Source organism: Mauremys reevesii, linkage group 25 (assembly GCF_016161935.1).
Source record: "Mauremys reevesii isolate NIE-2019 linkage group 25, ASM1616193v1, whole genome shotgun sequence".
Lineage (NCBI taxonomy): Eukaryota > Metazoa > Chordata > Testudines > Geoemydidae > Mauremys > Mauremys reevesii.
The window spans coordinates 2,608,799-2,670,384 of NC_052647.1; the positions used below are offsets into that span (position 1 = coordinate 2,608,799).

The following is a 61,586-nucleotide window of genomic DNA, read 5'->3' on the forward strand; positions in this document are numbered from 1 at the left end:
TCTGCATCTTCCTGAACAGGCCACTGTGCCGAAAGATGCGTGCATCATGCACCTTTCCAGGCCAGCCTGTGTAAATGTCAATGAAATGCCCACGGTGATCCACAAGCGCCTGGAGAACCATAGAGAAATACCCCTTCCGATTAACGTACTCGGATGCTAGGTGGGGTGGTGCCACAATAGGAATATGCATCCCATCTATCACCCCCTCCACAGTTAGGGAAACCCATTTGTGCAAAGCCATCCACAATGTCCTGGACGTTCCCCAGAGTCACGGTTCTTCTTAGCAGGATGCGATTAATGGCCCTGCAAACTTGCATCAACATGATTCCAACGGTCGACTTTCCCACTCCAAACTGGTTCCCGACCGATCGGTAGCTATCTGGAGTTGCCAGCTTCCAGACTGCAATAGCCACCCGCTTCTCCACTGGCAGGGCAGCTCTCAATCTCATGTTCTTGCGCCGCAGGGTGGGGGCGAGCTCAGCACATAGTCCCATGGAAGTGGCTTTTCTCATCTGAAAGTTCTGCAGCCACTGCTCGTCATCCCAGACTTCCATGACGATGTGATCCCACCACTCAGTGCTTGTTTCCCGAGCCCAAAAGCGGCGTTCCACGGTGCTGAGCATTTCCGTGAATGCCACAAGCAATTTAGTGTCATACACGTCAGGCGACTTGATATCATCATCGTCGGACTCCTCACTGTCACTTTGGAGCTGAAGGAATAGCTCAACTGCCAAACGTGATGTGCTGGCGAGACTCATCAGCATATTCCTCAGTAGCTCGGGCTCCATTTCCCACAGAAATTGTGCTGCACAGAAACCGTTGGGAGAGTCACAATGGCGCCAAATGTGGACGGAAAAACAGTGACTGCTGGGATGTGAAGCGATGCATCACGGGGCATTGGGACAGGAAGCGGAATGACCCGCACCCTTCCGTCCCCTTCCCACAACCCACAGCGCCAAAATGGGATGAGGTGCTCTGTGGGATAGCTGCCCATAATGCACCACTCAAAGTTTGCGGATGACACCAAATTGGGAGGTATTGCCAATTTGGAAAAGGATCGGGATATCCTCCAGGGAGATTTGGATGACCTTGTAAACTGGAGTATTAGTAACAGGATGAAATTCAATAATGAGAAGTGTAAGGTTATGCATTTAGGGATGACTAACAAGAATTTTAGTTATAAGCTGGGGACGCACCAGTTGGAAGTAACGGAGGAGGAGAAGGACCTAGGAGTCCTGGTTGATCGTAGGATGACTATGAGTAGGCAATGTGATGTGGCCATTAAAAAAGCTAATGCGGTCTTGGGATGCATTAGGCGAGGTATTTCTAGTAGAGATAAGGAGGTGCTAGTCCCGTTATATAAGGCGTTGGTGAGAACTCATTTGGAGTACTGTGTGCAGTTTTGGTCTCCCATGTTTAAGAAGGATGAATTCAAACTGGAACGGGTACAAAGAAGAGCCACTAGAATGATCCGAGGAATGGAAAGCCTGTCGTATGAAAGGAGACTTGAGGAGCTCGGTTTGTTTTCCTTAACCAAAAGAAGGATAAGAGGAGATATGATTGCACTCTTTAAATATATCAGAGGGATAAATACCAGGGAAGGAGAGGAATTATTTCAGCTCAGTGCTAATGTGGACATGAGGACAAACGGATATAAATTGTCAGTCAGGAAATTTAGGCTTGAAATTAGACAAAGGTTTCTAACCATCAGAGTGCAATTCTGGAACAGCCTACCGAGGGAAACAGTGGGGGCGAAGGACCTCCATGACTTTAAGATTAAGCTGGATAAGTTTATGGAGGGGATGGTATGATAGGATAACAGGTTTAGTCAATAGGTCAATAACGTGCCACACTGGTAATTAGTACAAAGGGTCAATGATGGGATATTGTTAGCCTTTTCCAGAGGGTCTAGCTGGAGAGTCTTGCCCACATGCTTGGGGTTCAGCTGATCGCCATATTTGGGGTTGGGAAGGAATTTTCCTCCAGGGTAGATTGGCAGTGGCCCTGGAGGTTTTTCACCTTCCTCCGAAGCATGGGGCAGGGGTTGCTTGCTGGTGGATTATCTGCTACTTGAAGTCTTTAAATCATGATTTGGAGCATTCAACAGCAGAGTCAAGGGAGATAATTAGTTCAGGAGTGGGTGGATCGGCTTATGTGGCCTGCATCTTGCAGGAGGTCAGACTAGATGATCATAATGGTCCCTTCTGATCTTGAATTCTATGATTCTATGATTCACTCCCAACAGCGCTGCAAATGCTGCAAATGTGGTCACACTGCAGCGCTGGTAGCTGTCAGTGTGGCCACACTCCAGTGCTTTCCCTACACAGCTGTACGAAGACAGCTGTAACTCCCAGCGCTGCACATCTGCATGTGTAGCCAAGCCCTGAGATACATCTTTATACCCTGATACAAACAAGTTAGTACTGCCTCTGACATAGTTAGTTACTACCCCCTGACATGGCTAGTTATTACCCATCATGTTGGTTCAATCAAAACATCTCTATTACATATTGTCATCCTGACTTAATCTTTTAGGAGGGGTCAGTTTGTTCCTGTTACCCTTGGGGAATGTTTTTGTACCATCCTTGGTATTGGGATGTTGTGGTAACACTTGATACCGGGATGTGTTTGCGTGAGTGCTCTGTGCTTATCACTTCTTAGGAATGTGTATTTTTGCATTATTATCCCTGTTCTTGCCGGATTCTGTGAGCAGGTTCTGCCTCATACCTGACCTCTGATACAAGGGCTTATGTCTCAGGCTCTCTTCCTACTACATTCCCCTGCTTTTTGTCTTTTTATGGGGATAATCTTTACCCATTGTCCCGGAAAAGCATAATGCATGGACTGAAGATGGCTTAGTGGGCTAAACACTGACCACCTTACTTTCCCATTCACACATTTATGCCCCATTTGTCCCTTAGTTTGCAAAATTTTTTGTATGACTGATGGACAGATTTTATTTTTTAATTGTTTTTAGTTTTTTATGGTGGGCCTGGAAATGTTAGGCCTGGGACCATGACTGAGGCATGTGGTGTAGAGTTGTGGTTTGATAATTTGTGGATGACAGGAGGAGGCCTTTATACTTAGTTGGTGGTTGAGGAGATGGGCTTTGGTTAGAATGATAATAATATGCATATGTGTATAAGGGTATATATGTATCGTATGTATGTGTACATATGACACCACTTTATATTTAAGCCTAACAATATTTTTAATTGTTGTAATTTGGTTTTTTCACTTTGGTGCTGTAGATAGCAACACACTTTTATTAGGACAATTACAGTTATCAGTTGCTTTATTATTGGTAGTAGACTGAGTATTTTGAAATACTGGGATAAGCATTTTTATAGTGTTCCACAGTGCTATGTATATGAGAAGTAAAACAGAAATTTGGAATAGTGACAGTACAAATGAAGCTTTTATATATAATTTGTGTGTGTTTAGTTAGTACACAGTACTGTTTATTTATGTTATAGATTAGCTTTACCGCTGGTTGTTATCCTTGGGTAAGCTTTGCTGGGCAGGAAACAGGAACTGCTAGCTTTTTTGTTTTATGGGGTGCATTGCTTTGTGATACATTAGTAGCTGATGTAGATTCAGTTGTTTTTTTATGGATGCTGTTTTTTAGATAATTTACTGAATGGACAGTAATTAATTTATTCGGTATTGCTGTCCCAGACACTGAACAAGGTTGTTTTGAATAACATGAGCTTCACTAAGGATGCAGTGTTACTGACTTCTAAGTGTGACTGGTACTACCAGGTAATTTGTTTACCCAATTTGTAGTTACTCTGTAACTTAATTTTTTTTACCATTTATTTTTTGTTTGCTTTTATGTTGTTTGCTGCCATTTTTGGATTTTTATTTGTGTGTTGGTTAAACTGTTTAGCAATGTTATGAACATTATAAATGGTGTACAGCAATAATACAATATAGCAGTAATACAGCAATAATACAGTGGCTTTTACACTGTAACCAAATTTAAATTAAATGACAGTTTAACATGATTCCGCTTGTGGTCTGTAGCTGATTGCCAACTTCATTGTTTATATATGGTAGACTGAGATGTAGTTGACCAGTTTTTTATTCATAAAGAACTTTACTTTTTTTTTTTAATGCTTGGGGGTTTCTTCACTGTATACTTATATTTTCTGGTGTTTTTGTGGTGTGATATTTTTTGGTGTCTTTGGTTTGTGAGATGCAACCTTAAACAGCTAGTTATTTAACATAATAAAGTTTTTTGTTTGTTTTACATTTTGTTTTGTTTCCAGAAACTTAAATTTAATAACTTAGAATCATAGATTATTAGGGTTGGAAGGGACCTCAGGAGATCATCTAGTCCAACCCCCTGCTCAAAGCAGGACCAATCCCCAAATGGCCCCCTCAAAGATTGATCTTATAACCCTGGGTTTCAGCAGGCCAATGCTCAAACCACTGAACTATCCCTTCCTCCCTATAAACAAACTAAGTTTGTTTATAATGTAATGGGGATTAAGTGTTTTATAACAAGCTATACTATTGCAATTGTTGTACAGACTTTAATTTTTACTTGCGGTGCATTACTAATATTTTATACTAAATGTAATGCTTAATTGCTAGAATAGATGCTTAGATTTTTATGAGGTGTATTACTTTCCCGTTCTGAGCACTGTGTTTTAGCAAAAGAGTTAGTAACATAATTTTTATCAAGCTTTTTAATTTGCTTGTGATACCAATTCCACTTTTATCTATTTAGAAGCACAAACGTTAACAACCACTACTTCCCTTTAACGTAACATAAAAGAAAAGTGTATAACAATTAAACCCAAATAAATTTTAAATGCAAGTTCATGCAAACACTTTGAGGGTATTACATTTTTATGACACTTTGTTGTGTTTGGGAGCTCAAGGTGGAAACCTACCGAAAAGGTGGAAACCTGTTGAAATTGTTTGGTTAGCTTTATGCATAAATTGTTATTTTTAAACATTTTTGCTATGGCATTTTTATAACTATATTTAAAAGTGCAAACTAGTTTATGAAAACCCAAACAATAAATTGATATTTTTGTTAATATTACCTTTACCTTAATGTTGAGGGTTCCCCTTACATTTTTTCTTTGAATAAAAATATGTGATTAATAAGACACTTATTTTTGTTTTTAATTGCATTATTGGTTGAGGCAGAAATATATGTATGTATAACTAATACCTTTTTGAACTTTAAAAAAATGGTATTAATATTACGATGGTTATACCTCAATCATATTATTAAAATAGTGTGGTACCACTTGTATTTTAAAAATTGTATAAAATTGACTTTTGTTGGAACAAAATAAAAATAATAAAAATGTAGTCAGGAGTCACCAATATGGTTAGATGTTTGGCTGCATGTGTGTGTTCTCTGTGTGTGCTGCCCCAGTTGGGCGCAAACAGCCAGCACAGTAGCGCTCGAGTGAACCGCCCAATGACTACAAAATCCTTTAAGGTATGAAGGCACCAGGCCAGGTTTATTTGCGACAAAGCACGGTAATAGCACCTGGCAGACTCTACGAGGATACTAAGATGTGTATGCCCGTGACAATGGACGCAGTTCAGTGAATGGTGGGATTTTCTGTTGCCCCCTCGGCTGGACAAAGATACTCCCTCTGAGATACATCTGTATACCCTAATACAAACAAGATAGTACTGCCTCTAACATAGTTACTGCCCCCTGACATGGCTAGTTATTACCCATCACCTGGTACATGTTGGTTCAATCAAAACATCTCTATTACGTACTGTCATCCTGACTTTATCTTTTAGGAGGGGTCAGTGTGTTCCTGTTACCCTTGGGGAATGTTTTTCTACCATCCTTAATATTGGGATGTTGTGGTACCACTTGATATCAGAATGTGTTTGCGTGAGTACTCCTTGCTTAGCACTTCTTAGGAATGTGTATTTTTTGCATTATTAGCCCTGTTCTTGCCAGTTTCTGTGAGCAGGTCCTGCCTTATACCAGGCCTCTAATACAAGGGCTTATGTCTCAAGCTCTCTTCCTACTACAATCCCAACACAACCCTAGACCTGAATTTCCCAAAAACTGTGTCCCCAGAAATGTCCAGCCCTCCCTTGGAACATTCATAGGAGTAATAAGGTCCATTGCTTCTTCAAAGAGTCAAAAGCACAGTAACTAGTTGCTTTAACTGGCGTTCAAGTTTATTTAATCAAACAGAGAGAGGTTTTAAGTGAGCTCAAGTTACTCCTGGAGGGATTCTGCGTGATTGCAGAAAACAGCACCCCTTGCACAATTCCTGTGCTTCCCGACTGAAAACGGCAGGGAAGCAAAGGGAAGCCATGCGGGGGGGAGGGTGGGCACGTGTGGACAACCATTGGTGCAGTTTTTTGGGGGGGGATTGCCCCCCCTCCAAATAGAGATGAGGTGTGGGGGGGAGCACAGGGTTATCTGCCACTGCCCCCTCCCCATTTCTGCAAGCGCAGAGCTGCCCAGCTGAAGGAGGATGTGTGTCTCGGCTCCACTGACTCTGTCTGAACACCACTTCCTGGGTCCTACTGACAGTCGTGCTCTCCTTCTGTGTGCTGGGAGCCTTCCTGTTTTCTGTGCAATAGTGAGTGCTTGTGGTGGGGTGGGGGAAATGAGGGAAACGGGGGTGAGGGGAAGAGGCAGTGGAGAAGGAAGGTGGAATAGGGCAGGGGGAGGGGAATGTGGGAGTGAGGGAACGGGGATGGAGAAGAAAAGGGGATAGGGAAATCGCGGGGGGGGGGGAGCGGAAGCATCGGCATGTGTCTCCCGTTAAGCAGGCCCATCAGACCCTCACCCTGACAAACCTACCCCACTACACCTGGACCCCTCCAATGAGCCCCCCATACCCAGACCCCCCCTCCTCCCGCTGAGCCCCAACCACCTTCACCTGGAACTCCTGCAGAGTCCCAGTGCTCCTGCACCCTCCAACAAGCCACTGTGCCCCCCGATCTACCACTGAACCACCAGCCTCTAGATTGCCCCACCCAGAAACCTCTCACCCCACACCTGGATCCCCCCACACTAAGCCCTTCCACACTTGGCTCCTGCTGGTCTGAGCCTGCCCACCCATACCTAGTACACCTGGCACAGAAGGGCAGGGCTCTGGGGTGTTTCTGGGGCAGACCCAGTCCTTGCATTGTGTCAGGGTCAGGTGCAGCCTCACTGCCAAATCCCTGTACCAGGTGAGGTGGAGGCTTCAGGGTGATTTACCACCTCAATGCAGCCAGTGGCTTGTGCTCCCTACTGCCATGGTGGAGCCACATTTATTTATTGACAAATGAAATTTGCAAAATTTTAAAATATTGTGCACATAATTTTTAAACGCATAATTTTAAATTTTTTGGCGCAGAATTACCTCAGGAGTGCGAAGTTTAAGGGATAAAGTCAGAAATGGTTAAAATCAGAAGTGAAAAATGCTATCTAGTGACCAAGACTTAACAAAACTAGTCTTGGTTCAAGGCAAGATTCTTCCCATCCCTCCTTCCTGCAAGATGTGGCTGGCCACTCGGCGTCAGGATCTCCCACAAAGTTCAATATGCTCAGCTCCTTTGTCTTAGGTGAACGATCACTTAGGGTCCTTTGCTCCTCTCTTTTATAATCCAGAGACTTTTTGAAATGTATTCTTCTCAAAGTTCAGTACCCTGCTATGAGGAAAGGTGCCATGGAGTCTGATGGAAAAGGTTCATGCTGGTTCCTTCTCCCCTAGTGTTTTCTACAATAAAAATTGATCTGTCTCTGCAGCCTCTGATATGCTAGTGAATGGCCACTTGATTGTGATGGCCAATTACCTGTGATTACACATGGATGGAGGCATCAGCCTTTCCTTTGTCTGGAAAAAAACCTGTTTACCCACTCCCCAGACTTGACTGGTTGAGATACATTTTAATCCTTTATTTCCTTCACATTTGTACAGTCCTCTGAGCATTCACTGTACATACACCACACAAAAATACTAATGATCAGTGTATTATTGGTTTTCCAATGATACCCTACATCACAGGTAACAACTTTCATTTTTCTGGGTGGGTTCTCCACCCAGAGGCACTGCCCCCACTCCATTCCTTCCCTCAAGGCCCCATCCTCACTCCACACCCTCCCCCAGCTCTTCCTTCCTGCCATCAAACAGCTGATTGGCTGGTGGCTGCTGAGCACCCATCATTTTTTTTCATGGTTGCTCCAGCCCTGGAGCACCCACGGATTCTGCACCTTTGCTCACATGACTGTTATTAGATTCATATTGGGAGGGGGGGGAGGGATAGCTCAGTGGTTTGAGCATTGGCCTGCTAAACCCAGAGTTGTGAGCTCAATCCTTGAGGGGTCCATTTGGGGCTTGGTCCTGCTTTGAGCAGGTGGTTGGACTAGATGATCTCCTGAGGTCCCTTCCAACCCTAATAATCTATGATATTATGCTATAAGTGAACTGGGATATACTAGTCAGGCCAATTGAAACTCACTACCAGATACCTTCAAGCCCCTTTCCCTCTGGCATTGGGATTTGCTTAGGGTCACCATAGGTTGCTCACCCTCCAGAACCAGTGAACTGCTTTTTGTCTGGCCCCTATTCTTTGACCTGTCTTTGGTGGCCCTACCAGGAATTAAAACTCCTACCAGTAGAGCTCTCATGGTCTTGGGAATGTGTAAACCTTCTCACCCTGTCCAAGTGAGGTCCCCAGGGCATATAATTATTAACTTGTGATGAAATCACCACAAGGCAACAGGCTCCAAGCTGCCACCTAGGACCAAGCAAGCAGTGGGGCTGCACAGCTGTCTCTGGGATGTGGGTGTAAGCCCTCAGCCACAGGTCCCACTGCACTCCACAGGCACTATGACCACCGCCACAGCCTGTGAGAGCTACACGTGCCCATCCTCTCCTCCCCCATCCATGTGCCCTTGGGGCAGTACCATGGAATCACCCTGAGGGGATACCCAGTGTAGGATGGGTCCGTCTCCTTGCCCCACCACATCTCACCCACCCTCCAGGCAGGAGCTACCACCACTTTGAAGAGGGGGGGGGGGGCTGTGGGGCACACCAGGCCCACAACCCAACGCTCCCTGAACCTCCGCTATGATTTCCAATATGGCGGCCTTTCATCTTCCAGCCAATAGTTTTGATTGACGGTCACAGAAACGAGCCAAGGAGACCGCTCGAGGTCACCAAAGAAAAAATCGTCTAGTCCAATGGGATCTCTCGAACATACGGGGCGGTGAAGAAACACTAACCAATGAAAATTGGGAGAGGGCGGTGCTTTGTGGGAAACCCGACCAATGGGTGAGAGGCGGGGCGGAACTCGGGAGTACGTCCAATAGGGTGTTTTCGGGGCGGTACCCGATCGCAGCTATGGCCAATGGGCGACGGGCGTGTGGCGCTTGCGTACTGAGCGGAAGGGCGTGCAATTAGTGCGGAGGAGCCGTTGGACTTGGCAGAAGGCGGAGGGAGACATGGATCAGGGATACGGCAGTAAGTAAAGAGAACAAGCGGCGCGGAATGAGGCTTGAGCCATACGGAGGGCGCTGGGACAGCGTGGTGGGCGCCTACCGGTCGCCGCGAATCCCGTTTACCTGGGGGGGGGGAACCAACCCCCTGGCAGAGTTAACCCCGCCTACCGTGTGGAGATGGCGGTGCTGATTGGATGTCAGACCCGCCTCTCAGCGAGGTACCCCTGCGGATTGATGGAGCGGGGGATGGCGTTGTGTGGGAGTTTGTCCATCCCCCTCTCACCGTGAGGAGTGGCGCGGTGGGGAGCAGGACCCCTCCGGGGCGGGGGGAAGAGGAAGGAACCCCCCCTTCCTCTCCCGGGATTGGAAATGGAGTGGGTCCCATTTCTGAAGACGACACAAAATGGCGGCCGCCCGCCGCGTGTGCGCGTCCCCGCGGCCTCTGCGGTCCCGTGCGCGGCCCCCTGCGCCGTGAGAAGTTGCTGCCGCCTCTTTGCTCCACTGGAGCCCTACGTGCTGTGCTGCCGCCCCGCCCGCATAGGTGGGGGCCTGGGCTCAACGCTCACAGGGCTGCGTAGGGGCGCCTCCTCCGCCCAGCCCTGTAGCTCAGGCTTGGCCAAAGAGCGCCATCCCCTACCGCCGTACCCTAGGTAGTTCTCTGGCTCTCTCCCTATCTGTCCCCACTGCTACGGCTCCCCCCTTCCAGTGCAGCTCTCTGCCTCATCCCAGCAGCAGCCCACAGTGTAGCGCTTTCGCCCGTCTGCCTCCTCTCAGCCACCCCCCTGCGCAGCCCTGTAATGCAACCCCAAATATCTTCCTGTTATATGGAAAAGAATATCTGGAACTGTAATAGTAAACATTACAAAAATACATAGAAAAATCCTCAAACTTTAAGTTACAAGCTGACTGGTGGGAGGGAGCTTTCCCTGTCTTGGGGGTAGCAGCTGGAACTTGCCATTCATTGTGAGACATTAGATCACGCTAGTGGTCTATCTAGTCCAGTAAGCAGTCTGGCGATTCCTGTTTTCCAGAGCAGACCAGTGCTGGTGCAGACCTCTTAAACCCTCGGTATACACACATTTTCTACTCAGACCAAAACAGCTCTAGCTCTAACCCATGGTTACACCACTACAAAGCAGAGCACTTCAGTGCAATCCTGTTATCCCCTATATGCCATACTAACATAGTTTCAGTGCTCTCCTCTAACACTGCTGCCACATTAAAGCAGCTCAGTAACATTATAGTCCATTAACCTGCTAGTATTTGAAGTTGGCAGTGTATATGTTTCAAACTTGGTGTTTCTCGTGACAGCTACCCACCACCAACTGTGAAAACAAGGATGTGCTTGAAAGGAACAAAATCAATGCCAGATATGGCCCAGAAAAGGGATGGTTTTGGTTCTCAGCTGTGTCAACATTTGTATGTTCTGAGATCTTGTATGAAAGCTACACATATGCCTAATGGAACTCTAGCACGTTTTCTTAAATGATAATTTCAGTGCTGGTCTCTTTAGATAACACATTTTAATGTATATTTATTTGAGTATGTTTATAAGCTAAAACACTTTCCTCCTTATGAGTACAATAACAAATCTGTGTATGTATGCAGTAGAGAGTAATGGGTGGAATTCATGAAGACAGCTGATTTGACTGCCAAAAGATTGTATGAAGATTGTTAAAACTATGAGAAAATACCTTTTAATTTTATTCCAAAGAATACCAATTTATTGACATTAGGCTGTCTTGTTGTGTGTCCACATTGATGTTAGGACAGTGATATGTAGATGCTAAGCATTGTCACTTGTCATCATGATGGTAGATGCTAGTAGGTGGCGTGTATGTTCTTAGATAAGGTTTTAAGAAAACCAAAAAACCCAAAAACCACCCATGCCCATCTCTGGTTGGCCACTTAAGTTTTTTTGCCCACTAACCTAGGCACTTTTTATTTTAATTCTAAATTGTTTCTTTTTAAGCTATTGCATATAATTATCGTCTACATATTTTTGTGCAGTTATATTCTGCCACAGACTTGGAACAAAGGATTAAAAGTGTACATATTAATTTCCTTGAACTTCACATAACTTGTCATCCTTATCCTTGTCATAATTATCAGTGCGCCTTTTTGGTGAGGAAAATAATTTGTACATAGGAGGATTAATCAAAAGGTCATTTTCAGTACTATTGTCTATTATACCTGGATTGAAACTCTGCTGACTATGGGACTGTTCAGAATGCTGCTCTGACCAAAACATGTATTGCTTTCTTTTCATGTCTCCAAAGTCCTTGGTGAAAACCATTTCCCCGTGTAGATGGCAAAGAATGCAACAAAAGCTGATTGCAGTTCACTTAGAGACTGTTTGTTTCAATCATAAAACCAAAGCCAGTGATGAATGTGATTTACAGTTGCAGCATATCTGTTTTATATGGAACCAGGAGGCTGAATGTTAGAAGATGCCTTGTCTCAGATTCGTAGATTCCAAGGCTGGAAGGTACCATTGCCTCCTGCACAACCCAGGCCACAGACTTCCCCAAAATTATTCCTAGAGCAGATCTTTTAGAGAAACATTGTCTGGATTTAAAAAACACCAGTAATGGAGAATCCACCACAACCCTTTGTAAATTGTTCCAATGATTAATCACCTTCACTGTCAGATTACTCCTTATTTCCAAATTTTTGAATTTGTCTAATTTCAACTTCTAGCCATTAGATCGTGTTATACCTTTGTCTGTTAGAGTCTATTATTCAATATTTGTAAGCATCCACATGGGGAACACGGTGTAATCAAGTCACCCCCTAATCTTCTCTTTAAGATAAATAACAAGCTAAATAAATGGTCCAATGGGAGCCTCAACACCTGGAGACTTATTTCTGGCTCCTGACCCATGGAAAGTTGTTTGTCCTTCTGTAAAACAGGCATATTTATCTTTTAGTAAGATCGGTAAATATAGGTTTTTATTCATTGTTTTTACTATGGAGAGAGAGTTTCTCCACATCTGAAGCTATAACTAGTGTTCCATTAGACCTGTTTTTCATCCCCACTTAGAAAAACAGATTTTCATTACAATTTGTGATTTAATATTGGAATGGAGTGGGGAGACACTTCTGTGACAGGCACTCAGCATCTGCTTCAGGGAAAAGAGTACCAAAAGTGTGAATCCATAAGGCAAGGCTCCAGTCACTGCACCAATTTGTCTCACCACCGACATGGGCATTTTTGAGACTTGACTGCGCCCCAGGCTCTTTTTGAAGCACCATTCTTGAGTGGGTGTTTTCACATTCTGTATTTGTGGCTCATGGTCTTCACTTCTCAAATTAAGTTTGCATTTGTTTTGTTAAACTTTGGCCTGGTCTACACTACGAGTTTATCTCGAATTTAGCAGCATTAAACCGAATTAACCCTGCACCCGTCCACACAACGAAGCCCCTTACTTTGATATAATGGTATCTGTACTCCTCCCTGACGAGGGGAGTAGTGCTGAAATCGGTATTGCCATTTCGAATTAGGGTTAGTGTGGCCGCAATTCGACGGTATTGGCCTCCGGGAGCTATCCCACAGTGCACCATTGTGACCTCTCTGGACAGCAATCTGAACTCGGATGCACTGGCCAGGTAGACAGGAAAAGCCCCGTGAACTTTTGAATTTCATTTCCTGTTTGCCCAGCATGGAGAGCTGATCAGCACAGGTAACCATGCAGTCCCAGAATCAAAAAAGAGCTCCAGCATGGACCATACGGGAGATACATAATCTGATCTCTGTATAGGGAGATGAATCTGTTCTATCAGAACTCCGTTCCAGTAGATGAAATGCCAAAACATTTGAAAAAATCTCCAAGGCTATGATGGACAAAGGCCACAACAGGGACTCAACACAGTGCTGCGTGAAACTTAAGGAGCTGAGACAAGCGTACCAGAAAGCTAAAGAATCAAATGGACGCTCACGGAGGAAGGGGCGACTGACGACTGTAGCCATCCCACAGTTCCCGCACTCTCCAAATTCATTCATTCATTCATGCCCGTCACCCCAACCGGGGTATGGGCCGCCAACAACAGATCTCCATAGTCTTCTATCCTGGGCCATTCTCTCTAGCTGGTTCCAGGTATAGCCCATTTTTTTGCTATCAACCTGAAGGTCGCGTCGCCAAGTATTTCTTGGGCGGCCTCTTTTCCGCTTGCCTTGGGGGTTCCACTGCAGTGCCTGTCTGGTGATGTTGGTTGGCTGCTTGCGTAGTGTATGTCCTATCCAGCCCCACCTTCTCCTTCTAATTTCTTCCTCTGCTGGGAGTTGATGGGTCCTCTCCGAGAGGTGGATGTTACTGATGGTGTCTGGCCAGCGGATCTGGAGAATCCTTCTGAGGCAGCTATTAATGAAGGTCTGGATCTTCCTGGTGGTTGTTTTGGTTGTCCTCCAGGTTTCAGCTCCATACAGTAAGACTGATTTCACGTTGGAGTTGAACAGTCGAATCTTTATTGCCAAAGACAGCTCTCTGGAGCTCCAGATGTTCTTGAGCTGTAAGAAGGCTGCTCTTGCCTTACCAATCCTTACTTTGATGTCTGCGTGTGCCACCCTGCTGGTCGATGATGCTACCTAGGTAGGTGAAGGACTGCACTTCTTCCAGGGGGCTTCCATTCAGTGTGACTGGGTCGTTGCTGATGGAATTGATCCTAAGGATCTTGGTCTTGTCCTTGTGGATGTTGAGGCCAACCTGTGATGACGTGGCTGCCACTACGTTGGTCTTCTCTTGCATCTGCTGTTTACTGTGCGAAAGGAGTGCAAGGTCGCCGGCAAAGTCCAGGTCATCAAGCTGGGTCCACAATGACCATTGGATTCCATTCCTACGCTTGTAAGTGGATGTCTTCATAATCCAATCGATGACGAGAAGAAAGAGAAGTGGTGACAACAAGCATCCTTGTCTGACTCGGTTTGCACCTGGAAGCTGTTTGTGAGCTGCCCTCCATGGATCACTCTACAGTGTATGCCGTCGTATGAATTCTTGATCAGGTTGACCACCTTTGCTGGGATGCCATAGTGCCGAAGGAGCTTCCAGAGGGTCTCGATCCACGCTATCGAATGCTTTCTCATAGTCAACAAAGTTGATGTACAACGAGGAGTTCCACTCCATAGACTGCTCGACTATGATGCGGAGCGTTGCTATCTAGTCCGTGCATGATCTGTTCTGCCGAAACCTGCCTGTTCATCTCGTAGCTGTGGATCGATGGCATCCTTCATTCTCTCTAAGAGGACTCGGTTGAAGACCTTTCCTGGCACTGACAGGAGTGTGATTCCTCTATAGTTGGCACAGTTGCTGAGGTCTCCTTTCTTGGGGATTTTGATGAGATATCCCTCTTTCCAGTCAGCCGGAATCACTTCTTCTTCCCATATTTTCTCAAAGAGGGGTACAGCATTTCCACTGAGGCATCCAGGTCTGCTTTCAGGGCCTCTGCTGGGATATCGTCAGGTCCAGCCGCCTTCCTGTTCTTCATCATGGTGATGGCTTTTCTGATCTCGTCTCTGGTTGGTTTATCGCAATTGATTGGGAGGTCCTCGTTGGCTGGGTCGATGTCTGGTGGATTTGGTGGTGCTGGTCTGTTCAGGAGTTCCTCAAAGTGCTCCGCCCATCTGTTCATCTGTAGTTCTATTCCTGTTATAGACTTTCCCTGCTTGTCTTTAACGGACGTTCTGGCTTGCTGAACTTTCCAGACAGTCGCTTGGTAGTATCGTACAGCTGTTTCATGTTACCGCTGTATGCTGCCTGCTCTGCTTCTGCTGCCAGTCCATCCACATAATCTCTCTTGTCCTTCCTAATATTCCTCTTCACTGCTCTGTGGGCTTCAGCATACTCTTTTGAGCTTTGGCCTTTGCTGCTCTAGTCCTGCTGTTGTTGACTGCTGCCTTCTTCTTCTTTCTGTCTTCTATCTTTGTCAAGGACTCTGCTGTGATCCACTCTTTCTGCTGGTGTTTCTTAATTCCAAGCACTTCCTGGCATGCTGACCTAAGTGTGTCTCTCACTTTCTGCCATCTGTTGAGTACACTGTCTTCCTCTTCCTCAGACCGATCCTGTAGTACTGAAAACTTATTCTTCAGCGTCAATCCAAAATCTTCCTTGGTCTTATGGTCCTTCAGAAGGTTGACATTGTACTTCGCTCTTCTGTCTGACGCGTCTATCCAGTTCTTCTTCAGCTTCAGCTTCAATCTGGCCACCACTAAGTGATGGTCGGACGCCACGTCTGCTCCTCTTCTAACTCTAACGTCCTGCAAGGATCTTCTGAACTTCTTGCTAATGCAGACATGGTCGATCTGGTTTTCTGTCATGCCTGCTGGCGATACCCAGGTACTCTTGTGGATCCGCTTGTGAGGAAAGATGCTGCCTCCTATGACCAGATTGTTAAGTGCACACAGATCCACAAATCTCTCTCCATTCTCACTCATCTCTCCCAGAGCATGGGTCCCCATGACTTGTTCGTATCCTGTGTTATCAGGTCCAATTTTGGCATTAAAGTCTCCCATAAGGATGGTAATGTCTTTGTCTGGGAGAGTCTCTAATATTTTCTGGAGTCTGTTGTAAAAGTAGTCTTTGTCCTCCTCTTCACTGTCATTGGTTGGAGCGTAGCACTGAACAACATTCATCTTAATCCTCTTCATTTTAGTTCTGAAGGATGCTGTGATGATCCTGGGACCATGTGCCTCCCAACCAATCAGTGCTCTCTGTGCCTGCTTGGACAACATGAAGCCTACTCCCTGTGTGTGGTGTGCGTCGCTCTCTTCATGTCCTGAATACAGCAACAGCTCTCCTGTCAACAGTAGTCTCTGTCCAGCTTGCGTCCATCTTGTCTCGCTAATGCCTAGTAGGGTCAGGTTGTTGCTCCTCATCTCTGCTGCAACCTGCGCCGTCTTTCCTGACTCGTACATGGTCCTCACGTTCCATGTGCCGATGGTAATCCTCCTGGCTGCAAGAAGGGTGATCGGCTTAGTCGCTTCCTCGCGGCTTTCACCACCCAGCGTCATGCATCTTCGAGTTGAAGACCCTTCTTTTTCCAGGCTAAAAGTCTCTGTTAACTCTATTGTTGGCGTTTCTGTAGCAAGCTGATTTTTACAGGGTGGAGTTGCTAGCCCCACGCCCAACCCTCCTCCTTTACCCTGACTTGGGACAGGCAGATGGCCCCAAAGGACCTCTCTGGTGGAGTTGCACTCTCCAAAAACCATTTGCATTCTTGGCTGAGCTCCCAAAGCCTGAAGAGTCAAAAACATTGTTGCAAGTGGTTCAGGGTATATGTCGTTTCTCGCCTTTTTTCCATGTCACCGTATGTCTACTGGATGCTGCTGGCAGACGCGGTGCTGCAGCGCTACGCAGCACCATTGCCTTGCCTTGCAGATGGTACAGTAGGCCTGGTATCCGTCGTCATTGTCCCGTGGGTGCTCCTGGCTGGCCTCAGTGAGGTCAGCTGGGGGCGCCTGGGCAAAAATGGGCATGACTCCAGGTCATTCTCTTCTTTAAGTTTTGTCTAATGGAAATTCAGTCCTGCCTGGGATATCATGGCAGTTGGAGGCTTCTGACTCAGGCTGCTCTCCCAGTCAGCAGCACCGCGCGGTCGCGCCTACCCCTTGGTACCAGGGATCACAATCAGATACTTAGACCTCTACATTTTGCTGCAAATAAAAAAATTAAGCTGCCATTTAGAACTGTCCCCCAACATACATATCCTGGGACATTTTGTATTTTACCAGTGTCAACCAAAGGCCCACACACAAATGGAGATTCAGTCCTGCCTGTGCTTCTATCCTAGTGCTTGTCACAGATTCCCATTTTCAGCTATAGGCTGAGGAAGTGCAGAATGGTGGTTCACTCTACTTTGCTGTAATCCAACCACCCTCCCCTCCCCCCTTTGATCTCTGCTTGCAGAGGCAATAAAGTCAGTGTTGTTTCTTATTCATGCATTCTTTATTACTTCATCACACAAATGGGGAGGATAACTGCCACGGTAGCCCAGGAGGGGTTGGGAAGGAGAGAAGCAACGGGTGGAGTTGTTGCAGGGGTACCCCCTAGAATGGCATGCAGCTCATCATTTCTGCGGGATGTCTGGGGCTCTGACCCGGAGCGGCCGTTTGCCTCTTTGGTTCTTTAGTAGGCTTGCCTGATATTCTAGGCGGGACTGACTCTCCCTTAGACAAAACTTACAAGAATGACCGGGGGAGTCATTCTCATTTTTTTCCAGGCGCCCCCGACCGACCTCGCCGAGGCTGGCCAGGAGCACCCATGACAGCAGCAGACAGTACAATATGACTGGTAATTGTCTTTGCTAACTTGCAAGGGGATGCTGCTGTGTAGCACTGCAGTACCGTATCTGTTAGCAGCATCCAGTAGACATACAGTGACAGTGGAAAAAAGGCTGAATGGGCTCCATGGTTGCCGTGGTATGGCGTCTGCCCGGGCAATCCAGGGAAAAGGGCGCGAAATGATTGTCCACCGTTGCTTTCACGGAGGGAGGATTGACTGACGACATTTACCCATAACCATCTGTGAAAAATTTTTGGCCCCATCGGGCATTCGGATCTCAACCCAGAATTCCAGTGGGCGGGGGAGACTGTGGGAACTATGGGATAGCTACCCACAGTGCAACGCTCCGGAAGTCGACGCTAGCCTCAGTACATGGACGCACGCCGCCGAATTAATGTGCTTAGTGTGGCCGTGTGGCCTCGACTTTATACAATCTGTTTCCAAAAATCGATTTCTGTAAAATCAGAATAATCCTGTAGTGTAGACGTACCCTTTGTCTGTCACAAGATGGACTTTCCATCTTGTGTTGAATTTCTGCTCTCCTCTCTGGAGTGATTAGTCTCAGGTTTGAATTTATCACAGCTTTGACCAATTTGTTCTCTGCTCCTTCTTACTAAGTTATTAATAAATGTGTTAGTGCTTGATTTTCTGACTCCACTAAACAAATGCTTCCAAAGCTAATGCTGAACTGTTAATGGTTGTCCTCTTAACTTGGATTTAAAACAGGTTAGAAAATCAGTTTTATAATGGCTTTATCTAATCCATATTTCTCCAGTTGTGTAACAAGAACATTACATTCATGATGTTATGTCTATAAGGAATGCCTGGCTGGGGTATGCATTAACGACTTGTCAAGATATTGAGGTGCAGTCTGTGAATACTCCACTTTCAGCATACAGAGCAGTCTAACCATGGACCAAGATAGATGTCATGCTAGGCCAAGTAGCCTCTGCAGACTGTAACTGATTATCAAAACTGAGGATGGCTGTAGGGTATATTGTACAGCTATTTCGGCTTTTTGTGGTCTTCCACATTTTGTATATACTAAGTAAGCTTTAGAGTGACATAATTTGTATTTAAAAAACCCATGCTGGGGATTTTTCAAACATGAGCTAATTTTCTGTGTGTTACAGTGTTGTGGTCCAGTGACTAGAGCAATGCCTGGGACTCCAGACTTTAGGTCTTTGAACATGGGCAAGTTACTTTCTCCTCTGGCTCCATTTCCCCTCCCACTCTTTGCCTTACAGTCTGGATAGGGACAGTGCCTAGAACAATGGGACACTGATCTGATTTGGGCTCTCCAAGTTTCATTGTAATACAAATATTTGCTCTTCTCTGCTTCCTCTTTTTTTATTTTTTATTCATATTTATAATAGGATTACTTTCCGTTCACTCAAGTTTCAAAACTACGGCTCTGGTTGTAGGTGTCTGCGTACACATAGCGTTTATAGGTTTGAGACTTTATCATTAACTTAAAAAAATGCACTAGTGTGTTTTGACTGGGTTTAAACCTTCCCTGCAGTGTCCCCTGGGCAGCCCAAACAGAGCAGCCTAATTCTAGTATGTAAAAACTGGAAAGTGAAACTGCTGAACAGAAGTGAAAGTAACTAATGTTCATCCTGAGAGAAATGTATAATGTGAACAGCCTAAATGTTAAAAGTAAACAAACATCAAAACTTGTAGACTTTGTAAAGCAAGAGCCCATTTTAAAAACATTTTTATGTGACTTTTAACCTTACAGTTCCTATTTTGCTGTTGCATTTGCTCTCAGGAGCATTACAGTAGCCTTTAGAGAGAGACTTTCTTACATGCTCCTAGTATAATTGTTATATGAGAGTAATCCTTGCTGAGCTCCTCTTGGGGGGGGGGGGGATACATTTTAGAGACTCTGAGGGCTTCTTCTTTGTTAAGTAATATCGGTGTGGATTTGTTCTTATGAAAATGCAGATTTAGTTGCCAAGTTAACTTTAATTATGGTAGGGAAATATCCAGCATGCTCTCTTTTAAATTCTCAGGATTCCTGCTCTAAATGGCATTTTGGAATAGAGAATTCAGTAAGTAAATGTACAGAATCCTTTATTTTAAAAATATATAAATTAAATGTCAAGAATAAATTCTTCTCATTTAGAAGTGAAACTAAATTAGGGGCAAGAGTCTCTACAAGGCAAAGCAGAATTTATAGCCCAGAGCGAAAGAGGGCAAAGGGAATCCTCATCCAGCCAGCTCCGTGGTGTTTATGGCCCTGGATGCTGCTGCAGCATACCTAGATGTTTTGGAAAAGGAGTGGAGTCCAGAATTGAGGAAAGAGAGAAATGAATTATTTGATTACTAGGGTGAAAATTACATTGGCTTCTTTTCAATTAATAATAGGATTGGTAGCCAAAAAGAAATTGAGAAATAAAACCAGTCCTCCGCCTTCTATCTCTTCTCCATCAGGGTAACAACATATGTATTAGCTGAGTGCACAGGGTCACTCCAGTGCATTTGGAGCATTCTAGCTAACAGTTCTTGAATTTGGGTAGTAGTCCAGTCACCCAATTTTTCATAAGAGACTTACCTGACTGATTTTGAAATCAGAATAGTTGCAGGCTTGCTGTCTTGGCTTAGGTAGATTTATAACTGCAAAAAAGTGCTTATTTTGAAAAGAATTTTCTTATAAAATGTGGATTCTCTTAAATTTCTCAATGTTTCTGTTTTCACTTGGAGATTATTTATTTATCTTTGTGTTTAGCAATGTGTTTTTTAAAAGCAGGGACCCAGGGCTCCAGATGCAAAATGGTAAAAATACTCATGCAAACAAAAGTAGACTCAACTCCCTCCCTCAAACCAGTAAAGAAAGAAAGAAAGACCATACTAATCACTAATGCTAGTTTCTAGGGTAGCCTTCCTTCCACAAGACCCTGGGGAAAGAGTAGGGTGTCCTTGAAGTAGCTTAAGAACATAAGAGAGGCCGTACCGGGTCAGACCAAAGGTCCATCTAGCCCAGTATCTGTCTACCGACACTGGCCAATGCCAGGTGCCCCTGAGGGAGTGAACCTAACAGGCAATGATCAAATGATCTCTCTCCTGCCATCCATCTCCATCCTCTGACGAACAGAGGCTAGGGACACCATTCTTACCCATCCTGGCTAATAGCCATTTATGGACTTAGCCACCATGAATTTATCCAGTCCCCTTTTAAACATTGTTATAGTCCTAGCCTTCACAACCTCCTCAGGTAAGGAGTTCCACAAGTTGACTGTGCGCTGCATGAAGAAGAACTTCCTTTTATTTGTTTTAAACCTGCTGCCTATTAATTTCATTTGGTGACCCCTAGTTCTTGTATTATGTGAATAAGTAAATAACTTTTCCTTATCCACTTTCTCAACATCACTCATGATTTTATATACCTCTATCATGTCCCCCCTTAGTCTTCTCTTTTCCAAACTGAAGAGTCCTAGCTTCTTTAATCTTTCCTCATATGGGACCTTCTCTAAACCCCTAATCATTTTAGTTGCTCTTTTCTGAACCTTTTCTAGTGCTAGAATATCTTTTTTGAGGTGAGGAGACCACATCTGTACACAGTATTTGAGATGCGGGCGTACCATGGATTTATATAAGGGCAATAATATATTCTCAGTCTTATTCTCTATCCCCTTTTTAATGATTCCTAACATCCTGTTTGCTTTTTTGACCGCCTCTGCACACTGCGTTCTCTTCAGAGAACTATCCACGATAACTCCAAGATCTTTTTCCTGACTCGTTGTAGCTAAATTAGCCCCCATCATGTTGTATGTATAGTTGGGGTTATTTTTTCCAATGTGCATTACTTTACATTTATCCACATTAAATTTCATTTGCCATTTTGTTGCCCAATCACTTAGTTTTGTGAGATCTTTTTGAAGTTCTTCACAATCTGCTTTGGTCTTAACTATCTTGAGTAGTTTAGTATCATCTGCAAACTTTGCCACCTCACTGTTTACCCCTTTCTCCAGATCATTTATGAATAAATTGAATAGGATTGGTCCTAGGACTGACCCTTGGGGAACACCACTAGTTACCCCTCTCCATTCTGAGAATTTACCATTAATTCCTACCCTTTGTTCCCTGTCCTTTAACCAGTTCTCAATCCATGAAAGGACCTTTCCTTTTATCCCATGACAGCTTAATTTACGTAAGAGCCTTTGGTGAGGGACCTTGTCAAAGGCTTTCTGGAAATCTAAGTACACTATGTACACCGGATCCCACTTGTCCACATGTTTGTTGACCCCTTCAAAGAACTCTAATAGATTAGTAAGACACGATTTCCCTTTACAGAAACCATGTTGACTATTGCTCAAGAGTTTATGTTTATCTATGTGTCTGACAATTTTATTCTTTACTATTGTTTCAACTAATTTGCCCGGTACCGACGTTAGACTTACCGGTCTGTAATTGCCGGATCACCCTAGAGCCCTTTTTAAATATTGGCGTTGCATTAGCTAACTTCCAGTCATTGGGTACCGGCCGATTTAAAGGACAGGTTACAAACCTTAGTTAATAGTTCATAACTTCACATTTGAGTTCTTTCAGAACTCTTGGGTGAATGCCATCTGGTCCCGTGACTTGTTAATGTTGAGTTTATCAATTAATTCCAAAACCTCCTCTACTGACACTTCAATCTGTGACAGTTCCTCAGATTTGTCACCTACAAAAGCCAGCTCAGGTTTGGGAATCTCCCTAACATCCTCAGCCGTGAAGACTGAGGCAAAGAATCCATTTAGTTTCTCCGCAATGACTTTATCATCTTTAAGCGCTCCTTTTGTATTTTCATCGTCAAGGGGCCCCACTGGTTGTTTAGCAGGCTTCCTGCTTCTGATGTACTTAAAAAACATTGTGTTATTACCTTTGGAGTTTTTGGCTAGCCGTTCTTCAAACTCCTCTTTGGCTTTTCTTATTACACTCTTGCACTTAAGTTGGCAGCGTTTGTGCTCCTTTCTATTTGCCTCACTAGGATTTGACTTCCACTTTTTAAAGGAAGTCTTTTTATCTTTCACTGCTTCTTTTACATGGTGGTTAAGCCACGGTGGCTCTTTTTTAGTTCTTTTACAGTTTTTCTTAATTTGGGGTATACATTGAAGTTGGGCCTCTATTATGGTGTCTTTAAAAAGCGCCCACGCAACTTGCAGGGATTTCACTTTAGTCAATGTACCTTTTAACTTTTGTCTAACTAACCCCCTCATTTTTGTATAGTTCCCTTTTGAAATTAAAGGCCACAGTGTTGGGCAGTTGGGATGTTCTTCCCACCACAGGGATGTTGAATGCTATTGTATTATGGTCACTATTTCCAAGCGGTCCTGCTATAGTTACCTCTTGGACCAGCTCCTGCACTCCACTCAGGATTAAATCTAGAGTCGCCTCGCCCCTTGTGGGTTCCCGTACCAGCTGCTCCATGAAGCAGTCATTTAAAGTATTGAGAAATTATATCTCTGCATTTCGTCCTGAAGTGAAATGTTCCCAGTCAATATGGGGATAATTGAAATCCCCCACTATTATTGGGTTCTTAATTTTGATAGCCTCTCTAATTTCCCTTAGCATTTCATCATCACTATTACTGTCCTGGTCAGGTGGTCGATAATAGATCCCTAATGTTATATTTTTACTAGAACATGAAATTTCTATCCATAGAGACTCTATGGAACCTGTGGATTCGCTTAAGATTTTTACTTCATTTGAATCTACACTTTCTTTAACATATAGTGCCACTCCTCCCCCTGCACGGCCTGTTCTGTCCTTCCGATATATTTTGTACCCCGGAATGATTGTGTCCCATTGATTGCTCTCAGTCCACCAGGTTTCTGTGATGCCTATTATATCAATATCCTCCTTTATCACAAGGCACTCTAGTTCACCCATCTTATTATTTAGACTTCTGGCATTTGTGTACAAGCACTTTAAAAACTTGTCCCTGTTTATTAGCCTGCCTTTTTCTGATGTGCCAGATTCTTTTTTATGTGACTGTTCATCATCTGATCCGGCCCTTACATTATATTTCTCATTCCTCTGCTCCTGACTATAACCTGGAGATTCTCTATCATCAGACTCTCCCCTAAGAGAAGTCTGTGTCCGATCCACACGCTTCTCTGCAGCAGTCGGCTTTCCCCCATTGCAGCAGTCGGCTTAATATGTTTGTTTATTTCTACAGGTTATGGCACCTGGAGCACTGCTGCCACCAATGCTCAAGGTAAGTTTCACAGTTATAATTCAAGCTGACATAGGGAATTGCATTTTAAAAAAATAACTTTTGTTTTATGCCTTTTCCTTTCTAATGTTCTGTAACAGAAAGTGTAGCATTTTTCATTTTTTGGCTTATAGCTTTTACCCTTCTCTATAATCACACTGAGTAAGTTTTTGTAAATGTTTAGTCCAACTTTTCAAGGAATACTCACTTCTGTGCTGTGGTGGTGGTTGTCTGTCCTTCCATCTCCCCATCATTTTCCTGGGCTCTTATATTGGAAGGTTGCTTTCCAGACCTATGCACTGATTCAGCAAATGCATGGGCACACTTTTAACTTTTATTCAGTGAGCAATTTATGGTAGTAAAATTAAACATGTGCCCAAGTGTTTGCTGGATCAGGTCCTACTACTTGATCTCTTTATACCCCTCCTCTACATTTCCAAGAGTGTTTTGATCTTATTAAATGTTGACTTTGACGCTTTTTCACTATGGTTTTTCCAATAAGCATTTGTTGAAACTGGAGTCCTTAATAAAGAGTTGGAGTCTAATTTCTGCAGTTGCTTATGCCCTGTGGCCTCCACTGAGAAACTTGAGAACTAATTTGTGATTGTGAAGCAATACTACACTTCTACAGTTCCTCTATGTGGGATTTCCTACTTTGAGGTAGTGTTAATAGAACTGGAGTCAGCTAATAATCTTGTGTCTGCTGATGGTGAACATGGGCTAAAGATAATAATGCTAAATAATATTTCAATATTTATTGAAATGCAACAAAGATTTTCTTTTTGAACCATAAGCTGGGAAGAATATAATATTTGTTTTTGTTACTGGATAGTCTGAGTGTATTGGACCCTGAGATTCTGGTACAGTATTTCTGTATCTCCAACTTTCTCTTGAAATAAATCAGAAATGTTTCCTCACATAATACAATTTTCCATTTAATTCTCCATTACTTGTTACATTTTCACAAGACCGTACTTCTGAGAGCCTTTTCTTTTCTGCTTATGTGAAAGGATAATATGTTTTTGCTGGCATTAAATTGAGTGACATTCACGTAGCCTTTGTAAACTGAATACCATTGGGTGATTCTTCTAATGTTGAAATAATGCGTTTGTCTTTTCATCCCATAGGTACATATGCAGCAAACGCAGCAAATTGGCAAGGTATGTGTTATAAATACATTGGTTTTGTGTCAAGTCCTCTTACTCTGTTACTGCAATACTTAGGTCTATTCTCCAACTCACTTATTTGTACCTTGCTTCATCATTCTGCACTATGCTGGGCTTCAGGCCAGAATAGTGATGAGCCTGGGTACCAAACCTTCCCCTAAAAAGCTAGGATTATGCTCTTGACATTAAATGACATCTTGATTGTATGCAGTAAACACAGCTATACCTGCCTACTGGTACTGCTAAAGGGTTTGTCTGTGTTTCCATAATAAATCCTTGTGTTGGGTTTGGAGTTTAGCTTTTCACTCTGGCATGTAATTGGCCTTGGTTTGAAGTATTTTTAAAGCTGGGTTCTGTGCCTTAATTTGGGAAGAACTAATTATTACTTTTAGTCTTTTTCTCTAGTTTTCACTTTAGAAAAATTGGGTATTGTGTAGCACAGAGGGCAATAGACCTCTGGTCAAGTCAGTAGGGAAAAATTAGTTGCTCTTATTTGTGTTGTTATAGTGCCTAGGAGCCTTAGTTATAGGCTATTATGCTAGGTGCTGTACAAGCATGGAGCAAAAAGTACAAGGAAATGAGACAGTGTTGGTCCTCAGGAGAGGCAATGGCATCGATGCTCCAGTGGCCTGAGGGTGTCAAGTTTATTGTAGGCATAATAGAATGGAGGGAGTTTTGAGGAGGGTTCTTGATCATGATTTGGCAGCCACTTAACAAGAGTCCTAGGATTGGCATAGCAGAGGGTATTGCAGGTTAGAAGTAGCAGTGGAAGAGCTCTGAGAGGAAGCTTGCTTTTTAGTACAGGGCTCAGAAATGCATTTTTCTCTTCAGAACCAGTACAGCCCTGGCTTGGTGAGCCAATGCACTGCTTGTAGCACACTAGCAGGTTGTGTATGTGTAGTGCTATTACAAGAATTCTCTGTACTGTCACACACTTCCTAAATTCTGAATCTCTGGATTTACATAAGCAGTATCCAATAGTGGCATGAACACAGCTGTAGTGCAGTGCCTTTTCCCTTCACCATTATATTACCTTGCCATAAGGCAGTTTATGTTGTTGTCAGAGCTAGAATATGGCTCATCACTTCAAATTTTCTGGTTAGTCTATTACATGTATGTCAATATTGTATTTATTCTTGCATACATGGTTACAAGCCCAGCAACACAGGTCTCTCAAATTTTAGCATAGCTTCATGGAGCCATGCTACATGGGTAGTGCATGCTGGCAATGTATTACGCTGTAGATACTGAACATTATTATAACAAATCTTTATGGTAGTACAGGATCTCTCTCTTATCAGTTAAAACCAAGGTGGACCAATCACTGGAATAATCCCACACCGGTTCATGATAATTGGCTGATGGCAACAGATATTTTTCTATCTCTGATTTTTGTAACTTTAGGAAACCTGAATTTTTCTTTACGGAGAACCTGACCATACTGGTTCTAAAAGTTTAAAAGTTTTCATCAAATAGTAAAGATCAGCTGCGACCTTGACTGGTAGAGTGAGTTCATTAGAATCTAAACTCCTTCCATGAGCCTACATTTCTTTGACAGTGTATTCAATTTAACTTTCCTTTTCTGCAAGGCTATGAAGGCTATGACTATTACGGCACTCAAACCGCCGGCTCTACTACAGCTGCCTCGTACAATTATGCTGCAGCAGCAGCAGCTGCTGCTGCTGCTACCACCAATACCTGGGAGACTCCCAAAACTACCGACATGACCATGACTGCTGATGTCAACACCAGTATGCCAGTTGCAACTTATAGTACGGAAACTGTGGCGAATGAGAACTCTGACTCCATCATAGCCAAAATAAACCAGCGTCTGGATATGCTGTCAAAGGAAGGCAGTGGTGGAGGCGGGGAAGGAATGGAAGACCAGGAAAGGTAACGTATCACTTCTTACTTTTCACACAGATTTTTAAAATCTTAAATCACTGTAATTTCAATTTAAATTTGAAACGTTTTACAGCAGAGGGAGTGGTCCAATATTAATTCCTCTTGAACAGATACATTACTACAAAATGCACCCTTGATCTCTCAGTCCCAAATTATGTTATTAACCCCTATTCAGCATAACAATGTATTTTCAAAGCTGGTTTCTCTGTTTACCCTTAGTTGTACCGAAACTTAATTTTACTAATGATGAGACGCTGAAGTGAGATGTTTAATCTGCACCTGTATTTTTCTTACCTTTTCTGATGATGCCTTGTAATCTAAATAGTTTGTACTGCTAGACCAGTCAGTATGAAGAAAAATACCAGATGCTTGCTCTGTTGTTCAGACAGTAATATGCATCCTGACATCAGTTGTAGGAAGGAAGAAATGAAATACATAATCTTTCTGTGGCATTGGTATCTGCTACTTTGTCAGCCAAGATGCTGATGGATTTATCTGCCTTAATCCCACACCCAGTGGTAAAACCAAAAGTTTTCTCTTTTGGATTCCTTATTATTGCTGTTATGTTAGGAATATTGCAAGTACGTTGGAACCCCTATGTACTGCCTGTACCCTGCAAAGCAGAGGTATTTCTCATCAGGGCTTCTACTTCAGGCAGGAATTTTTGCTCTTCTGTCCTTCTGTATCTAATTAATTCTCCAGTTATTTCCTATTTCTGCAGCTGTGTACTGTGCCAGGCTTCCTGTGTGCTTGTAGTTCTCCTAATGTGCCAGTCAGGGAGCTAGCTGGCAGTGAGGAAGGGGATCTCTTGGCTGTACCTCAATGTGGGATTATGGTGGATAAAGCCATTAGTTCAGGGGGTCCCCAACGCGGTGCTCACAGGCACCATGGTGCCCACCGGGGCATCTATGTGCGCCCGCCTGCTGGCCGCCAGACAAGCAGCCACCGAAATGCCGCCGAGAAGTGGCAATGCCAGGAAGCGTAGCCACCGAAATGCCGCCGAGAAGTGGCAATGCCAGGAAGCGTTGCCACCGAAATGCCACTGAGAAGTGGCAACGTCAAGAAGCGCCACCGCCAAAATGCCGCTGATTTCTCGGCGGCATTTCGGTGGCGACGCTTCCTGGCGTTGCCGCTTCTCGGCAGCTGTTTGTCCGGTGACCACGCTCCTTGGCGGCTAGTCGTCCGGTGCCCGCCACACAAAAAAGTTGGGGACGACTGCATTAGTTTTTTGATTGACAGATCAGCAGGTACCTACTCAGAGAAGGTAACAATTAGAAATGAGAAGCTTTTTCAGCCGTATTTCTGATTAGACATATTTGTGCAGCAGATTTACAATTTTTGGTTAAATTCTCAAGTCACCCTAAGACTAAGGACAGGGTGACGTGAGTTCCTGTGCAAAGGTTCCTGTGCAGCAGGGACCACAGTATTTTTTTGCATTCTTTGCATCTTCATTCTTTGTGTTCTGATTCTAGTTTTAACCCAAATTAAATCTGGATGTAAATTCTCTCTTTGGCTTTTATGTTTGGCAGAGCATGGCTTGTGCTTTATTAGCTACTGATTCGATTCCTTGCTTGCTGTGCAGCTCTTTCAGGTTTGAGTCTTTTGAATCTTATGACTCAAGATCTTCAATGAACGACCGTGATCTGTACAGAGCTGGCTACGATTATGGCGAAGTTGGAACTGATCGGAATGATTCCTTTGGAAGCCAATATGACAGCCGCAGGAATCAGTCCAGCAACAGAGGAAACAGCTATGGTCTCATTAGAGGAAGGGGCCAGAATCGGATTCAAAATCGGGGGCGTCTAAATGCTTTCAACCGCACCGACCGCTTCATGCCATCTTCAAGTACTGAGCGACTGTCTGCACGCTGGAATGAGTTGAACTATATGGGTGGGCGGAGCATGGGTGGTCCCTGCCCCAACAGGCTCCCTTCCCTCTTCTCCCAAGCCCTTGTCCCTGACTATTGTGATTATGGGGACTATGGCGATTATGGGGATTACGGGGATTATGGAGATTATGGCGACTATGGTGACTACGGAGACTATGGTGATTATGACTATGGCATGATGGGAATGCCAGGAATGGGAAGGTATGGTAACATGCCATATGGAGTCGGCAGGCAGCGAAACAGAGTGAGTACAGTGCCGTGGCATCTGAACGTTCTTATGGTAAGAGCCGTAAACCCACTTGTTCTTGGTGTAAAATCTTTGCTACTTTGCTTTTACCTATGTAGTTACCCTTAAAAGACAGGTTTCAGAGCAGTAGCCATGTTAGGCTGTATCAGCAAAAACAACTAGGAGTCCTTAAGGTGCCACAAGAACTCCTTCTTGTTTTTCCTTAAGACAGGCAGTGCATTGTTAATCCAGGGGCACTGGGATTAGCTGTGAAGTATGCTCTTCCTGTTTGAAGGGTACATTTTCCTTTGATAATTACCAGATTTCACAGTCGCTTTTCAAAGAGTCAATAGGTTGGTGTGCTGTTTCTCTATACAAATAGGATATAGTTTCTGAGCAGACCTTTTCTTTAGAAAAACTTAATATTTGGGAGGCAGGGAACCATGTACAGTATTTTGGATACCCTTGGCACAGCTCATCTGCTCAGTTTATAAAAGGGTTTACTGCATTAAGTACAGCTAATAAGCATTTCTCAAACTGGGGTCCGCAGACACCTGGGGCTCCCCGAGGGTAATCCAAGGGGTCCATGGGCCCCGCTAATCAACTCCTCCCCCTCCCGCCCAGCACCTCCTGCACGCTAAAAGTCTGGCGGTGCAGCGGAGCTAAGGCACGCTTCCTACTTCCCTGGCTCCGCACCGCTCCGGGAAGCGTCTGTCATCCCAGTGGTCTGTGGGGAGCTGGGGGTCTCCGTATGCTGCCCCCATCCTGAGCCTCAACTCTGCAGCTCCCATTGGTCGGGAACTGTGGCCAGTGGGAGATGAGAGGGTGGTGCCTGCGGGCAGGGGTAGTGCGTGGAAACCCCTTGGACCTTCCCCCTCCCTCCCGCGTAGGAGCAGCTGCTAGTCGCTTTTGGGAGCCGACTGAGCTAAGCACCACCTGGCTGGAGCCCGCACCTTTCACCCCCTTCCACATTCCAACCCTCTGCCTCAGCCCAGAGCTTGTACCCTGCACCCAAACTCCCTTCCAGAGCCTGCACCCCTCACCCTCTCCTGCACCCAGACGCCCTCTCAAAGCTCGTACCCCCTCCTGCAACCCAACCCCCTGCCCCAGGCTGGTGAAAAATGAGTGAGGGTCGGGGAGGGAGAGAGAGCGACTTGGGGCGGGTGGGGGGATGGAGTGAGTGAGGGCGAGGCCTCGGAGAAGGGGCGGGGCAAGGGCTGAGGTGGGGGTGGGGCTTGGGGGTTCCTGAAAAAAATTAAATCAAAATGGGGGTCCACGGGTTGATAAAGTTTGAGAACCGCTGATCTAGACAGAAGGTTACAGGGTCACGTGCTTTTAAGAGCTCATTTCATTTGAGCTGCAGAAGGTTTAAAAGAGCTGGAGCTTCTTGGTTGATCGTGAAAAGATGCTCCATAAGATACTTCACCCAATTTGTGTTTCTAGCCCAAGAGGAGAAGTTTTCGCAACCGCTCAGGGGGTCGATCAGATAGTGAAGGAGGGCGCAAGCGGAAACAATCCCAAAGTGGAGATGAGCCAGACAGTAAACAGGCAAAGACTGACAGTGAAGGAGACGACACTGAGAACGGTACAGTCCTGTTTTTTTAAACTGATAGCTTCCTCTCTTCACTGACTGACAACCAGCACTATAGATATTGGCTGTTAGATCTTAAAACTTAATGGTCCTTAATCTGAGATTATAGTCTGTCACTGTTACTGTGGTATGCAGTGAGATGCCTCCTAGCATTCAGGCTTTACCTTGATGCTCTGGGGACTCATCAGAGAAGTTGGTCCTCTAAATTCATCATTAAGTTAGGGACGGAACTTGTAGCAGGGACTGCCAGACAGGGGAGAGAATAGTCAGCAAGCTGAGTTTTGTATTGGTGGTTATGAACTACTGCTCTGTGAGTAAATAGGCAGCGATATAGTGTTGGTGCCTAGTAACTTGCAGTAAGAGGGGGAGGACAGGCTTTCCCCACCCTAGTTAAATGATCTGTCTTGTTTATCTGGCAGATGATGGTGAAGGAGAGGACAAATCTGGAGATGAAGGAGACAAAGGTGTAAGTAACTTTCTAGAGCCTCTATAGAATGAATGTGAATTTTCTGAACGTGTCTGCTAGATTCTTTCTTAGCTACCTTTATTAGATTAGCCTCATCTGAGAGTGAAGATGTGAGAATATTGTAGCTAGTGTCCTTTACTTCGCTCCCACACACCAGGGCCAGAATTTTCTAAAATAGCCTAAAGTTAGGCTTCTAAATCTACTTAAACATCTTTTTTTTTAAAATGCCGAGTACCCAAAAGTTCCCTCCTACTGCCATATGGGATACATATGACTGCCCCTAATGTTGGGGTGCTATGAACTCTGCTTTCTAGACCAGCATACTGCTCCATTATTGTTCCATGATTTCGGAGGGAGTATGATCTAGTAATTGGGACAGTGGGGTTAAACTCCTTATTAATTATGTTTATTACCGTAGTGCCTAAGGGCTAACTAAGGATGGAGCCCCATTTTTCTAGACACTGTACAAACACTGAATTCTGTCCATGGCTATGACTCATTGTTTTAGCAACATATAAAATGTTAAGACTGGCAAAATAGGATCTCACTGTCAATTTTGAAATAGCCTTAGCAAAACAATTGTGCAAATTTTGGTTAAATATGATGGTTTGATCTAAAAATGACTCTACACTATATACTCTGTCAGTCACTAGATTAGTGCAGATACAGTTTATGTGGATTTTTAAAGTAGTTGTTGATGGCTTTCTTTGTTTTTGTTTTAAAGGAGAATGAGGTTTGTGGTGAAGATTGGGAGAAGAAAGGTAGGGTAATTTCTTCACGTCACATGATTCCTGTGGACTTAACATACCCAACTGGCGTGTGTTCCCTCTTTTCACTTGGAGCTATCTTGAGTTCAGCTTTCAGGAGTGTGCTATGTCATGTCAAGTACAACACACACAGGCCCAGGTGTCTGAGCTGCTGCTTTAATGTAGTCTTTTGCAGCCTGGTGGAATAATGCTGCTTGCCTGTGAGGGGCATTACTCATATTAGAGCTCTGACACTGTGCTCACTGCTGTACTGAAAAGCCAGTCACAGTGCCTGTCCGAGCTTACAATCTAAGATGGAAAAACAAAACACCAATGGTCCAGTAAATGGATAAAGCAGGATTTTCTCTAACAATGACACACTTCTTGGGTGGTGGTTTAACAGTGACACTCTAAATTAAATGTCTTTTGTCCAGAGCAGGTGGAAGCATATTGGATCAAGGGTTAGTTTGAAAGCTTTATTATCTCATGTGAAAACAACTCTTGTCATTCCTTTTGAACTGAATTCCTTTGAGTTGAATAGAGAACAGAAAGCCCAGATGTGCCTACACCTTATCTGCTATAGTGGGGGAAAGGGCCTGTTATGCAAAGAGTTTTATCTTAGAAATTTTATAGATGGAGGTGTCTTATTGGGTCCCCTGTAGCCAGAACCATCTCCCCTTGCCTCCGTATGTTTCTTGTATTTGTGCTATGCATGTCTGGCAGGCTGTTGGGCCTACACCCTAAGGGGATGATGTCTCCTTTTCACTTGGTCACTTGCTCATTGCGAAGAGGGACTTGAGTCTTACTGACATCAAGTCATAAAGCATATTCATTAATTCCAGAATGAGGGAAATGTCACTGAAAGGACTTATAAAACAGAGCTGGCTAATTTGTGAGATCAGTTTGCGGGGTAAGCCCTTAGATAGCAAAACCACCAAAAAAAAAAATAGGAAGGCAGAGACTAAACATTGAGGCTGCCCCTCTTATTGCCCTTGGCTGGGATTTTCAAAAGTGCTCAGTGTTGGCCTAATTCAGTAGCAGTTTTACTATTGACTTCAGTGAAAGCAGTTAGGCCAGTGCTGAGCAATTCAGAAAATTACACTCCTTGTCTGTATTTGTGGAAAGAATTTTAGCTAATAACATACTTGTCACAATTTTCACTTATGGCCTGTTGTCTTAATTCTGCACTTGGCAGACCTAAGTTAGTCAATTCTAGACTCCCCTTCTCTTATGCTTTCAGGATGTATGAGTCTTTTTGAGATGCACAAGCCACTGCTTGTTTGAAATTATGATCTGCATACGTTTCCTTTATGGGGAATTAGTGCTCTGCTCTAGCTACAAATAGGACATTCTCATGGCTGATGTTGGGATATAGTTTGATGTTCCGATGTTTATCCAAACCTTCCTCTTTAATAACCAGATCCTGACCCACAGAGGGTCCCCTACCTTTGGTGTTACCACAGTACAGGCAGTGGGAGTAGGGTTGCGCTCTCTGCTGGGTTCTGGTTAGTTGTGTTCTCCCAGGCATTTGGAGACCTTGCAGAATACATGGCTGTGTATTGGCAAAGCCCTAGAACCATGCAGTTTGAAGACAGCAGGCTGTACAGCAAAAATAAAAAGATGTGGATATCTAGTTCAGTTGGAGACTTGGACTGAGGTTCTGTCCAATTCTCCTTCCCTGGCTCACACTTAGTTGTCCTGCTTGCAGGGGCCTTAAAACCCCAATTATTCCTTTTCTCATTAAGAATTTTGGAGAAGCAGAACTCCAGTGGCTTCAAAGCTCCTCTGAGAAACCAAACAGAAGTCATGTTTATCTGTGATAGACATTCTGGAATGGCATGTGAGGTTTTTGAACCCTTTGAGGTGCTATGCTAGCATCCTGAAAAATAGAAGGTGAAAAAAGTGAAAGGACAATACCCAGTGTAATAGTGCAATACAAAATGGAGTCTGTGCTTCAGTTCTCAGTCACTGAGAATGTGCTTACCGGCACTCGACCACCCAAGGAAACCAAGGGTAGGAGGGAGGAACAGACATTAGCTATGCAGGGGAAGTTGGGTAAATGTGTGTCACCCAATGCAACTACCCCAAGAGAGGGCCTTCACTGTCAACAGTAAGAGCTGGTTCCATTTGTGGTTGCTGTGTCTTCAGTGAAACCAGCAACTTCTGAAGTTAAGTGATGGGAGTTCCCTTCTGGACACGTGGGCACCAAGTGTCAGGAGTGGTGTCTATTACAATTAGTACCACTTGAGAACTGAGAACTCTTAATTCCAAGGATATTTAGGCTGGAAGTTGAGTGGCTTCCTAGAAACAAACACATGATAGAGAAGCAGCCTAAAAAAACAGATCAGACAGAGGAGCTGTCCGAGATTAGGAAGGATAGGGATTTCTTGAAGCCTAGTATGGGAGGGAAGCACAAGTAGCTCACATCCTAATAAAACCCAAAGAATTAAATTTCTGCCAACTAAAAATGTTGACATTAGGTGTTACATAGAAACTTTAAATGTGATTCTCTATAGCATCTGGAGATGGCGGTGATGATGATGATGATGAGGTGAAAAAGAAGAGGGAGAAACAGAGAAGAAGGGATAGAATGCGTGATCGTGCTATGGACAGGTAAGTGACTATAGAGGGAGCAATCAATAAATCAGTCTCTCAGGGGCAGTGCTATGACTCATCATCCCTAACCCACCTGGCACAGAATTCTCTTTGGACCCCTGCAGGAGATCTGAACTCCCTCCTGTTCACACAACACAGATATAAGTTTCCGTTTGAAGCCAGCACAGTGGAATCAGCATTTCAATTCCAGCCAATCTACTCTTTTCTTCTCTTTGTGCTTTGTAACTACCATTAAAGAAAGGAGAATGTAGGTATTGTCTAATAGTTACAGTTGTAGAAGTAATTCATTATAGCCCTTATGCTAAATACAGGACATTGCCATTTAAAAAAGTAAGCATTCTAAATGACCAATTAAGATAATTTACCCGTTCAGTACATATATACAAATTAACAATAGTATTGTCAAATGAAAATTCATTTTGTATATTCCCCAACCTTAGGCTTAACTCTGACCCCATAAAATACATCTGTATTCTTTCAACATGCATGTACATGCTACAAAGCAAAATTACACAATTTAGAACAGGAATACAATAGTTGTGCATCAACTGAACCTGGAGAGGAAAGTTTGGTAAGCAGAAAATTCCTCAAATTGGAATTTTGTCAGGATGCTCTTGTGAAAAGTTTCACTGTATAAATAGATTATTGTATCACGCATTACTTTCTTCAGAATCCAGTTCGCCTGCTCTGTGTGTAAGTTCCGTAGCTTTGAAGATGAAGAAATCCAGAAACATCTGCAAAGCAAGTTTCACAAAGATACCCTGCGATACATTGGCACCAAACTCCCTGATAAAACAGTTGAATTCCTGCAGGTACATGGACGGCTCAGACTTTTTTTAACCCTTATTTAAAATTCCTAGAATGGTGTGGGAGAAGGCATAATAATTGAGGAATTCTGTTACTGTCTGTCACATCTGCTGATTGCATTGCCCAGAGTTTGGTAATGGGGTACAGAGCCCAGTGGCTCCTTTCCGGCTCATGCCAGCATTCACTAAGAGTTATCAATTGATGGCTCTTTACTGACTCATGTGAAATGTGGTGTTAGGTATGTCTAGTTCCTAGTGGATCTCCTATGCATGTCACACAAATAACTCTCAATTGGCACTGTTTAAGCCTCAAATTGGCTGGCTCATCAGAGAAGCCAAGAAATGAATAAGCCATTGGCTGACCCTCCCCTCCACATAGCTCTAAAAGCCTGTCTTTCAGGTGAGGTGTCAGGCAGCTTGTGCTTCTGCAGCCTGTGTTGCATCCTTCTCTAGATGATGGGTGTTTAAGTCTCCAGGCTGTCAATAGGCATCTTTCAAGAACACATGGGTCACCTGAATGGTTTAAAGAGACAGTTACCACTGTCATGGCACTATTGACTACTGTAGCATGCTGAGATATATGGAGTGGCTCTGACTGAGTAGATCTGTCTGAGTTCCTGAAGGTATAGGCAGCGTGGGGTGGGAGTACTTGGTATGTCTCTAAATTATTTAGTTGTGCTCTCCTCTCCTCTCCTCCCCATAGGTTTTCTTACAGAGCTCATTTCCCTTCTGAATGGCATGCTATAGATCAGGGGTCAGCAACCTTTCGGAAGTGATGTGCCGAGTTTTCATTTAGTCACTCTAATTTAAGGTTCTGCGTGCCAGTAATACATTATAACGGTTTTAGAAGGTCTCTTTCTATAAGTCTATAATATATAACTAAACTATTGTTGTATGTAAAGTAAATAAGGGTTTTAAAATGATTAAGAAGCTTCATTTAAAATTAAATTAAAATGCAGAGCCCCCGAGACCAGTGGCCAGGACCCAGGCAGTATGAGTGCCATTGAAAATGAGCTCACGTGCCGCCTTCTGCACCCATGCCATAGGTTACCTATCCCTGCTATAGATTTTACTGCTTATTGATGCCATTGGTTTGTACAAGTGGTGGAGAGTTTCATTCTCTCTTCTTCTCCCCCTTCCCACTACCCCCAGGAGTATATTGTGAACAGAAATAAGAAAATTGAAAAGCGTCGTCAGGAGCTGACTGAGAAGGAGGGTACAAAGCAGAAACCAGACCCTTTCAAGGGTAAGTGATGTCTGTGTATGCCTGGAGACTTTGTTTTGCAGTGGCACATAGGAGCACCAGTAATGGATCAGGACCACTTTGTGCAAGGTCCTGTACAAACACAGAACAAAAAGACAGTCTCTGCCCTATAGATTTTACAATTAAGTATTGCCTGTTCAGTAATGCTCGATCAGTCAGCTCTTAATTAGGCCCAAGGTGCCAGCAACTATCCGACTTCTCTAGCAGAAAAGAGTTATGATGTGGCTTAGATGGTCAGTGGAAATCCAGTAGCCCTGGAGTGACAAGTGCTGAAGGAAAAGGCTTGGCAGTGTGGATGCTGCTGGATGAGGATTGGAAAAAGGAGCCACATTTGCTTTTCCTTTCTCAGGCCAAACTTATCTGAGAGGGCTGGGGTAAGACAGAAGTTAAACTTGTCACCCACCCTCAGCTTCAGTATCCAGTTTAATCTTGCCATCTTACCCCAATGACTGGGAGACCTGCTAAAGATGACTGCATTTTGAAAGTTAGGAAGAAAGTGAACAAGATCCATTTTTAAAGGGCTAATGAGTCACTGTGTGCTCTGTTCATTTTTGTAGGCGGTTGTAGTTTAGCCTTGCTTCAAGATGCTATATTACAGTACACATGGGTGCCATGGCAGATTTTATAAAAATAAGAGGCCTCACTATCAGGTGGAGAGAGACTGCAGATTCTCTGCATGGTTTAGTGAGAATCCACTGCAGTGTTACTGATGCTGAGTTTTATGGCCAGTGAAGATGTGTGGCAGTAGGAGATGGGAAAATGTTCAAAAGCAAAGGGTTTTATTGACTTTGTAAATATGCAGTTGAACAGAACAGATCCTATGTTCATTTTACTTTTTAACTCCATTAAAAGCTGTAGGGTTGTTTTTCCCCTGTTTTGTTCTTGCCCCCATTTTGACAATACCATATTGCCACAGAACCTACAAGGTCTTGCTTAGCACACAATTCCCGGCATGTTTTCCTACAGTGCAGGGTCTCTTCAGACACAGCCAGTTAATGGAAAAAAGGCATTTGAACTAATGTAGGGAGCTTGGGTCCTGTTGAAACTTGAATTAAGTTGTGCATTGACCAACATTAAGCCAGCTAACAGGTTTTTGCTGTTAGCTTCTGAAAATGGGTAAAGGAAGAGTGAAATATTCCAAAATGTAGGAAATCATTTGTGCTGTCCTGCCTTTGAGACTTTGCAAGTGTCTCATTGAAGCCACTTTTGAGGCAGGCTGACCTTGTGGCAAAGGCGCTTACCTGGGACTGAGGAAATCTGGGTTTCATTCCCTGCTCTGCTTAGGGAAAGTCAGTGATTTTGTGCTTGTCTGGCATTAGGATAAGTGGTGATATTTGTGATGTGCTCTGATACAACAGGAGTGGGACATGTGTAAGAATCTAGATTGTTGAGACAAGTGGCTTCTCAAATCCTTAGAATGACATGCATGGATGGTTCTCAGAAAGCAAGACAGAATTGAAAGGAGATGAGATACCACTGTCAGTTACATCCCAGAGGGAGTTTTGTGATATTTATTTATGGGAGTGGTGAGAGGGTGTTGATGGGACTCTCAGAACATTTTTCGAGGTAACAGCTACTGTGAATGTTGGCTAACCTGTCTGTGTCACCTCAGGTATCGGCCAGGAACACTTTTTCAAGAAGATCGAGGCAGCTCACTGTATGGCTTGTGACATGTTAATTCCTGCACAGAATCACCTGCTCCAAAGACACCTAAGGTCAGCAGACCACAACAGGAACCGCAGGGTAAGCAAGCATACTCACTTCTGGCCAACTACTCATTAGATAATTTAAAGTAACTTTATCTTTAACTCGGAGAACCGGCTGAATGAACAGGTAAAGGGCTGAGGGTTTGTGACTGCTGAGGGCTCTTGCATGGAGGAATGATAACTTGCTTTCCACCTACTAGAAACACTTCTCATCTTCTGGCTTATTGTTCCCGACCTGATGGAATGCAAAACTAACTAGTACCATTGTGGTCACTGGCGGTTGTGGGAAGATGAAGGAACTGGCCATGTGGATTTTGTTCTCCTGTAGGTATTGGCAAGTAGGTAGGTAGGTAGGTATTAGCAGCTGATCTGGAAGGGGTTGGTAGTCAGTGGTGAGCTGGAGCCAGTTCCCACTGGTTCGCGGGAACCGGTTGTTAAATTTAAAAGCCCTTTTCGAACTGGTTGTCCCATGAGGGACAACCGGTTGGAAAAGGGATTTTAAATTTAACAAAAGCTCCAACAGCTCCCTGCCCTTCCCCCGGCCCCAGCTCACCTCACTCTGCCTCTGCCTCCTCCCCTGAACGCTCCCCCGGCTTCTCCTTCCCCTCCCTGGCTTCCTGTGAATCAGCCGTTTGCGCGGGAAGCCTGGGAGGGCTGAGAAGGAAGCAGTGGCTTCCCGCAGGTGAGCTGGGGCAGGGGCGCAAGGAGGGCTCCAGGCGCCGCATGGCGCCGGCCTGGCCCCCAACCCCGGATGGGGCCTGATCCCGACTCTGGCCGGCGTGTGTCCGGCCCGGCCCCAGCTTCGACTGCGGCCCGCCGGGCGACCCAGCCCCCAGCCGAGCCGCTCCGGTCCCAACACCGGCCCCAGCCGAGTGGCCCAGCCCGGCCCCGGCTGAGCGGTCCCGGCTCGGCCCCCACTTCCAGGCAGCGCGGTAAGGGGGCAGGGAGGAGGTGTTGGATAGTGGGCAGGGGAGTTGGGGGGTGGGGGGGTTTAGTGTCGGGGCAGGGGTCCCGGGGTGGCATCAGGAATGAGAAGGAGGGGTTGGATGGGGTGGCAGGAGGCAGTCAGGGGACAGGGAAGGGGGGTTGGATGGGGCAGGGGTCCCGGAGGGGTGGGGGGGCACGACCCCCTCGTGGGGTGAGGAGGAGGAAACTGGTTGTTAATATTTTGGCAGCTCATCACTGGTTGTAGTACATGTTGAGAGTGAGAGAAAGATGAATAGAAGTGGTTACAAAGAAAGTGAGACCTGGTCTTGCCTTTCGTAATCTGCCATCCCACAGTATGTCAATGAATTTGAGAACCATGGAATCATTGTTAGGAGCTGAAGTTTCCATATGCTGACTATGATACATAGGGAGCCAGACCCTTAAGGGCAGATCTTTTATTGGGCCAGGAATTAGATTTTTGGATGGGATTCATACATTTTAAGGCCAGAAGGCAGGATTGTGATCATCTAGTCTGACCAGCATAACACAGGTTAGAGGACATCCCTCCACCCCAGTAATTTCTGTGAGGGTCTGGCTTTTCCTTCCTGTTCTCTTGGGATTAAAATGCTCTGACTCAGGAATGCTGTATAAATTACACACCAAGGGTTCTCTTTGAGGTTGCACTGTTTTATAGTGCTGCTTAATAAAAAATTCAAACACCTCCCTTGTCAGAACACTTGAGGCAGGCACAGTAATACTTCTAACAAAAAGCATAATGTTAGATGAGCATCTATACCAGCATTGGCCAAAGTGGAGCTTGCAGCTTTACAGTACATCTTCCAGCAACCCTTCATCTCAGTTCAAAATGGAGCAATGCATGATGAGTAAAGCTACAGTTTTGTCATGGCAATCACGGATTCTGTGACTTTATCAGACCTTCATGACTTCTTCGGTTGGGGCCGGGGCTATGCTCCCCCACCCCACGGCGGGGGCTGCATCCGGTGCCGAGCACCCGCCCCACAGCTTGCGGCAAGGGCTGCAGCCCACCGTGTGCCCCTGCCCTGCAGTGTCAACAGTTATTTTTAGTAAAAGTCACAGACAGGTCAGAGGCTCCGTGAATTTTTGTTTGTCTGTGACCTGTCCCTGACTTTTAGTAAAAAGTAACTGACAAAATTGTAGCCTTAAATGAGATCTATAATCTTCAAAGACTGCTCTTTCATAAAAAGAGAGAGGCTTCAATCACTTCTCTCTATGCAAGTTAAATACAGCTCTTCAGCACCCAGCTTTTGTTGGTTCATTGTTCAGTTGGGGAAAATATGAGAGATCCTTTGAAATCCTTCTAGAAGTGTTAAATGCCACTGGCATTTAATCATATCTGTCCATTATTCCTTTACTTCCTGCTCTTCGCAGTTTGTTACTACTGAGTGTGGTTAAGCTTGGCAAAATTTGATTTTTATTTTTTCTAATTTTGACAATTGATATTGATTTTTTTTTTCTAACAGTTTTTATTTTTACAGTGGCTGGAAATTAAGGGAGGGGTTTGGGCTCCCTGCATGGCTGAGAGGTCCAAGTCACTGGGGTACAAGGTGCAGGGAGGCTGTGGTCCTGGCCCAGTCAGGGCTGCTGCAAGGAGGATATGCCCTCAGCCACTAGGTGCTGCTGAACTATTCCTGCCCTGGGTGGTTTCCACAATCCTAATTGATGGATGTGTGGGGCCGAGGCTGCACAGCTGCAGGGCTGGTGACACCCAATCCCTGGAGGCTCAAGGTCCAGAGAAGGCTGCAGTCTTGGGGGGAAAAGCAGAGACCTCTGGCTAGGACTGTGATGAAGATGAGCCCCTGGCCATGGGGAAGCCATCCCTCTACTATATGGCTCCGTTCCTGGCAGGAGACATTCAGCAGCGGGTGGCCTTCCCCATGTCAGGGGGTTTGTCGTTGTTCTCGCAGCCCTGGCTGTTGGGGGTCTCCGCTCATTCCACCAGGACCACAGCTTTCCCTGTATGTTGCACCTGCAGGGACCTGGGGTCACTGTCCCTGCGGCAATGCAGGGAGCCCTCTGCAGCGCTGCTGTCACAGGAGTGAAGGAGCAGGGCTGCAGAGGGGGCTGTGCGCTGCTGCAGGGCTGGTTACACTCAGTCTCTACAGGGCAAGGTGCAGGGTGGATGCAATCCTACTGGCTGTTGTTTTCATCAGTTTCCTTGTGTCAGCTGAAATCAACATTTTCTAACCTCTATCAGTGTAAAATCAAATCCTACCGAGCCTAAGTATGGTGCACCTGCTCATTTGGTGCTAGCCAGTCTGCTGGAGATCACACACTGATATTTGTGCAGAGAGCTTAATCTGTTGCCGGATAGTGTTCATTTTAAAGTCCTAAAACTTCGTTGCATCTGATTTTACTGTAAGGTATTTGAGGGATATGCTCATGTCCGATTTGGGATCTCCTCAATTTGGGAGCAGTTTCAGTCAGAATTAAAAGTCAGGGCTTGAAGTCACTCATTGCTTGATGGTATTTGGATGTAAATGCATGCACAGCATAGCAGAAATTGTTTAGCTGTCTTATTTTCTGAAATAAACTTACTTTGGTAGTGAAAAGACCTAATAATCTGCTTCTTTAACTAGGGATTACTACATTGCTGCAGCCTTGCATTTTGGTGACCATTGCAGTTGAGGGTCCTTAATGGACTTTTCTTCAGGGCTTGTATTGCCAGATTGGGCATGCCCATCCCCAAGGCCAAAACATGTACCCTATGCAGAGCAGCCACTGCAGAACAGGGCTGGAATCTGGAATTTCTCCTTGACAGCATAGCTGGGCAGGAAACTAACATCTTGTGACTGATCTCTGTTAAACTCTTCCTTGACTTGACCCACAGAGTAACCCCAGTGTCGGGTTTCCTTTTCAGATGGCAGCCGAGCAGTTCAAGAAGACTAGTCTCCATGTTGCCAAGAGTGTCCTAAATAACAAGCACATTGTAAAAATGCTGGAAAAGTATCTCAAGGTGAGTGAGTAAGAAAGTCGCCAGCTAGTCTTGCTTTTCCACAGAGCAGTGGGGATACACGTTGACTTGGTCCTGAACACTGAACTGGTACAGAGCTGAGTATCACTGTGTGTGCTGCATGTTGGTCACAAAACTTGCTTCTGTATACAATGGGGAGAAGCATAGATACCACTCTGCTTTCTTATGCATAGGCTGAGCCTTGGGTCTGGTGTCTTTATTTTCTTTTTAGGCAGTTTATCACTTTTCATGTATTTTTAAAAATTTACGAATTGTACCTTATTGTAATCTCCACACATGTAGTTTAGTTAATCACCCAAACCAAAACATAATTAAAGGAACAAAATATCAAAAGGAACTTCAGTGCCCTAAAGTCAGCCCTCAGGCAGTTGCCTGAGGGGGCATTCACCCTGGTGCCAAAAGGAGGCACAAGGCATAGGCACCATCTAAGTCACACAGGGCATTAGTTAGACTGAAGTGGTACTTAGGCCTCATCCTGGCTACCTGCCTGGGGTGAATTTCACCCTGCATGAACAGTTAGGCTCTGAAACTTTCCCAGCAGGTCAACAAACTCTGACAGACCAACAGGGGAATCAAATTCCAGAGTCGAAACATATTCCCTGTAGGCCCTATCCATGTTCCTCGAGATCAAAGCAGGGGAGTATCAGTGAGAGCACCCTAGCCGATCCTCACTGTCAGGATGAAGCATGAGGACAAAGGGCCACAACAGGTAGGGTTCTTAGGTCAAATCAGCACTTTGAATTGCATCCAGAAAGAAGCTGGAAGCCAGTGCAATCTTCAGAGTATGGGTGTAATATGCTCCATGCGGAAGCGCCGCTGAGTAAGCAGGCAGTTGTGTCCTGCACTGACATTTCCAAGTTGCCTTCAAGGGTATGCCCATTTAGAGCACATTGCAGTAATGCAATCTGGCGGTGGCATGGGCATGGGTAACTGGCGAGGTCCACATCTGAGAGGAAAGGTCGCAACCTCCTTGCCATGCGAAGATGAAAAGAAGCACTTTTGGCTACTGCTGGTACCTGGGAATCCAGGAGCAGCCAAGGATCCAACAGGACCCCTGATTTGCAAACTTGGCTAACAGGGCAGGCAAACCCCCTCAAATGGGGGGAGCAGCTGTTTCCCCTGTTCCACCGGCATCACTTTGGTCTTATCTGGATTGAGCCTCTGCCAACTAGCTCTCATCCAAGCCCCAGTCTCTGCTAGACACTAGCAAAACTGAGACTCCACCCTCTGGGTCCAGTGAAAGAGACTTTGAGCTGAGAGTTATCAGCACATTGATGGCACTGCAGCCCAGATAGCGAGGCTGTCTCCCCTAGCGGCCTCTCATACACGTTGAACAGGAGGGGTGACAATAAACCCTGCGGTACCCCACACGAGAGAGCCCTCGGGGCAGATGAGCAATTGCCCAGTGCTACCCTCTGGGATCTCTCAGAGGAAAGAACGGAACCACTCAAGTGCAACTCCGTCTACCCCTGCCAGGGTCCGCAGGCACATCAACAACACCTCATGATCAACGGTATCAAAGGCTGCCGGCAGATCTAAAAGAATCAGCATGGGCACCTGACCTTTGTCCATCAGCAGGAGGAGATCTTCGACCGATCCCAGCACGGTCTCCGTACCATACCCAGGTGCAAAAGCAGACTGAAAGGGGTGAAGGAAATCTGAGGATTCCAGGTAATGCCAGAGTTGCCTCGCCAAAACCTTCTCAGCAACCTTCCCCAAGGAAGGCTGGAGACAGGGTGATAATTGCCAAGACTGTCAGCGTCAAGAGATGGTTTCTTGAACGTGGGCCTAATGATTCCTCCTCTGAGGGATGCTGGCACCTTGCCCTTACAAAGGGAGGCTGTGACAGTCTCCACCAATAGTGGACTCCATATTCCCCTGTAGATTTTACTGGCGGTTATGGACATGGGTCCAGATCGCAGGGTATAGCCTGGAGTTCCTCCAGAACCTCAATAGATGAGATTGGCTGGCTAAAATCCAGCCAGAGAAGACGACATTATGTTTGTCCTCCACCTGCATGGATCTGCTCTTGTGGAGGCAGCCAGACTGGTCTGAATCTGATCATTCTGGTCCGTGAAATAGAAAACTCCTCACAAGAAACACTTGACTGTTGTTAGGCAAAGATGGCCCAGTTTTACTAGGCTGTCTGTCACCCAGCACAGTTTCACTGGGCAGGATTTCACAGATACTGGTGGGGCAAGAGAACTCTCTCCTTGCCTCCATCGCAGCCATCACATAAGAGTTCAAAAGCTCTTAGTCACACTCAATTAGATTCCGGGCAAGATTTCTGCCACTGGCATGTTGTTTTCCTCATTCACACTTCATCTGTTGCAGGCTGCCTGCATACTAAGGTGATCTGTGAGGAAGGGAAGGAGAGTTTAGGAGCCACCATACCGTAATCCAGAACAAACGGTGCAGGGGGTCCATCTGCTGGCTGTACAATATTCTCCCTCAGATAACTCTGAAACCCAATCTAAGCCAAATAATAAAAATAGGTCCCCTGTCCAAAGAGGAGTAGATGTGAGCTCTGATCTCAGCCTTATTCAGGCTGAACGAGGCCAAAACCCTTAGGGCCTTGACCTCCTATGAAAAATATGAATAACTCCTACTGAAATAACAAAACCTAATTAGTTATCACTTAGTGTGGGATGGAGAGAGCAGGAACCAATTCCTGAGACTACTAAGACGGTTTTCACTTGAAATCATTAGTTATACCAACACTTCAAAAAATACCTGGATTTCTTGGCTCCCAAAGATAGGGTGGTATGAAAACTGTAACTTCAGTTGTTGATCTGCCTGGACCTCTCCCAGTGGGAGATAAATCTCTCCCACTGGGTTGTATGCTCTAATGGGACTGGACAGAAGGTGAAAAATTTGATAATTGCTTTCTAGAAGATGAGTTCCTCCCACTTGAGATTGAACACCCCTGATTTGCCTAGGTGTTGCAGCACACACAGTTCATAAGAGTGTACCCTCCTTCCCCCAGCCCCTCGGTGACTGCACCCTGAACAGGTTGCAGTACATGAGTCGCATACAGTTTCCATTCCTTCAAGGTAGAGGCTTTCCCAGCACTAAGTAAGATTGCCTATTGATGTGGGACTTTGAGAAACACTTTCCTGGGGTGCTTTTCATGATAAAAGTTTAGAGTGCACAATTTTTATAGGAGCTTTGGGGCTGGACTTGATCAATTTTCACAGTTCTTTCCTGAAATTGAGGATCTGTCGTTTCCACTTGATCTCCATTGCAAACCTCTGAATTTCATATCTGAGGTTTCCTCTAGGAGAAACGTAAACCATACTACAGGCAAATGACTGCTGTCCTGTTCCCCTCTCTTTGTCAGGGTGATGATCCATTTACAGATGAAATTGTTGACCAGGATGTTGATGAAACTGAAGCCTTGGAAGGAGGTGATGGTGGTGGAGAAGGGGCTAATGAAAGTGCTACTGCAGAGATGAAAGAGGAAGGTCCTGGGGATGCAGGTGAAGCCATAGAAGCCCCTGAAGCCACTAAAGCAGAAGGAGAAGAAATAGAAAAAGCCTCTGAGGAATTGCCTGAAAATGAGGAGTTGCCTAAAAATGAGGCAGAGCAGCAGCAGCCACCAGAAGAAGAAGCTGAGGTTGGGGCAGAGGCTGGAATAGAAGAAGCAGCAGAGTCAGCAGTAGTTGCAACAGAAGAACCATCCCCTCCTCAAGAAAATATAGGTGAGACAGTGGCTTCTGCAGGAGGTGAAGCTGAGGTACACCCAGTTGACAAGGAAGAGGAAAAACCAAGTGAGGTAACAGAGTCTGGAAACAGTGATGCAAAGGTAGAGGAGGTGGCACCACCTGTAGAAGTGGAGCTGCAGCAAGAATAACTGTGTGAATGTTTGTGTGAAGGTGACTTGTCCTGCACAATTGTATAATCCATGATTTTGATTTTTTTCCTGTCTTATTCAAATGCAGTACCTGAATGTGCATTGCCAGAAATACGACTGGCTTTGTTTTTGTTCAAGGGGAGGGACCCAACTGTTCTGTTATGGGAGCAGTCTTGTGCTTAACTGTCTTGTTCTGTAGACTTGCTTAGTTCTGCTTTCTGCATAATTTTTTAGGTTGAAGACTGCAGAAAGCTGTACATTCCCCAAGAAACACTTGAGGTGCATCATCATCTTTTTGAATTTTAGAATGGAAAGCAGGATTTGCAAAATAAAAACATAATGATTAGATTCTGACAGCTGTTTGGTTTTTAAGTGCAGCACTAAAGCAGTATCGTTTCTTTTGCAACAGACTTGGTCCTTTTACTAATTGGGAGCCAATAAATATCTTCAGCACTTTTTATCCCTACCTGTAGGGAATACTTTACCATTTTAAATACTCCCTAGAAAGGAGAGGATTTTTTGTCACAAGATCCACTGGCTTCATCTTTCAAAACTCCAGTACTGCATGAGAATTAGGATATGTAGTTTTACAGTTTTTAAGCACCAAGTTGGTTATGTCTAGAAATCAGGCCACTCTTTGTATAGTACACTGATTTAGAGACCTACTTTGAGGGGGGGGAAATTACACCTCCCTTGAAAACCATTTTTTCCTTCCTCCTAAATTTTAATAAGGTCACAATAGTCTCATTCACAGTATAAAACTGATTGCCAAATGCTGTCACAGGGTTATTCAAACAGTACCAAGATCAGCAAACGATAGGAACTGCTGACTTGTTAAGTGTTATTATCTATGCTTGTGGTATAAAATGTTTGTCTGATATAGACCCGCTATCATTTTGAATAAACCTAGAGTTCTTGGTCTTAAAGTCTAAATAAACTTCTGAATCTGGGAAAAAACAACCACCTCTAATTGTAATTGAGCTACCTATGAAATGTCTGCATTTTGAGCAATCGTTAAATATTTGTAAAATGAGAACCATCAGCTCCATCTCTGGGTCTTGGGTTCTGGGATGATATCACACACTTTTTATCAAAGACCAGGTGGTGCTTTTTTAAAGATTCTCTTCCATAGTGCATGGAAGGTTGGGAGGCTGCAATAAGAATCACATCCATTTCTGCCTCTGATCCCTTGTACCAATGCACTTTGATGTAACATTTGTACATGCAAAGGGAAAACCGAGGTATCAAACATGATTGATTGCCTGCCTGGCTGAGAGTAGCTGAGATATTTGCCTGGAGTGGCAGCTAAGTTCTGTTATAAATAGCACTTTGTAACTGCTAAAATCCCTGGCACCAAAGATCTTGGTAACAATACATTGGTCTGATTCTCAGGGCATCAAGAGGTTAAAGATATTGCATACACAGACCATTGGCAAGCCTTTTCCTGATAGTCATTGCCACACTTCATAGAAAATCCATTACTGTCTGCATGTCCACATAGCACTTGGGTTTTCCAATCTCTTGTTGGGTTGGCTGAGCCCTACATTTATAGTTCAAAGTACCAAATGGTGAAGGTCTTCTAGTTTAAAGTTCAGTATGTTAGTGCTGATCATGTGCACACCCAAACCCAACTTATTTCTTATAGAACAAATCTAATGTGGACAAAGGAGAACAAACTCTATCTTGGAGGTGGAAATGGGGAAGTGTGAACAGTCTTGTTTGCAGATTCCCTTTCTACTTCTCCATAAACTTCTGCCAGCTGTGAGATTGTATCAGGATGCTGTGGAGGTGGGAGGGAGGCAGTGAGACTACATTACAGAGAGAAAAAGGAATATAAGAGCTTGAACACTAGTGCAACTGGTTGGTACACCTAAACTAAAGAGGCTTTCAGGGAAATCCAAGTCCGGTAGGTGGGAAATGCAACTTAAAAATAGCAAGGTAGCCTGGTCTCCCCAGATACAATAACTTTTGCACCACCTCCTCTCTCTCAGCTCTGTGTTGTGGCTGGGTGAGAAGATTTGCTTTCTCTTTGTTCTTGCCACACAAGAAAGGAAGCATTTTAGTTGCTAAACTAAAATGTAACATTTGTACATGCAAAGGGAAAACCGAGGTATCAAACATGATTGATTGCCTGCCTGGCTGAGAGTAGCTGAGATATTTGCCTGGAGTGGCAGCTAAGTTCTGTTATAAATAGCACTTTGTAACTGCTAAAATCCCTGGCACCAAAGATCTTGGTAACAATACATTGGTCTGATTCTCAGGGCATCAAGAGGTTAAAGATATTGCATACACAATATCTTAAGCAACACAAAATTTTAGTTGCTAAACTAAAATGTAACTTGGAATTATTTTCAAAGCCAGTAATACTTCTGGTGTAATAGCTATAAATATTGGAGGCTTCCACGAACTGCATGAGATTATCTCAGGAAGTGTTGATTTCTTTGTTGCTAAGATCTGATCTTCAGTAATCACTACATTTCTTGGAATGCTAAGGCCCCTGTAGAACTGGGAGCAGCAAGGAGATTGCCTTATGGATCCTATAAAGCTGCAGCTTGGGCCTCTCCCTCTGCTTTCCCAATAACTGAACTGTGCCCATGCATAGTTAGTAAATTTCATGTACTGACAGTGTGGAATGCAAGATAGCTTCTGGGGAAGAGAAGGGCACAAATTAGATGAGAGGCTTTAGACTAGAGGTGTGCAAACTACAGCCCGCAGGCCAGATCTGGCCCAGTGCCTGTTTTAATCCGGCCCTCGAGCTCCTGCTGGGGAGTGAGGTCTGGAGCTTGCACCACTCCAGCTGGGGATCAGGGTCGGGGGCTGCTTCACGCTGCTCCCAGAAGCAGCAGCATGTCTCCCTCCAGCTCCTACGCATAGGGGTAGCCAGGGGCTGTGCATGCTGCCCCTGCAGCTCCCAGTGGCCGGGAACCGCGGCCAATGGGAGCTACAGGGGTGGTGCCTGCGGACAGGGCAGAGTGCTGTGGATCTGCCTGGCCATGCTTCTGCATAGGAGCTGGGGGGGGAGGGGGGGGAATATGCCACTGCTTCTGGGAGCCACTTGAGGTAAGCGCTGCCTGGAGCCTCCACCCCTGAGCATCACCCCCACACCCATGCCCCAATCCCCTGGCCACACCCCCAGCCCAGAGCCCCCTCGTGCACTCTGAACTCCTCGTTTCTAGCCCCACCCTGGAGTCTGCATCCCCAGTCAGAGCCCTCACCCCCTCCTGCACTCCAACCCCAATTTCGTGAGCTTTCATGGCCTGCCATACAATTTCTATACCCAAATGTGGCCCTTGGGCCAAAAAGTTTGCTCGCCCCTGCTTTAGAGGAATGGGGATTGGATGAGTTTCTGTTTACTTGCCAGCTATCAGATGCTAATACATCAGTTGCTCTTATTTCTGATAGAGAAGTTTATTTGGGAAGCCATTTTTGAGTATCAAATGTGTACATTATTGTACACACAGGTAGTGCTTCAAGTGAGTGCAAATTTGCTGTACACATCTGTGGGAGTAGGGTCTTTACATCTCTTCTAGTACTAGTGTGATGTCTTGGGGATCATGCAGACCAATAAGGGATTCTGAATCCGCCTGCCCTGTAATCTTGGAGTGCATTTATGCTGTGCTGCTATGGCTCAGAATCTGATGCCGGTGGCCTATCTATAAGTAGAATGTCTCACCCTGGCTTTTACAAGCCTAGTTACTCCTTTCAGGGTGATACCAACAGCCCTTCCAGCACTGTCTCCTCAATTCCATCGTTCCTGAGTTCATAATTGCCAAGCTGTTGGACCATTCCTCTCTGGTTCGTCACTGCTAAAGGGATGAAACCAGTCCTCCCTCCGAGCTTACTTTGGCACATACACTTCACGCAGTTTGCACTCTGGAGATTTGCTTGGGGGTGAAAACAATAAACAAAGATTTATTTAATAGAAAAACCACAGATTCAAAGATGAAGTAGTAAGGGAAGCAAACAAAGTTGCAGCCTCAGGCTTTATTCTTTTATAGGTGATAAAATCCCTATTCTAATACAAGTTACCTTTTGGTCTTTGAACAATTTCCTAGTGTACCCCTGACTGTAGGGGCCTCCAGCATTTCAGAGACAGCTTCCTGCTTGGAGACTTCTTCAATTTCTACATGCTTTCATTTCAAACTCCTTCCATTTTAAAAGGTTTTTTTTTTTTTCTTCAGTCACTACAGATATTCAAAATTGTGAAATGCCCATGTTGTTCTATTATCTTTAATGGCTTGTTGTATTTTCCAGGGTTGTACAATAGATTGTTACTTGTGTTTGATTTTGCATAAACACGTGGGATGGGAGGTGCCCTCTCCCTGCTGTGAGGTGTAGTTGAAATTGTAGTACAGGTTATAAGCACACTTTTCTATATACATAAATATGTATATTCATAACCATAGTTTCTTTGAGTACAGTCCCTATGTGTGCTCCACTGTAGGTGTGTGCGCACGCGCCCCTGTGCTGCTGATTGGAGAATTTCAATAGCAGTCCATCCTGGCTAGAGATGGAGCTAAGAGCTCTCTGTTCACAGATTGTTGATCCCCTATAGTTCTGCAAATTTTTGCTTCCTTTGAAGCCTTTTTCTTTTAGTACCTTGTTTGTTTTTAGTTGGCTGTGCCAAAGAAAAAGAAGAAAGAGTTTGCCTTCTGCCAATCACGGTTGGGGGAAAGGGGGAGATAACACCCCTGGGCAAGAGTATGCTTGTCTCACCAGGCTTCAAAAAGTACCTTATCCGCAAAGAAACCATCCCAGTGATGGATAGACATTCACAGTGCATTTGCTGCTTCGGGGAAAAGCACAATCCACAGAAGTGTGGTTGGTGCCAGCAGTTAAATCCAGGTCCTGGAAGGATAGAGAGTTAAGGCTTAAACTCCGGCTCATGGAGTTGGCCCTCCGGGGTCCCAGCAACCTTCTATGTCGAAGGCAGGTGATTCCAAGGAGACGAGCCACTCACTCAAGACCACTAAGAAAAGATCTGAGTGTCCCCCTAGCAAGCCCTGATCAAGCCAGAAACTCTCCGGCTCCATTGATACCAATGGCAGTGAAGCCATCTAGAACTGGTACCCAAGGCATATGTGGTACCAAACTGACAGAGTAAGTCTGTCTGCCCAAAGACCCAATGGGCACAGGAAAAATTGTACCAGCACCACAGGGGCATGAAAAGCATGAAAGATCTGCCCCGGAGAGGCTACATTGACATGGTCATCAGCACTGACCTGGTGCGTGTGGCACCAACAGACCATAATACTAGGTCCATGTCTTCGATTTCATGGGTATAAGCGTCTCTGCACTGACAACCACCAGCACCAGCATCCGCACTGGCAGATTTCTGGTGTGCAATGGATCTCTTGGTGTCTGATGCACTGGACTCACCCCTATTCAGTACCGGGGCTCCAGTACCAGGCTCTCCCAGAGCATTGGACTTAATGACCTCTCCATGCTGCGCATCATCTTTCTCCTCATCAGAGTCAGACAGTGAGCAAAAGGACTTGGATTCCCACCGCTCATCCTACCTGCCCTACGGGTCTCAATTTCATCATGGACACCTGGCATACCGCCTGCCCGACCTTCAGCCTCTATGGTTTAGGCAGCCATGGTACCAGGCTCCTGCCCTCAATGGCCCTGGCAGGCTGAGGCAACAAACTTCCCAGGCCCTTAGAGTGACATACCAACAGGCAAGGAGCTACCCTCCTTCAGCTGTGGCATCAGAGGGATCAAAACCACCTGAGCAACTGGGGGAGGAAGATGAAGCTGAGGCAGAGAAGATACCCCTCAAGCTCCTCTCTTGTCCTCATCTGATGAGGCAGTGATGCCCTCTCTACCATCCATGGTAGATCATTTAAAATCATTTTAGGACTTAGTTCAGAAGGTGGCAGAAGCCCCATAAATACAGCTGCACCAAGTTACTGAGCCTCACCACAAACTGGTGGACATTCTGAACTCTTCCACTTCTTCCACCTCTGCGAGAGTGGCCCTTCTAGTTAATGAGGTGCTTCTGGATCCTGCCAGAGTTATAGGGCAGATCCCTCCGTCCATCCGCCGACATGCAAGCAGGTGAGCAAAAAGTATTATTAATGGAATTTTTATTTTCTTACCCCACCTCCAAATTCCATCACTGTGGATGTGGTCAATTCTAGTTTACCAGTTTAAATCCACCCCATATGACCAAGACAGGAAACACTTGGACCTGTTTGGCAGAAAAGCATATTCATCATCCACTCTTCAGTTCCAGGTGGCTAATTACCAGGTCCTGTTGGCCAAATATGACTACCAGAACTATGTGAAACTAGGTTCCTTTATTGATCAGCTCCTGAACTCCCACAAAGACCAATTTATGGCAATAATTAACAAGGGCCAGCTGATGGTACAGTCAGTCTCATTTTCTACTCCTCCTACCTTTATTCCTTAAAATTCCCACAGCTCCCTCTCTTCCAAAGGGCCAGGCAGGCTGCATTCCTTTCCCTACATTATTTTAATTGCTTTCAAGCACCTATCTATTGCAGTTTGTGTACGTGAAGGTTTCAAAGGCTTCAACTCTGACCAATCATTGCCGATCATTACAGAATCAGATACTTCAGGTATGCGTAACGGTCCGACACTTTCTGTAGCTGCTTTCTTCCCCCAGAGCTTTTACAAAATTAACAAGCTGGTATACACACAGGGACCAATGCAGCCATCCCTGGAGTAGAGCAGAGAAGCTATTGTACATCATACACAAGTTCAAGAGAGGAAATGAAGATGACTACTTTTACTGTCAGAATGAATCTCAAAATGTAACTGTTAATAATCTTCATCATAGTGACTCTCCTGATCAATCATCAGTGAACTGAAAGAAAGCATAAAGTCATTGCTGGTAAAGTTTGCATGTGCCGAACTGGTGAATTAGGTGAATAAGAATGTCATTAATACAGAGTGTGTAAGCTTGGGTACAAACAGTATACATTTAAATATATCTACATGCATTGTCATACATCTAGGAACAAAAACTAGGTCATTCTTATGGGATGGGGAACTGTATACTGGAAAGCAGTGACTCTGAAACAGACCTAGAGGTTGTGGTGGAAACCAACTGACCATGATAGAATTCAAGATCCTATGGAAAGGAGGACAGCAAAACAAGGACATTAGACTTCAGAAAGGCAGATTTCAACTGACTCAGAGAAACAGTAGATAAGGTCCCAGGGAAAGACCAGTTAGGAAGAAACGGAGTTGAAGGGCTGTTCTTAAAAGATATAATACTAGAGACTCAACATCAAGTTATTCGCCACAGAGAAAAGATAAGAGCCACTGGAGGTCAATGTGGCTGCACAAGGAACTTTTTATCTATCTAAAAACCAAAAGGGATACATATAGGAAATGGAAGGAGGGGCATTGTTAGAGGACTTTCCCTCAACCTTCCCACTTCCCTGGATCTTGTCATGCAGACAGCAAGCAGCAAAAGACCAGAAGACTGAAGTGCAGACAATGTGATGTTTATTGGGGTTGGTTTCCAAGCAAGCATATTCCAAAGCCCTTCTCACCAGTCGGGCTTATTAGTCTATACAATGATAGAGTCTGTTCCCCAGTGTTCCCTTCCCAGCTCTGATGCTGCAGAGCATTTGCTCCGTGTCCCTCTTCCCAGCTCTGACGTTGCAGAGCCTTGCCTGTTCCCTGTCCCCGCCCCCCTTAGCAAATGTGATTCCAATTTCCCTTCCTCCCACTTCCTGTTTGCCCCCAGTTTATATAGTAATATTCTCAGCTATACTTTAACCAATGATTTTACTGAAATTTAACTAACCAATCCTAATATATTGTAACATTTGTCTAACTAATTATATCCCACTACCCTAATTAATTTACACCATAGCAATTACACCTGCATGGGAGCTGGAGGTGGGACATGCTGCTGCTTCTGGGAGTTGTTCAAGGTAAGCACTGCCTGGAACCTGCACCCCTGAGCCTCCCCCCATGCGCCAACCCCCTGGCCCAGTCCTGATCCTCTTCCTTCCCTCCAAACTCCTAGATCCCAGCCCAGAGCCCTCTCCTACACCCCAAACCCCTCCTCCTCAGCTGGAGCCCTCACCCCCCTGGTGCCTCAACCCCCTGCCCTAGCCCTGATCCCCCTCCAAACCCCTGGGACCCAGCCCAGAGCACCTGCCTACATCCCAAACTCCTCATCCCAAGCCTCACCCCCCCCCCCCCAGCCTACACCCTCAGCCGGAGCCCTCACATAACACTCACACCCCAACCACCCCTGCCCCATCCTGGAGCCCCCTCCTGCACCCTGAACTCATTTCTGGCCCCACCCTGCAGCCTTCACCCCCTCCCACACCCCAACCCCAATTTTGTGAGCATTCATGGCCTGTCATACAATTTCTACACCCAGATAGGGCCCTTGGGCCTAAAAGTTTGCCTACCCCTGGAATAGTGCAAGCATGTAAGGTCAAAATCAGGAAAGCCAAGGCAAAGAATGAATTACAGCTGGTAAGAAATGTTAGAAATAACATGAAGGGGTTCTTCAAATATAACAGGCAAAAACGAAAGATCAAGGATGCTGTGAGTCTGCTGCTTCATGGAGAAGGTGATCTGGTAACTGAAGACAATAGGAAGGCAGAACTGTTCAATGCCTACTTTGCTTCAGTCTGCTCACAAAATATAACGTTACTGAATGACTAGTGAAGTTACCGTAGACAAGAAAGGGGAAGATATAGAATATTAGGGTTGGAAGGGACCTTAGGAGGTCATCTAGTCCAACCCCCTGCTGAAAGCAGGACCCATCCCCAGACAGATTTTTTCCACCAGATCCCTAAATGGCCCTCTCAAGGATTGAACTCACAACCCTGGGTTTAGCAGGCTCAAACCACTGAGCACCCCACTCCTGGGCTGTTCACGCACAGCCTCTGGTATGTAAACTGCTCCCAGGTACTTCCAATGGAATAACACTAGCCAATATCTCTGGTCCCAGATGCAACCCAAGGAACCACCGACTTGCAGTGTCCAGTTATGCCTATGCTTATATAAGTTTGTCAATTTAACAAAGAAATTGATATGTTATCCCAAGTGGAGTCTGACATGCTTCAAACCAAACACCCTGCTTTATTTATTAACTATAGATTTTAAGTGATTATAAATCAAAGAATAACAAGTCCGATTTGGTCAAATGAAATAAAAGCAAAACCCATTCTAAGCTGCTCTTAACACTTTGTGTCCTTACAAACTTAAATGCTTATCACCACAGGCTGGCTAGTTGCCCTTCAACCAGGCTCTCCCCTTTCTTCAGCGCTTCAGTCGCTTGGGCCTGGTCTACACTGGGGGTGGGGGGGGTTTCGAACTAAGATACGCAAGTTCAGCTACGCGAATAGCATAGCTGAACTCGAAGTACCTTAGTTCGAAGTACTTACCTGTCCTCACGGCGTGGGATCGAAGTCCGCAGCTCCCCCGTCGACTCCGCCACCCCCGTTCACGGTGGTGGAGTTCCGGAGTCGCCGGGAGCGTGTTCGGAGTTCGATATATTGCATCTAGATGAGACGCGATATATCGAACTCCGAGAAGTCGATCGCTACCCGCCGACCCGGGCGGGTAGTATGGACGTACCCTTGGTGTGGTGTCTGTAGATGTAGGTTGAAGAGAGGAAAAACAGGCAAATGTTTCTCTCCCTTTTATCATGGCCTTTCTTCCCTCTTGGCTTTGCCCCCTACCCCTTCAGAGTCAGGTGAGCATTACCTCATGGCAGTCCCAAACAGACCAAAGGAAGGGGGGTGACTCACTCAAGAGTCCAACAGATCCTTTGTTGTTGCCTAGGCCAGTGTCCTTTGTTCCTGTGAGGCTGGGCTGGGTTTGTCCCATACTGCTCTGGAGAGTTTTTGCCTGGGCTTGCTTTAAGCCATGAGGATACATTTTCAGCCTCATAACTATACATTAAATTACAACCTATAACAAACATTACTATAACAACAATGCTCAGTACATCATGAGCCTTCCAAAGACATCTGACATGACAAACTTTGCATTAGATACCACACAATCATATTATAAGGATGAACATGGAGGTGTAGGGTGTTCCCATGAGGTACAGAATGTCCGAGGTCTCACATCGGGGTTCCACAGTGATCTGGTGGTGTTCAACATATTTATTAATCATCTGGCTGGAGGAACAGAGAGCATACTGATCAAGTTTGCAGATGACACAAAGCTGAGGGTAGGGTATGCCAATACTTTGGAGGAGAAAGCTAAAATTCAGAGGGATCTTGATAAATTGAAGAATGGGGCTATAGACACCAAAATGAAATTCAACAAAAACAAATGTAAAGTGCTACACTTAAGGAAGAAAAACCAAACACACAAATACAGAATGAGGAAAACTGGTTTGGCAGCCGCACTGCTGAGAAGGATCTGGGAGTTGTGGTGGCTCAGAACCTCAACATGAGTTGCAACAAAAGCAAATGCAATTTTTGGTTGCATTAATAGAGATATAGCATGCAATTCACGGGAGGTGATAGTACTGCTCTACTTGGCTCTGGTTAGGCCTCAGCTGGCATACTTTGTCCAATTTTGCAGAGGGCACACTTAAGTACCCACCTGCCCAGGGCATGGACACACAACCAGGGGCATGGTAACATGCAGGAATGTAACTTAGCAGAAACACAGTATTTGCATTTCACATGCCATGTTTTATTTGGGTCTGAGCAGAGCCTGGTAGACTCCATTCCGCCCGCCTGCACTACTATGGCATGGGCATTGCAAGGAGCATGCAACTGCTTAGTGTAGCGTATTGTATGTAAACACTCCAGGCCACACATGGCTCTAGCAAGCCTGCTGGGAGAGCATTGGGGACCGATTTCAAGCTGTGGATCACAAGACTGACCGTGGCTCCCTTTCCTCAACCAAGGAGAAGAAGGGCCTAAAGCCCCATTCCCTGATCAGGAAGTAGTAGGGGTTAGATTCACGTTTCTGGGGATAGTGCTAACCCCCTCAGAGGGGGCATGCAGGGTTTAGCATTCATCTACACACACAATTTTTGAAGCAGTTTGACTCAGATGAGTTTTGATGAGGATGTACTTATTGTGGTAAAATCCACTGGGCAGACATTTAAAATGTTTTACAACTGATTTATCTCAATTCAGCTATTGTTGGTGTTACCATAGTGCCCAGAGCCCCAGGACCGCACTGTGCTAAGTGTTGTACAAACACAGAAAAAGACATTCCCTGCCTCCAGAGTTTGCAATCTATGTACAAGACAAGAGACAATAGATGGAGACAGACAGCTGGATACAAATAAAGGTTGGCATGACCAGCAGTGGTCTCAACACACCAGCAGCGTAACCGTTGTCAAGCTTTTTGTAGTCATCATCGCAAAGGAGAGGTTTAAGGAGAGATTTGAAGGAGGACACTGAGGTGGCCTTGGGGATGTTTATGGGGAGCACTTCTCAGGCGTGAGGGGCAGCAGGGGAGAAAGCATGAAGGCACTTGTTTGACAATGTAATAAGTGGGTGATGGAGGCTGCATTATGAGCTGATCAGAGGCATGAGCATTGACACCTTGCTAGCGAATGAGAGATGTTAGCAAGGGCGGGGCTTGACTGCAAACAGCTTATGTTTGATGTAATAGAGAAAGGGGAGCCGATGGAGGGCTGCAGAGAGGGGGGTGACATGGTCAAAGTGACAGGCTGGTAAAATCATCTTGAGAATGGAATATGAGCAGGGAAAGCCTGCATTTGTCAAGGCCAGAGAGAGGGGTGTTGCTGTAATTAAGATGCAAGATGCTAGGTGCTTGCATGGGTTTTAGGGGTGGGGATGGATAGGAAAGGCCGAAGCTTTGATATGTTCTGCAGAAAGATTGTGCAAGACTTAGGCCTAGTCTACACTACAGAGTAAGGTCAATGTAAGATGCTTTATGGCGACCTAACTCTGTAAGCATCTACACTATAATGTTTCTCCTGCCAATGTAGGTCACCCACTACACTGACCTAACAACTCAACCTCCACGCGAGGCCTAGTGTTTAAGTCAAAGTAGTTGGGTCGATGCAGAGTCGACATTGTGATGACTGTTCCAGCTGTCAACCCTGGCAACCAACAGATGGAGCCCTGCAACCCAGGGCAGACAGCCAGAGCCCCTCCTCCTTGGGAGCCCCAGGCAGTGCAGCGCTGGCTGTCAACCCTGCGTGGTGGGGCTCCAAGCTGTCAGTGCCCCACAATTAGGGTTACCAACTTTCTGATTGCAGAAAATTGAACACCCTCTTCCCCATCCCTTCTCTGAGGCCCTGCCCCCTGCTCACTCCATCTTCCCTCCCTCCCTCCATCACTCACTCTCCCCCACCCTTGCTCACTCGCTCATTTTCACTGGGCAGGGGGTTGGGGACCAGGAGGGGGTGCAGAACTGGGGCTGAGGGGTTTGGAGTGAGGGAGGAGGCTCCAGGCTGAGGCAGGGCATTAGGGTGCAGGTGGGAATGCAGGCTCTGGGAGGGAGTTTGAGTGCAGGAGGGGGCTCAGGGCTAGGGCCTGGGGTTGAGGTGTGGGGGTGCAAACAGCTGGTATGTCCCTGTGGCTCCCAGGTGGAGATGTGGCCAGGCAGCTCTGCACGCTGCCCCCACCCATAGGCATCACCCCCACAGCTCCCAGTGGACACAGTTCCCGGCCAATGGGAGCTATGGAGCTGTTGCTCAGGGTGGGGGTAGCGTGCAGAGCCTCCCTGTCCACCTGTGCACTTCAGGAAGCCACATGGAGCCAGGCAGGGAAACTGCCAGCCCCACTTCATCACCGACCTGTCAATGGTGGTTGACCACTGGTGGGGAGATGAGGGAGTTCAGGGAAATTCCTGAGGGGGCAGATTACCCCCATCACATGGGGCTTTAAGTAAAAACATCAACTCTCACAAGACTTGTGATAAAACACAAAGCGTTGGCAACACTTTGTGCTAATTTCCTTATTAAATTAGTCTTTAGGGCTCCAATTCTGAAAATACTTAAAGCGAGGAGTAGCTTTGCTCATGTGAGTAATCCAATTGAGTTATCTGGAACTAATCCCACAATTACTCTCTTCCAGAAGTGTTTCTATGGTCAAACCCATACAGTGAAACCCACCTCTGTGCAGAACAGGCAGCACAAGGCTGAGGCCTCAGTTCTCTCCCTCTAGGCCTAGGCACTTCACCACTGGGCTCAAGCAGGACTTAAGTGGTACCTAGATCTGGTGCTAGCCCCTCTGTATAGGGGAAGAATTTCAACCTTTATATTCCTGGGTCCCAATCAGCCCTGCTCTCTGAGGCCTTTGGGGCTGCAATATGTGGTTTGGGCACAAGTCCTTGGACAGCTGGTAAAATCCAGTGGCAGGTCCTTGGGGTGGTAACTCGTCACATCAGGAAGGTGAGGGCCTACTGGCCCAGTTATTATTAGTGTCAGTTGACCTAGGCATATGGCTGTAGTGTTTTTGCCCATGCACTTGCAGGTCATAACAGGTCCCTTTTTATACACTGTTATATAACAGCTTTCATAGAATATCAGGGTTGGAAGGGACCTCAGGAGGTCATCTAGTCCAACCCCCTGCTCAAAGCAGGACCCATCCCCAGACAGATTTTTGCACCAGATCCCTAAATGGCCCCCTCAAGGATTGAACTCACAACCCTGGGTTGCGCAGGCCAATGCTCAACCCACTGAGCTATCCCTCCCCTTTTGAGGAAAGGTTGTTTCGCCATGACTGCTGGAGCAGACATTCAGGACAAAAGGAGCATCGGAGCTAGGACTATTCCCTTGAGTGGCATTTACTATCTCTGAGCCAGCTCTGGACTGGGCAGCTCTGTAATGTCAATGGCACATATTTGAACATTATCCTATGAAGATCTGCTCCACATCTATGCAATCTATGCATTATGGTCCCACACAATAAACTGTGTGTATATAAGCACAACAGTTAGGGTTGCTAAAGTGAAAACAATGGAGTCACCTGTTCCATCACCACTAGTAACCCCTAGAGTTAAAAAAAAAAAATCATGAGTCAGACCCCCACCAAAATCCTGAGACTGGCTTCAGAATAATGAGCTCTTTCAAAAAATAATAGAGTTTTGAGCCTTTAGAGTGCACGTGGGTCATATTTTCAGGCTACTCTCTGCAGCCACAATAGCTTAGAAAATTACTTTAAAAATAAAAGCAAAGATTCTCATTAAATCAACTGATTCCAGGAGGTAGGGTTTGAAGAAAAACACCAAATAGCACAAAACTCATGATGAAATTGTGAGAGTTGGCAACACTGTAAAACTAAAGAAAATGAGAAAATCATAAATCATAGACTGTGCACATAATAAGAATAACAAGTTTCTGTTTAACTCTAAATAAGGCAGATTTCAGCCCAGTACAACAGTATCCTTCGTTCTGATCCATGACTTGTTTTGTTTTTTTTTAAATGTATAATTTTTCTTATTCTGATTTCAGGATCTAATTATTTTATGATAAAAGATACAGCTAATAAATGTCAAATGATACAATATTCTTTATTAGACCTTGTCCTAACAGATAAAAGAGGAAATGATCACAGAACTAAAAATTAATGGTACCTTAGGTACAAGCGATCATAACTTCACCATATTTATAATGTGCAGTGATGCTATCTCACAGGTTGCCATCAGGTTAATTCACTTGCATGCTCATAGAAATTAAAGGAATGTTAAAAGATCATGGTGTGTTCAAACAAATTCACTTGTAAAATGTAACTGTATTGTTAAGACTATATGCTGTTGTTTATTTGCTATTATGCATACTCTGCAATAAGTAACCTTACATCAAAAGGTGTGTTAGTACAAGGATAAGAATTTACTTAGGCCTGGTCTACACTACGGCATTAGGTCGATTTAAAAATTAATGCATCCACACAACCAGCCCCGTTCGGTTGACCGAAAGGGCTCTTAAAATCAACTTCTGTACTCCTCCCCGGTGAGGGGAGTAGCACTACAAATAATAATAACCTCGTTTAAAGAGGAAATGAAGGCAGCTATAAAAAATAAAATATAACAAATGGAAGAAAGAGGAAGGTGACTAATGAATATAAATCAGAAGCTAGGAACTGTGGAAAATGGATAAAGGAAGCAAGGGCCACAGAAATCTGTGTCCAGCAGAGTTAAGGAAAACAACAAGGAGGGTTTTAAATATATTACAAACAAAAGAATCCTGACATTGGTATTGGTCTATCATTAGATGGAAAAGGTAGAATTATCAATAAAATAATACAGAAGAGGCAGAGATGTTCACTCAATATTTCTGTTCTAGATTAAGGAAAAAAAAACCCAGATGTCGTCATCTCAGTCTTTCCATTCCACTAGCGTCTCTGGAGGATGTTAAACAGAAGCTACAAAAGTCAGCCATTTTTAAATCAGAGAGGTCCAGATAACTTGCATCCAAGAGGTTTAAAAGAGCTGGCTGAGGAGCTCACTGGGGAAGTTGATTTTCAATAAGTCTTGGAGCACTGGGGAAGTTCCGGAAGAATGGAGGAAACCTTATGTTGTGCCAATTTTTAGAAAGGGTAAATGGGATGAACTG

The 61,586-nt window shown here is 45.0% G+C and overlaps 1 protein-coding gene across 5 annotated transcripts; it reads left to right on the forward strand.

The window, feature by feature from the left end:
• Nucleotides 1–9,315: 9,315 nt before the first annotated feature.
• On the forward strand, nucleotides 9,316–47,041 carry AKAP8 (A-kinase anchoring protein 8). 5 transcript variants are annotated; one of them, XR_005591213.1, is made up of 15 exons: nucleotides 19,725–19,763; nucleotides 23,873–23,911; nucleotides 25,036–25,068; nucleotides 26,664–26,967; nucleotides 28,562–29,147; nucleotides 30,537–30,678; nucleotides 31,104–31,150; nucleotides 31,875–31,911; nucleotides 34,413–34,509; nucleotides 35,183–35,324; nucleotides 36,471–36,564; nucleotides 38,195–38,325; nucleotides 42,115–42,210; nucleotides 43,705–43,899; nucleotides 45,569–45,703. XR_005591213.1 is itself a non-coding variant. In XM_039514265.1 (14 exons), the coding sequence occupies exons 1-14, from the start codon at nucleotides 9,440–9,442 to the stop codon at nucleotides 46,079–46,081; spliced, it is 2,280 nt and encodes a 759-aa protein (XP_039370199.1). In that variant the 5' UTR covers nucleotides 9,316–9,439; the 3' UTR covers nucleotides 46,082–47,041. The 5 variants fall into 5 exon arrangements, 4 of the variants coding, with proteins under 4 accessions (XP_039370199.1, XP_039370198.1, XP_039370200.1 ...); XM_039514265.1 differs by lacking the exons at nucleotides 19,725–19,763; nucleotides 43,705–43,899 and adding an exon at nucleotides 9,316–9,458 and having other exon boundaries at nucleotides 45,569–47,041; XM_039514264.1 differs by lacking the exon at nucleotides 43,705–43,899 and having other exon boundaries at nucleotides 45,569–47,041.
• Nucleotides 47,042–61,586: the final 14,545 nt, after the last annotated feature.

Excerpts from the sequence above, each read along its gene's own strand:
- AKAP8 (XM_039514264.1), top strand. The coding sequence starts at position 19,739 with ATGGCATTTTGGAATAGAGAATTCA. Across the intron at positions 23,912-25,035 it reads TGCTGCCACCAATGCTCAAG|GTACATATGCAGCAAACGCA; the intron begins GTAAGTTTCACA and ends TTCATCCCATAG. Across the intron at positions 31,912-34,412 it reads TGAAGATTGGGAGAAGAAAG|CATCTGGAGATGGCGGTGAT; the intron begins GTAGGGTAATTT and ends GATTCTCTATAG.